General features: G+C 34.7%; 6 protein-coding genes across 7 annotated transcripts; 5 read left to right on the plus strand and 1 right to left on the minus strand.

Annotated features, from left to right (window-relative positions):
• The first annotated feature begins 14870 nt into the window (after positions 1-14870).
• LOC116119389 (3-oxoacyl-[acyl-carrier-protein] synthase 3 A, chloroplastic-like) lies at positions 14871-16326 on the plus strand. The gene is made up of 3 exons (XM_031405331.1): positions 14871-14951; positions 15036-15258; positions 15848-16326. Exons 1-3 carry the CDS (start codon positions 14875-14877, stop codon positions 16067-16069), a joined length of 522 nt encoding a protein of 173 aa, XP_031261191.1. The 5' UTR covers positions 14871-14874; the 3' UTR covers positions 16070-16326.
• Positions 16265-17838, minus strand: LOC116119388 (probable xyloglucan galactosyltransferase GT19). The gene has a single exon (XM_031405330.1). It carries the CDS (start codon positions 17723-17725, stop codon positions 16421-16423), a length of 1305 nt encoding a protein of 434 aa, XP_031261190.1. The 5' UTR covers positions 17726-17838; the 3' UTR covers positions 16265-16420.
• Positions 17839-18042: 204 nt separating this feature from the next.
• Positions 18043-19191, plus strand: LOC116119384 (protein INAPERTURATE POLLEN1). The gene has a single exon (XM_031405325.1). The coding sequence runs from the start codon at positions 18225-18227 to the stop codon at positions 19029-19031; it is 807 nt and encodes a 268-aa protein (XP_031261185.1). The 5' UTR covers positions 18043-18224; the 3' UTR covers positions 19032-19191.
• Positions 19192-28422: 9231 nt separating this feature from the next.
• LOC116119386 (probable trehalose-phosphate phosphatase F) lies at positions 28423-31130 on the plus strand. 2 transcript variants are annotated; one of them, XM_031405327.1, is made up of 12 exons: positions 28423-28502; positions 28592-29080; positions 29207-29347; positions 29450-29521; positions 29613-29738; positions 29911-29967; positions 30053-30154; positions 30239-30316; positions 30391-30460; positions 30547-30617; positions 30710-30802; positions 30884-31130. In XM_031405327.1, the coding sequence occupies exons 2-12, from the start codon at positions 28790-28792 to the stop codon at positions 30950-30952; spliced, it is 1170 nt and encodes a 389-aa protein (XP_031261187.1). In that variant the 5' UTR covers positions 28423-28502; positions 28592-28789; the 3' UTR covers positions 30953-31130. The 2 variants fall into 2 exon arrangements, with proteins under 2 accessions (XP_031261187.1, XP_031261188.1); XM_031405328.1 differs by having other exon boundaries at positions 28599-29080.
• A 6032-nt stretch (positions 31131-37162) lies between these two features.
• On the plus strand, positions 37163-43713 carry LOC116119391 (transaldolase-like). Its single transcript, XM_031405332.1, has 12 exons — positions 37163-37239; positions 37317-37395; positions 37549-37624; positions 37724-37807; positions 37903-38007; positions 38624-38704; positions 38828-38892; positions 41283-41352; positions 41445-41522; positions 42436-42533; positions 42641-42776; positions 43562-43713. The coding sequence occupies exons 4-12, from the start codon at positions 37736-37738 to the stop codon at positions 43706-43708; spliced, it is 852 nt and encodes a 283-aa protein (XP_031261192.1). The 5' UTR covers positions 37163-37239; positions 37317-37395; positions 37549-37624; positions 37724-37735; the 3' UTR covers positions 43709-43713.
• Positions 43714-45457: 1744 nt separating this feature from the next.
• On the plus strand, positions 45458-48700 carry LOC116119387 (acid beta-fructofuranosidase-like). Its single transcript, XM_031405329.1, has 7 exons — positions 45458-45892; positions 46247-46255; positions 46703-47559; positions 47653-47814; positions 47901-48136; positions 48216-48303; positions 48380-48700. The coding sequence occupies exons 1-7, from the start codon at positions 45511-45513 to the stop codon at positions 48584-48586; spliced, it is 1941 nt and encodes a 646-aa protein (XP_031261189.1). The 5' UTR covers positions 45458-45510; the 3' UTR covers positions 48587-48700.
• The last annotated feature ends 23049 nt before the right edge of the window (positions 48701-71749 follow it).

Genomic DNA, 71749 nt, shown 5'->3' on the forward strand with positions numbered 1-71749 from the left:
GTTTTTGCACACAATACTCACAATACCCAACACCAGCACAGATATATAAAATCAAGTCCATCACAAATAAACCAAGAGCTAACTTGATAACCACTTTTTACACAATAATTAATCAGTATACACATCAGAGAGTATAAGGATATAGAGTTCATTTATGGTTAAATAAAATTCAAAAACAAAATTAAAAGAATGAAATGGAAATTACCTTAAGAAATTGGAGTGCTTTAGTGTCTTCTTCTAGATTCCAAGGATCACACTTCACCAAACAAATTCAAAGAAAAAAAAAGCTGAAGTTTTTGCCTTGATCTGAAGTGAGTGGACAAAGAGCAAGAGCAGACGAAGATCGTGAGAAGGGAAGAAAGAAAATGAAATTTTTTGCCCTAATCTGAAGTTTTTATGTGGCAAGTAAATTATAAAAACCCCCCCACTCTTTAATAATATTTTATTTCAGCCCTGGTTCTCGGTTCCGGTTCTGGTTCTTAACTGTAGGAACCAGAATCGAAATCGTACAGTGTCAATTCCAGATTTTTGGAACCAGAACCTACTCGTTGACGATCAGTTCTGGGTAAGGAACCAAAACCAAACCCCGGGTACCCAACAGTTCCGGTTCCGGTTCCAAACGGTTCTTTTGAACACCCCTACCTAAAGGAGTGTGGGATAGTTTCAAAACTCACCCCTCTGTATACACCCTAACATAATGGTGTATCTGAAAGGAGGAATAGGACCTTACTTCATATGGTTAGGTCCACGATGAGTTTTAGTGATCTACTCGTAACATTTTGAGGTTTTGCCCTAGAGACCGTGACTCAAATATTTAATCGTGTGCCGTCAAAGTCTGTAGATAAGATTCCATAAGAAATATGGAGTGGGTGAAAGCCCAACTTGTCTTATCTAAAGATTTGGGGTTGCAAAGTTTATGTTAAAAAATTGACTTCAAACAAGCTGGGCTCGAAATCTAATAAATGTATTTTTGTGGGATATCTTAAGGAAACCAAAGGATACCATTTCTATCATCTAGAAGAGTGTAAAATTTTTGTTGCTCGTAGGAATTTTTTCTAAGAGGTACTAGTAAGAGAAAAGTAGAACTCGATGAAGTTTTAGAACCACAAGATACGTTAGATGAAGGACGGGAAGATGTGCCACAAAGAGTGGTTGAACATTGTGAGAAGGTTACTCAACAATTTGTGGATCAAAGTGAACCACCTCAAGTAGAACATGAGTTATGAAGGTCTGGAAGAGTATATCACGAGCCCGAGAGATATGGTTTTCTCATGACTCTGCATGGCGACGTACTGGTCTACCAAGACAATAAACTCAGAACCTATGAAGATGCTATATCAGATACAGATTCTGTTAAATGGCTTAAAGCCATGAAATCTAAGATGGACTCCATGTACCAGAACTAGGTATGGTCTTTGGTGGATCCACCTGAAGGGGTAAAACCCATAGGGTGTAAATGGGTCTTTAAGAAGAAGACTGACATGGATGGTAATGAGCATACCTATAAGGCACTACTAGTTGCCAAAGGTTTCAAACAAATTCATGGTATTGACTATAAAGAAACATTTTTGCTAGTTTCCATGATTAAGTCCATCAAGATTATGCTTGCGATTGTTGCATATCATGGCTATAAGAAATTTGGCAGATGGATGTCAAAACAGCTTTCCTGAACGGAAACCTTGAAGAGGATGTGTATATGACACAACCCGATGGTTTCGTTCTTGATGGACAAGCTGATAAGATATGCAAGTTGTAAAGGTCTATTTATGGACTCAGGCAAGCTTCAAGAAGCTGAAACATTTATTTTGATGAAGCCGTAAAAGAATTTGGTTTCATTAAGAATGAAGATGAGGCCTGTGTTTACAAAAAGCTAAGTGGGAGCACAGTTGTATTCTTGGTGCTGTATGTCGATGACATACTTCTCATTGGGGATGATATGCCAAACTTTCAATTAATAAGGACTTGGTTATCCAAGTGCTTATCCATGAAGGACTTAGGAAAAGCAACCTACATCATCGGAATAAAGATCTACCATGATAGATCACATAGGTTGCTTGGCCTAAGTCAGAGTACATACATTGACAAGGTACTAAACAGATTCAGTATGGAAGAATCCAAGAAGGGATTTCTTCCGATGTCACACAGTGTCTATCTCTCTAAGGATATGTGTCCTAAAACACATGATGAAAGAGATAGAATGAAGAGGATCTCATATGCGTCAATAATTAGATCCATCATGTATGCCATGTTGTGTACTCGGATTGATGTTTCATATGTATTAAGCACTCACAGTAGATATCAATTGGATCTAGGTGAGCATCACTGGATGGTTGTCAAGAACATCCTTAAGTACCTACAAAGGACTAAGGACATGTTCTTTGTTTATGGAGGAGAAGATGAGCTCATTGTAAGAGGATACAGTGATGCTAGTTTCCAAACATATAAGGATGATTATTGCTCACAATTCGGGTTTTTACTTTGCTGCAATAAGAAAGCAGTGAGCTAAAAGAGCTCCAAGCAAAGCACTGTAGCAGATTCTACAACGAAGTCAAGTATATCGCATTATTCGATGTGGCCAAAGAGGTGGTTTGGATCAAGACGTTTATCATTGAACTTGGTGTGGTCTCCACTATTGTTGATTCGATAGATGTCTATTATGACAACAATGGAGTAATAGCTCAATCGAAAGAGCCACGGTCTCATTAGCAACCCAAACACATACTCAGGCGTTATCATCTCATCAGAGAAATGGTTGAGAGGAAAGATGTGCAGATTAGCAAAGTACATACAGATGACAATCTCGCCGATCCACTTATGAAGCCTTTATTGTAGTAGAAGCATGAAAAATACTCAAGGTCATATGGTAGTAAATACATGAATGATTGGCTATAGTGCAAGTGGGAGATTGTTATAATAGGTGCCCTAGAGGCAATCAATTTTGTAGTATTGACTCTTTGTAATAATGTTTATTTATCAATAAAAGGCATTTTCTTCTATATCGTGTAAATCATAATTGCATGTATTGATATATGTCCTTAGGATAGTAGAACCGTGACGACGGTATCAAGTGTTTCAAATATTGATAGTGAGAACCTTATTATCACATATGGTGGCCATTCTAGAAATGTCTAAAGCCCTAATATTGACTCTTTGTAATAATGTTTATTTATCAATAAAAGGCATTTTCTTCTATATCGTGTAAATCATAATTGCATGTATTGATATATGTCCTTAGGATAGTAGAACCGTGACGACGGTATCAAGTGTTTCAAATATTGATAGTGAGAACCTTATTATCACATATGGTGGCCATTCTAGAAATGTCTAAAGCCCTAATATTGACTCTTTGTAATAATGTTTATTTATCAATAAAAGGCATTTTCTTCTATATCGTGTAAATCATAATTGCATGTATTGATATATGTCCTTAGGATGGTAGAACCGTGACGACGGTATCAAGTGGGAGATTGTTATAATAGGTGCCCTAGAGGCAATCAATTTTTTAGTATTGACTCTTTTTAATAATTTTTATTTATCAATAAAAGGCATTTTCTTCTATATCATGTAAATCATAATTGCATGTATTGATATATGTCCTTAGGATGGTAGAACCATGACGACGGTATCAAGTGTTTCAAATATTGATAGTGAGAACCCTATGATCACATATGGTGGCCATTCTAGAAATGTCTAAAGCCCTAATATTATTCTGACCAAGGAAACAGATAATATGGTAAGCTATCATAGTGTTGAACGACCTTGTCGTAAGGCAGTGACTGATCTTACCTGTCAAGTTTATTTGCCGACAACCTAGTGTAAAGCATGGGTGCTTGCTGTAGGCAAGTTCACTGGACAGACCTACCAGAGGATTCCATATGGATGGTAACCCCAGTGTTTATGGAATAAATCCTCTAACGGATGGTGGTGCATGTGATCCTTAGACTTGAGATCACCGGAGCGCCTTGTGCACCAATTGATGTAGTTTGACACTAGCCCAATGTAGTCCTATTTAGGACTATCAGAATTGTTGTGATTGCCTACATCGAGAAGTGTATCAAGACTATGGTGGATCGACAAAGGATTCATTTGACATAAGTTATCTCATTGCGAAATTTAGTAAATGGCAATGACACTAAATCTGTGGCCACAGTGGGATCGAGTTGTTGCTCAATCCAATTTGTTGTCTCGGTCATTGGTCCAGTAATTGAATACAAAGATATTAAGGATATTTGAGGTTGACAATATTTTTGTGCCTCGGCCTTGATGAGATAACAAATGATGAAGGGATTTGATTGCATAGTAACCATATCGTTGATAAGTAGCTATTTTGATGAATCTGAATCTATCAGGTGGCCATGATGCCTAGGGTCAATCTTGGTTTGTCTGGAATGAGATGATTAATTGGTGTCAATTGCGAGACTACTCACTACTTATATGATAAGGTACCTACGGGTCATACACTTAGAAGATAATTTAAGAATCAGTTTGTGAAAAAAGGTATTTTCATCTTTTAGGACGAAAGGGTATTTTGGTAATCTCATAGTGTAATTAAATTTGTTGAGGTTGTTGCCTGTATTCAATTTAATAGTGAGATTAAAATTGGTGAGATTATATTTAAATATATATGTTCATATATTTAAATGAATTATTATTATTTAATATTCATATATTTTAGTATATTAATATTTGTGGTTTTTAATAATAATAATAATTAATTAATATTAAAATACCATTATGAGTTGTTTGGTTGCAAGGTTGGATTTGGGTTGGAGCCCATGACTATTCCTAAATGGAATAGAGTTTTAATTAGTTGGACTATATAAGTGCAACTTAAATTAAAACACAATAACACATTATTAAAAATTAAAACCTTAGCCACCCACCTCATTGTAAAACCCCTCCCTAGCCGAGTATTTCCTAAGTATCCCTTGGCCATTGAGAACCTAGAAAACGTATGCCTAGGAAAGAAGTTTGTTTTAAAACCCTATTTAAAGAATAAACCTGTAATTTAAAAACATTTTTTTTTAATTTCTAAACTATAATAAATTCATTGTACAAGTCAAATAATATAGTTTCCTTTCTTGGAGTAAATTATGAAATGCATAGTAATAATTTCTAGAACATACACACTTTTACAAACTTTACTAGCAATTTAATTTCCTTTATTAACACGAACATATTTACTCCATTATAGAACATGAACATATTTACTACATTATGAAATATGAACATAATTATAGCACTAAATACTGGCAAAACCATTCGATAGTCATCGTTAAAACCAAGCTCTCAAAATCCTATAACAACATCCCTTCATGCTCGTAGTGTCTCCTGGAATCCTCTCCCAGCTTCATGCCTATCCTTACTTGCAAAACATACAAACATTGCGGGGTGAGTGCTAATCACTCAGTAAGGGGATACAACTATTCTAACTTTCTTGGATTTCTTACACAAACAAATGTTCAAAAATTCACAACATATTATTAATTGTCAATGTCATAAATCATAGTCATGATATTCACATTGACTTTCTTATACACATAAGTCATAGTATATTTAAAACATCCTAAAACACTAAACACATATGACTCATGTAACACTTACAAACATGACATGCCTATTTCTTTTATCTAGGTATTTGACATTTAGTTTATCTTTACAAACCGATCGGATTCATTTGAACCATTATCTTGTTCTTGATTACCGCCTCAAAGGACTCATGGTTTCCATAAAATTTCCATTACTCTGATGTAATAACCCTTTCTAGCTAGTATACTTTGGGAAATTATAATATGGAATCACTAAATATGTTATAGAAAACATATATGTATATAAGTATAAGATAGTGGGCCCAGAAATTAACTTTACTTTATAAACAAATTCTCTACATCAAGTAAAAAAGCCATATGCATAAACTCAAAATACAATTGGATAGTAGTGTCATTCTCCTCCCCTTCTTGACGTTCCATTCGATCGCATCTCATCTATTACCTACAAAACATTGAAATTAATGGAGTGAGCATTTATTGCTCAGTAAGTAAACCCACTATGCTACTCTTCTATCTCTGTTGCTCATATTCTGAATTTCTTTCCTTATATCAAACTTCTCTTTTCTTCTCTGCTCTTTCTAAAACTCTAGTTTCTCACTTACTCAAGATAGTGGGAATAGTATCATGCATAGGTACAATGCATATGCACAAATGCATAAGATATGCATTTGCTTTTCCGTTTCTCTATTTTCTTTTTCTGTTTTCTAGTTCTTTTTATGTGTTTCTTTCTTTTCTATTCCTCTTCTTTCTTTCTTTCTATTCTTTCTTGCCGATCGGACTTGGTTGAGGCATGGATTCGTAACCCTGGCCGTGTGAGTGTATTCCCAAATTCTTTCTGGGTACAGTCCTCATCCACATGCACTTCTAACAGACTGTTCAAATTCTTCTTTCTTATTCTGAGGCCGCTCACTAAAGGCGGCGTGCATGTGGAGCTAATTACTCACAGGTTCCCCATCGCAACAACTTTCTCTTCTCTTCTCTTCTTTAAAAGTGTTCTTTAATGCTCTTATAAGAATGTATTCATGTAGATGGGCTTATGCTTGTTATTCTTTCTAAATTCACATGTTTAGATGTAAAAATGAAATATGGCATGTGTACATGTCATTCTCTACCATCTACAAACTTATATCAAGATAACAAGTAATCATACCTGTGCATGCAGTTCTCTTTGACATTTCATCAAACAATTTGTATGCACACACACAAACTCTAAATTGGCTACACTTCTACATCTCTCTTAGGCCACCAAAATTTGGAGCAAAACTCCTTAAAAACAACATCAAACCTGGCCAGGAATTACACTTCACAAATTCTACTCTAATTCTTCCATAATTCATCCAAACTTCCACCAAAACCATATACACAAACACTACTTCTCTTGGTTGAATCCTAACCATCATTCAACATCAACTTCATCAATAATTCTCAAAATACAACACATACATACATATAAGAATTTCTCTACACAATTATTGCTCAAATCATAACTAGGGTTGGATTTACTTACCTTCAATTTGAGTAATTTCCAACACTATACTATCTCTTTTATAGATTTCCTCTTCCTCTTAAACCCTAAGCATATAAAACTATAAGAATTCAACACTTTAAAAATTTAATCCCACATCTTAGTGTAAGAAACTTACCTATAGTTGCTTAGGATTGAAATTCTACCAAACTTAGATCAACTTCTATGAATTTCCTTTGAGATTGGTTGAAGAAAATTTGAGAGACTTGGGGATGAAGGTGGCATGAGCTAAGAGAGAAATGTCTAGAGTTTCAATTCTTGAACCCTTAATATCTCATAATATTATTTATACTTTCCCATTTTACCCTTGCACTTTCTATGAAATTCTATCTTTGCCCTTTAATCAATTACAATAATTTCCTTATCTCCATTGTATTCTCCATGAAATTCTACTACTTTTCACTTCTCACACTTATAACTAATTATGGGTGGAATGACCATTTTGCCCTTAAAGCAAGTTTTCCAAAATTTTCTCAAAAATTTCAGTGAGTTCTTTACCCCGGCGAAGCTCTTTTTGCATGGCAAAGACTATATTTTCCGCCACAAATTTGGGCAGAGAGTTCATTGCTGTGGCAACAAAATTCCTTTGCCGCTGCGAACTATGAAAAATTTGCCTCAAGCTAACTTTCATGCATTTATCTTGGAATAAACATTACAAATAAGGGAAATGAAGTTACATACCTCGATGTGAGTGTTACATCTGATCTTGGTTTCACACCTCAAGAGACTCATGGGATTCATAAACCATTACTCTGGTCTCAGCCTTACGCCTCAAGAGTCTCATAGAACTCATATACCATTACTCTGATCTTGGCCTTACGCCTCAAGAGACTCATGGAAACCTTTCTTTGACATTTTGTAAATCCTCCATAAGTCAACTAAACTAGGCTGTATACGTTATCATTTAGAATGCATTCATAAGGGATAACATCTCCCTTTCACATACATAAACATTACCTATGCATTCATCATACATGTCATTTATAGCTAACTTATGGCCACGCTCATTCATAACGTTCATTCATCTAGCATATGCCCATGACCACTTTCATAAATCTTTAGTCAATTGAGCGAAATTCCTTGTCATGAATATTTTTTAATATTTCTGATTTTCGTAATTCGCTCAAAATTTCATGATACATAGGGAATTTCACTACATGTCTTTTACCATTCTTGTTCATGTTAGGCCATAGGATTTATTTAGTGCCTTAATCGAATTTCCAAAGAAATTCAGAATTTTTTATTTGGAAGGTGGATGCCGCATTCTTTTGCATGCCCATTATTCAATTATCATTCAAGCATTTCCCAAACACAAACCAAATCATAAAAGTCACATAAAACCCTCCTTTTCACATTCAAACAAGTGCCAACCATTGTCCAACTATAAATCTCTTAAGTGGCAATGTCCTCCTCCTTTTCCAACACAAACCTCAACCAACACCAATTCAAACAATACATAAACAAACCATAACTTTACACATCAAATTAACATAACAAAAATTAAAGTTTACTAACCCTAGGTGTTGATAACATAGTTTAAAGGGAGGTTTTCCCCTTATCTTGGCAATCAAAACACAAAAAAAAAAAAAAAAAAAAAAAACACTCCTCCTTGGCTCCAAATAAACACCTTCACTTATAACAAGCATTAACACTCATGAAATTGCTTTAATAGATTCAAACTCATCAAGCTAGGGTTTTAGGATTACCTTAACCCTTCAAATTGAATCTCCTTAAGGTGTATCTTGATCTCCTTCAAGAAATTGCTTGAAACCCTAAGAAAATTTGAGAGGAAAAGGCTTGGATTAGTGGCTTTAATGGTGGATTTGATTAAGGAAGAAGAAGATAATGCATTTGGGGTGCACAAGGCTGACTCCTCTCTCTCAAAACCTTATAGACACTTTATTTTATTAATACTCTATTGTGATTGGTCATTAAAAGTTAGATATAAGGGTCATTTGACATAAATTTTTCATATAAGGGCGTTTTGGTTATTTTTACCACAACATAATGATTAGCACTCATTTAATGCCATTTGACTTCTTTTAAACACTTAGTGATTAAGCAATCCCATTAAGTAAATGACTAATTTACCCTTAGTGCAGTTTTATGGATACTTAATTCATATGGATTTATGTGAAAAGACCATTATACCCTTGGTTCTTGTTTAAGCCATTTAACCCTATCAATCTATTTTATGACCATTTTACCCTCATTTCTCTTGAATGACATCACCCCTTACACTTTATAATGGCCACATCTCGAAATGCATACAAAATGACCATTTTACCCTTCTACTCAGAAAAGAAAATTACCTGTAAGGGTAGAAATTCATACTTTAGGGCATCAAAATAATGACGCGGGGTTTACACTTATCCCTTTCATGTTTTTCATTATTGGAGAGAAGAAATTTTGCTTCTTTGATTCTTAAGCCTCCTTGTTGTTCTAGCAAAACAACAACAGGTTCTACGGATTGTCTTCGTGTGGACGACGTGAGTGCAATGCTACTTTGAATCGAGAAGCGAGATCAAAAATCAAAGACATTGAAGGAGCCTCCTACGTTCATAAGTAAATCTAAATCTCTATATGATTTACTGTTTAATGGATTTTTTATCATAATATATAAACAATATAATCTTTTTTCCCGGATTTTGGTTTAGAGTAATTGATCAGTTTGTTTTAATTGTTCGTTTTCTGCTGCACGAATCTAATCATTTACTTACATAAACCACTAAGTAAATATGTATTTTTAAGCTCTTATCACAACCCCCAAACAGGTACTTGCTAGTCCCTAGCAAGCTGAGGTATAAAAATAAGTCTTCAGTTTGAATATTAAAACCTAAATCTAATCTACTTTAAATCACTTTTCGTAGATTGTCATGCTTGTATTTAGCATATACAACAAGCCTTTGAACCCCTAGGCAACCCTAGTTGGACGAGTTGTAGTCTCATGAGGGTTTCCAGTGATGATACCCACAAACATCTAAATCAAACCTAGACTTAAAAACTAATGACCCAAACAAAAAGTTTAGAACCATACATGTATTTGTCTCAAATATTTTATCAATATGAACAAACCAAATAATTAACAACACACAAATATAAAGAATAAGCAAATTTCAAGTACATTTTTGTAATTGACTCTTGCATAATCAGTGACAAACCATTCACCCAAAAACCCAGATGATTTTATGCATAGCTTTCATAGGCAAAGTGAGAAAAGCAATAACAATGTACAATCAAACTCCATAGGCTCAGTTTTCAAACCACTTTCCACTAATGCAGAATCCATTCACTACCTCGGATCATTAGGTCTTTATCATGGTTGTAATGTTAGGCTAGGGTAATGGTTTATGAAAGAACGGAAAGGAATTTTAACAAAATGTAAGAGACTTAATATTTTACAGTAAATGACCATGAACAATCTCCTCTTTGCTTCCCTTTTTATTCACTCACTACTCTTTCACATTCATTGAACTCTTCCTTCCAACAATTGCACCAACCCTCATATAATGTAAAACCCCATTCCATGTTCTTCTCACTAGCTACTTCTTCCTATTTTTTCTTTTCTTTTCTTTTTTCCAATTTTTTTTCTGTTTTTTTTTTTTTTCATAGGAAGATAGTAACTTATAAAAACAATCGTCTACCCCACCTTGCTTCTACTATTAATTTTTTTTTTTTCACAATCCCCAACCTATCTCATTGCACATACTCAGGCTGTGGTCCAAAAGATACATTTATGTTCCTCTACCACACTTCTTTTCATGAGTTTTTCTTCCAAGGTCACACCAAATTAAGTCTTTCACAATAAGACGGGTCGGGAAAGTGTTTTAGGCTTCATCATCAAGGTGAGATATAGTAGGTTTAAAAAACAAAATAAGGCTTACCAAGTGTATATAATAGGCTCAAAGGGTTAACGAAGGATAAAATAATAAAGGTTGGCTTGAAAGGCTCAATCATTCCAAAGAAAATTGCCTAAGTCCTTTCCTAAGTAATGTGGATTCTAGGATTTTGCCTCAAGTGGTTATCAAATAAGTTCTAGAGTTTATGCACAATTTTTACAAAACAATTATTCCCCATAAGGACACACATAATGTTAGTAATTGATGTACCATACACAGCGGAAAACCAAAAAAAAATCAATCGATAAATCAATTACCTTTCTTTGCCAAGATCCAAGCATAGATTATACCGTTTACATGTTTATAAACAAAATCTGTATAAAGTAAATCCATTCAAGGATTAAATACTTACGTACGTTTGGAGGCTCCTCCGAATATCTCTGACTTTGGATAGGAACACTGTTCACAGTTACTGTTCACCGTCTACTGTTCACGATTATTGTTCACTGTCTACTGTTCATATGATTTTTTGCCAATCGATCCAAAGTAGGATCGTACTCACAGAAGTACACACGAAGATAATCCGTAGAACCCTTGATTATTTTGCTAGAACAATCAAGGGCTTCAAGAATCAAGAAAAAAGAACAAGAAAAATTTTCTTCTTGAGAGAGAAAGAGATAGGGTGGCTAGGGTTTTTTAATTGAATCAATAATTCACATATGTTTTAATTTTAAGTTGCAGTTATATAGTGCAACAATTAAAACCCTATTCCACTTAGGAATAGTGATGGGCTCCAACCCTAGTTTACACTTGCAACCAAACACACCCTTTATGGTATTTTAATTAATTAATTATTATTATAATTAAAATCAATTAATATATAATAATATATAAAATTTTAATTAATAATAATAATTCACTTAAATATATATATAGATATATTTAAATATAATCTCACTAATTTAATTTTAATATTAAAATTAAATACAAGCAACAACCTCAGCAAATTTAATTGCACTGTGAGATTACCAAAATACCATTTCGTCCTAAAAGATGAAAATGCCCTTCTCACAAATTGATTCTTAAATTATCTTCTAAGTGTGTGGCATGTAAGCTCCTCATCATATCAGCAGTGTGTAGTATCGCGATTAATACCAATTAATCATCTCACTACACATAGACCAAGATTGGCCCTTAGCAAGGCATCATGGCCACCCGATATATTCAGATTCAGTGAAGCTGCAGCCTGTCAATGATATGGTTACCGTGCAATCAAATCATTTCATCAACTGTTATCTCGTCGAGACTGAGGTACAGAAATAGTGTCAACCTCAGATATCCTCGATATGTTTGTATTCAGTTACTGGACCAACGACAGGAATATTAAATTGGATTGAGCATCAACTCAATCCCACTGTGATCACAGATTTAGTGTCATTGTCATTCACTGAATTACCCAATGAGATAACTTCTCCCATACCCAAGAGTGATGAATCATTTATCGATCCACCATAGTCTTCATACACTTCTCAATATAGCCAATCACTACCGTATTGATAGCTCTGAATAGAACTACGTTGGGCTAGTGTCAAACTATACCAATTGGTGCACAAGGTGCTCTGGTGATCTCAAGTCTAAGGTTCACATGCATCACCATCCGTTAGAGGATTTATTCCATAGACACTAGGGTTACCATCCATATGGAATCCTCTAGTGGGTCTGTCCAGTGAACTTGCCTCTAGCAAGCACCCATGCGTTGCACCAGGTTGTCGGCAAACAACCTTGACAAGTGAGATCAGTCACTGCCTTTCGATTGGGTTGTTCAACACTATGATAGCCTTACCGTATTATTTATGTCCTTGGTCAGAATAATACTAGGGCTACGGACGTTTCTAGAATGGCCACCATATGTGATCATAGAGTTCTCACTATCAAGATTTGAAACACTTGATACCCTCGTCGTGGTTTTACCATCCTAAGGACATATATCATTACATACACGATATAGAAGAATATGTCTTTTGTTGATAAATAAACATTTATTACAGAGTCAATTTTACAATAATTGATTGGCTCTAGGGCACCTACTCTAACAATCTCCCACTTGCACTATAGCCAATCATTCATGTATTTAATACCGATTGACCTTAAGTGTTTTTCATGCTTTTGCTGCGACAAAGGTTTCGTCAGCGAATCGACGAAATTCTCATCAGTATGCACTTTACTGATTTGTACATCTTTCCTCTCAACTATTTCTCTGATAAGATGAAAACGTATTTGTATGTGTCTGGACTTCTGGTGAGACCGTGGTTCTTTTGCTTGTGCAATTGCTCCATTGTTGTCATAATAGACATCTATCGTATCAACAATCATGGAAACCACACCAAGTTTGGTGATGAACTTCTTAATCTAGACTGCCTCCTTGGTCGCATCGGATAATGCAATATACTCAGTCTGTTACAACCTCAATTAGAAATCGCAGGTACAAAATAACAGTCTTTGAGTTCTAATAATAAGCCCGAAGGCAAAGACAAACAATAAGTCCCTACCCGAAGGCAAAGACAAACAGTAAGTCCCTACAGCTAATGCAGCTACATATGCTCCATTTCCAACTCGTAGGTCCACTTCTCCCTTGGCAAGCAATCTACTCTGCCTTAGTCACTGCACATCAGTACAAATGTGAGTACTGCATCTTGTGTCAATGACCAAAGATGTTTAAGGAGAGAAGTTAATCTCAATCATAAACATACTTGAATTCGAACCATCTAACTTCTTCTTGTTTGCGAGGAAAGTCTTGCAATGCTTCCTTCAGTGGCTACGCTTGCCATAATAGGAGCAGACTACCTTCCCACCTTTCCCAACGCCACTCACACGCTTGAGAGCATCTTGTCCATTAGGCTTGTGCTTGGGATTGGCCTTGGCCTTTCCCTTGCCCTTACCCTTCCCTTTATTGGCAGCTATTAGTAAAACAAGCTTGGACTTCTTCAAGTCTTGCTCTGCAGTCCTTAACATGTTTAAAAGCTCCGACAGGGTTTTCACCATAGCGTTCATATTGAAGTTCATTTTGAACGGTGCATAAGAGTCAGGCACGAATTGCAGAATTAAACCCACTTGTAATTCTGCATCCAACTCAAACCCCAAAGTCTCAAGCCTCTCCATGTGCTCGATCATTTTGAGCACATGAGGGCAACTTGGGCTCCCTCGGTCAAGCGACTTCCAAACAGTGCTTTTGACACCTTGTACCTCTCATGTCGAGCATTCCCTTCATAAAGCTCCTTCAGGTGTAGAATAATGGCAGCAGCGTCCATATTCTTATGTTGCTTTTGCAGCACTGGTGTCATCAATGCTAACATCAAGCATTGAACACCGTCAGCATCATCAAGGAACTTTTGATAAGTATCCTTTACTTTCTGAGTGACATCAGGATCAGCCTCAGCCATGTATGGCTTATCAAGGATATACAATTTCTTTTCGGATTTAAGTATAATCCGAAGATTACAATACCAGTTCGAGAAATTGGATCCATCCAACCTATTTTTGTAATACTCACTCTCTAGTTAGAATACTCGAAAAATAATAGTAAAACTCACAAAATATATATAAGAAAATATACATGTAGACAAGTATAAAATAATGGGCCCATAACTAATTTTTCTTTAAATACAAATCTTTATAAAATATAATAAAGTCACAAAACATCAACTCGACAGTGTTGCCCAACCCTTCAGCTGTGTCACGTTCCAAGCGACCACATCTCACCTATTACCTGTAAAAACATTGAAAACAACAAGGTGAGCACTAATTGCTCAGTAAGTAAACCCACTATGCTCCTCTTCTGTAACATCTACTGAAAACTGTACAATGCATGCATAATAACAATNTTATATGAGTATTGGCTAAGAATTATTAATTGGAAACTGCTCATTTTTTCTTGATAAAACTTCATTCCGGTTGCAATTCAATGATTTTGCAGGCCTGTGACATTGAGGAGGATGGTTTATTTAGTTTTGACTTGCATAGTGATGGTGGAGGCCAAAGGTATGTGCTCAACATTTTTCAGTAGAGAACTTTTTGTTTCTTGCTAAGAGGAAGGGAACTGAGCTTTAATGTTTATTACTGCAGACATCTAAATGCTGGCATCAAAAGAAATGACATTGATGATGTATTGGGATCTAATGGATCTGTGTTAGGCTTCCCCCCGAAGCAGTCATCTTATTCATGCATTCATATGAATGGCAAAGAAGTCTTCCGTTTTGCCGTGCGAGTTGTGCCACAGACAATTGAGTCTTCCCTTCAAAAGGCTGGTCTAAACATGTCCAGCATTGATTGGTTACTGCTTCATCAGGTATGAGATATGGAGTCTACATAATAAGTATTTTGTTTGGTTTGATTTATATTCACCTTCCACCTGGAGGTGTATGAGTTTGGCCAGTCAGATGAGATCTTTTTGCTGTCTGTATTCTTTATCATGCATTATCTTGTCATATTAGAGAAAACCCCACTGAAAAGGTTCAGATCATGGAGAGCTTCGGCTTTAGGCGCAAATTTCATGTTATAGGAATTAGAGGTTCTTGCTTGCAACAGAGAAGGATGAAACTTTCATTGATTATTACAATTTGATATATAATGTCAGCATCAGTAAAAAATCATGTGCAAAGCATATCTTATTTGATTAATTCAGCATTATAAATATATACTTATCTTCAAAATATCTTGGCAGGTCATACCTGCTTAGTTATCAGATTAGTCATATAGGAAAGAAGTCTGCGAAATAATGCAGAGATGTAAGATGTTAAATAGACTTTCAAACTCACTCTTGAGATTTCTCAACTTGAACATTTTATACATATATTTTTCTGTGGTTCAATTAGAAACAGAGATTTTGTGGATGAAAGAATATTCAAGTACTGATAAGAGGTTTCGATAAAATGCAGGCAAACCAAAGGATCCTAGATGCAGTTGCAACACGTTTAGAAGTCCCATCAGAACGAGTTATATCAAATTTAGCGAATTATGGTAACACAAGTGCTGCATCAATACCATTGGCGTTGGATGAAGCTGTTCGAAGCGGGAAGGTGAAGTCAGGCCATACTATCGTGGCAGCAGGTTTTGGTGCTGGTCTAACTTGGGGCTCTGTTATTCTTAGATGGGGATGAAAAGTTACTTGAACATGAAAATCACAGAGGAGAAAAGTTGTTCCGCGGGCAGTTGGTGTTTCTCATTACATATGTCCTGCAAATGACTGAGGAGGTCGCCAACGCATAATCTCCATTAGCTCTTTTTTGTTTGTTTGGATTTTTTACTTCAAAGTTGTGGCGCTCCTAATAAACTTAAATTATTTATCTTCAAAGTCATAAACATGTATTGTTATAACTTACGAATTAAGATACAATACAAGTACTGTGTTTCCTCAGACGTGTTTGCGGGAAACAATACAATATAAAGTACAAAGTAGTAAACAAAAAAGACGAATAATGAATAATGTTCTACAATAGAAAGAAGTGAGGTCATTGAACTGACACTGATTTGAGCCTAGATTGGATCCTGTGTAAAGTACCCTCAATTGCAATATCAACAGCATCCTTGATGTTCTTCATAGGAAGAGTACTATCATGTCTTCTATAAATAATTCTTGGTATCAATTCAATAACTTTCTCCCTCATTCTCCTCACCTTATATTTTGGCATACTCATCAACACATCAACAATTTTCAACCCTTTAAACACAACATCCTCCTTCGGAATAAACACTGAAAATTCGTCATAAATATGTTGAGGTAAATGCCAGTCGTACTGTGATTTGGCAGATTGTTCTTCAAAGAAAACGGGTATGCAACCAGCAAGAATCCCATCAAATGTTGACCTCCTTGTCGGCGTATCCCCCGGAGGCTGCAAACAGAAATTGGCTTGCAACATTGGCTTAATATACTTAATCGGATCGTGCTCACAAATCCCATTTGAACAATCAACAATCTCACAAACTTTACTAAAATACCCTCCAGAAATCTCGGTACTATTATCTTCACATTCATTTCTGATACTTCTCCTAATATTTGGAGTCGCAGCAACGCCTCCTCCTCCGGCAAACAACATTAAACTATTTCTTCTTGAATTTCTCACGCGTTTCAACCACGACCCCAAAACGACGGAGTTTGATGGATGATAACTGGTGGGATAAGGCACCGCTTGTTCCTGCCAACCCCAAGCTCGTCCCTCAGGAATCAAAGTCGTTACATTATAAAACTCAGCGAGTTCAAGAAACGAAGTTCCCCAAACGGGAGGATCATTAGTAAAAGGTTGTGAAAAATCCCAGGCGGGTCTTGCTATTACCAAGAAATGATCGTGACCGGCGTGGCGATCCCATATATGAGGAACGTCCTTGCGTAAGAAATTGTATAATTCAAGACCGTGTTGATTGCTGGAGTTGACTTCGGGTCCGTACAAGTACTTTAAAGCGTCAAGGGCAGTATAATAAGGGAGGTAAATGGCGTTGGCAAGAGTGGGATCTTGAGTTAAACAAGGGTATTCAAGAATTCTCCGGTGAAAAAATTGTTCAAGCAAGATTGGGTCAGTGCGGTACCAGCTGAGAGAATGGTTATGGGTTTTGGGTCCGAGGCCGTGATTGGGTAAATAAGAACAGAAATCGTCAAACAGAGGGTACGCAGAGCAGTTTGAGAGGAGATCAAAATTGAAACGTGATGGTAACGGTCTGATGTAGATCCAACGGTTGGAGCAGTCTGAGGTTCGATCAGAAGATGCTAATCTGAGTAGAAATAAGATGAAGATGAAGATATTGATGGATTTGGAAGACATTGAGAGAGAGAGAGTGGGAATTTATGGTTTTAATTAAGGAAAGTGAGTGAGAGAGTGGGTTTTGGTGTTTTTGTTTTAACAAAGTACGGAGGATTTTAAGCGTGGTGTTGAGAGAGAGGGTAAAATTAACTGTATGCAGATATAAATATCCATGGAGTGGGGTGTCGGTGAGTGAGTAGTACTACCTAATGCGGCACCGTTTCGAAATATTGTCTTCCTTAATATGCGCTGCACTGTGCTAATGCTTTACCCTTTTTGGCGCCTTTTTATCTTTGTTACTTTTACTGCTGCAGTTTCACGTCACATGTGGGCGCGTTTATCTCTGTTAAGTGCCAAGGCCCACCATAAGTCCATACTTCGCTTAGAAAGCCCATATTATGCCCGATTGGCAAATGTTCCCTCCCTCCATATATACCTCTGCTCAGCTATAAAGCACAGAACAGAAAACATCCAGTCACACCAAATGCAGATCAAATAAAATCTTCTTCACCAAAAAAGGATGCCAAAGCCTAAGCCTTTTTCTTCTCTCTTTCGGAAAAAACCACAAACACTTTCCTTCCAAGATTACTACACAAAATGGTTTAAAACTCTCAAGAAAACCCACCTCCCTCTCATTCAACTCTCCCTTTCTTCATCTTCTTCACCAACTCTTCTCCACTCACGCATTGATATCCTCCTTCATCACTTCCTCGCCTACTATGACACCTTGGATCTCGCTGCCTCCCAAGAAAACCTCCCTCAACTTCTCTTCCCTTCTTGGCGCAACTCTCTTGAAATACCATTTCTCCTTCTCGGTGATCTCCACCCCTATCTCTTCACCAACCTTTTAAGATCCTTTCTTGATCAAGAAACTGAGGAAGGAGAAGAAAATGACTCTTGCGATGGTGTTGTTGCTGGTCTTGATAGACCGTGGCAAGTGATGATGGCGTGGAAGAATGTATCCAAACACTTGATGAATCACATCGATCAAATAGAATGTGGATTAAGACTAATGGTGCCTGCATTGATGAGCAGAATTAAGAAGGTACAGGGTGGTTTTGTGGGAAGGATAGCAGAGGATTGGGGGGCGGATTGTGAAGGGAAAAGAGAAAGGATTGAAGAGGCAATGAAGGAAGCGATGGAAGAGATGGTGAGTGTGTTTATGGATGCGAATAGGTTGAGAAAGAGTGTGATTACGGAGATAGTGAGTGGGTTGAGTTTGTATCAGGCAGCTTTGTTTCTTGAAGGTTTAGCCCAATTTCTTGTTGGGCTTAGGGAGGAGGAAGTGCTTGGTGAATTCAAACGCTGCAAAAATTCGCATCTGTGAAGAATGAGTGTACGTGTATTTATTCTGTGTTCTTGGATACAGGTTAAGTCTTCCCATTATTCTGGGTTGATTTGTAAATTGTTGATCATCAGCTGTTATGGTTTAGGGTATAATTTTGATGAATCTGGTGTTATTGGTATAAAAGCCTTTAATTCAGTTGTCTTGGGGAACTGGTTAATTGGGAGTGACAACACTGTTGCGAATAATGTAGATTCGCACATGTATTGAGTTGAATCGTTTAACTAGTTTCACTTTAGTAGCTTAATATTGGGCTTTTCGTCTCTTAAAACTAAGCAAATTGAAATGGCCAATAATGGTTGGTGGTTCCATTTTTGGAAAAAACTTAAAAGGCGATCGAACAATGTTTGATACATATCTTTCTGATTTTAAGGACATTCCCCATTCTTTGTTGAATGCTTCTACATTGGACATGAAGCAGCCACCTAATACAAAATCTCTTCAGTGAGGTGAAGTGCTTACACCTAAAATTGACTATAAAATTATCTAATTTATAAAAGGTTATCATCTCTTTTAAAGATTGAAATTCGCTTCAATTTAATTAAATTGAAAATGCCCGATGAATCACCGGCTAGAAGCAACTGTGCGGTTGAGAGGAAATTGGGGATTTCGGCTGATAGTGATGTTGGAAGAGGAAGAGGATAAACGGTGGTTGAGGGCGGCGGTGTCGTTGTGAGTGGTGGTGGAAGAGGATAGGCAGCAGTGGTGCGGTTGAGATTGGCGGTGGTGGTTACAGTTTGTTATTTGAAAAGGAATTGGGGATTTCTGATTTAGTGCTGTTGAGAAGTATTTTAGAATCTTTTTTTTTTTAAATATATATATTTGGGTTAATTAAAATATTTTAATTAATATAATTAATTAATTAATTATTAAATATTTTACAAAAGGCGAAGTTGGCAAGCGATGATGTGGCACATCATCTGACGGGTAACTTTGTATGGGGCTATTTGTAAAGAATAATACTACACATACATCATTCTCATACAACATTTCTCATACAATATTATGTGGCAAGATATGATTGGATGAAAGTTTAATTTTAACTTTAAATTAGTCAATCATATCTTGCCACATAATGTTGTATGAGAAATGATGTATGTGTAATATTACTCATTTGTAAACCCTTTTGTAAGTGTAGTCTTTCTGTTTATTTTATTTTGTTCACTTTAATTTAAGTTAAAGATTTTTTTTCCACTCAAATAATAGCTTAATGACATTTTTTCACCTACATATTTTAAAATACTACTTTACTATCCAAATTTATATTCTAGCAGCGAACATAGAACAAACTCGGTTCAAGTTGTTGAGGCTTTTGAAAAAGGAAAGTGGATTAGTCTTTTGGTAGTGAAAGTTTGGATTTTTGTAGTTGAGATTATTCAGAATTTGACTTGGGAGGGACGGCTACACAAACCCTAGTTGTTTAATTGTTGGTGATTGACAGGGTTGGCAGGAGTAAGGTTTGAGAGATTCTAGTAAATGATAATCAAGAAAGAGAATGATGGTGGTGTAGGGTTGCAACGATATCGGAATCAGAAATAAAATATAAATTTGGGTAGTAAAGTAGTGTTTTAAAAGTTTGTAGGTGGGAAAATGTTATTAAGCCATTATTTGGGTGGAAAAAAGTCGAGTACTCCTTTAATTTGGGTTATAGCTTATCTTATATAGCCAAGTAAATGACATCTACCCACCCAAGGCTTGGCGAATCTAAGTTCCCACCCATGGTTTCATAAATTACAAATTCTCAGCTTAAATTAACCCCCTTAGAGATTTTTGGTTCTAACACAGTATATAAAGTGCTATTATCATACTGTCCTTAACAAATAAACTAATAAGTTACTTTTTAACTCCAAAATTAATAGAATTAGAAAAAAGTCATTTTACTTTCAAATATTTTTCAATAACACCATTTTCTTCAATTTTTATTTAAAAAAAAAAAAAAAGAAACGAAATGCTAAGGAGAGGTAGACAGCGATCGACAAGTTAACAGGGTCAGGTTGGTGGGGGGTTTTGGAGATCAGATGCCGAAGAAGCAATGGGTGGTGATGGGGGTTATTTCCAATAAGGATTGACTAGAAAAAGCTTGAGAAATCGCAGACCAAAAGGTGGCGGTGGCCGGCGATTGATAAAGTAAACGATAAGGTGTCATAGGGGTTTTGGTATAAGGGCTGAGGGGAGGAAGATGGTGGTTTTAGGGAAGACCAACGATGCCGGGTATAGGTCGGAAATGGTTGTCACATGCGATGGAGCTGGGTTGCGAGAATCGGCAAAAATTGGTCAAATTGAGGGCTATTAAGGCTGAAAAACACTTGGGAAAAGATAAGGTGATGATTTCTATCAATTTTGGTGAGAAAATCGACCGAAATCAGCTCTAAACGGTTGCCGACGGTGATAGCGAAGGCCGCACTTTGTCAATTTTGAGAGTTGAGACGTGAAAGGTTATTTTGAAATTTTTATTTTTATTTCAGGTTTGTTGCGATGGAAATGGCCAATTTACCTTATGACCGTTTTATTAAATGATTTTATGTTAATTTAAGGGTGAGAATATGAAATTTATGAAGCCAAGGGTGAAAACTTGTCATTTCGTCAACCCTTGGGTGGGAACATGTCGTTTACTCTATTTAGCCAGACAATAAATAGTTTATTGGATATGAATATGTTCTGCGTTATTTTCCAGAATTCTAACATTCAATTTTAACTTAGAAAAAATTTTCTTATTCTTCGTGTAAAAATGCTTTTTAGATAATTTACTAACATAACTTTTGTTTAATTAAAATGGGGTGTTTAGAGAAAATTGTGCGTATAATCTTGTCTTTTGTATTGTTTTATGTATATTGATTCATTGAAGGATAAAATTGTCAAAAATGAAAATATATATTCAAACCGGCCAATAAAACAAGAGGTTGGCGGCTTGGGGTAAAAAAGAAATAGTATTGAACTCCTACCTCCTATCTCAGTCGACCCCGTTAGTAAATACGTCAAAAAAATCATTTCCCTTTTTAACATTTTTAGGGTTAATTTTGAATTCTTATAACTTAATCATTTTTAGTACAATTTTACAGATAATCAACTTTTGATAAAAAAAAAAAAAAGTTGTTTGTTTTGCTAAACTTTTAAATTGCTTTTACTTCTGAAAAATAATAGGTGGCAAATGTAAAATGACTAAATTAGGTTTCTTTTTCAAATAAGTTTTTTCAATTAATAAATTACTTAAAACAAAAAAAAGGTAATAAGATTATAGAAATGGCCGGAGTGTCTCTAGCTGGCAAATTGACAAAGGTGGCCAGACCCTATCATCAAAGGCGCATCTGGCCATTGTCCGTGGCTGACGTCGAGCCACAACTCCATTGGCCAATTCTAAAGCTTTTTATTTTTTATTATATTATTTATTTATTTAAAAAATAATTTATAAAAAAAGATAGAATTCATGTTAACCTTAGATTGTTTTTGAAAATTACCCTTTTAAAAGCAACTTTGGAATTCTAAAAGTTACAAATAGCTACTTTTAGAATCTTTTTATAAAATAAATTATTTCATAATCAGATTGTTCATTAATCATTTTTCAAATTAATTTGTTAAATACTTGTTGGGTTTTAGATTACGACATGAATGATTATGGGAGAAGCTATCCTGAATCAAACGTCGAATAGGCCTAAAAATCAAACAATCTTAAGCACGGACCATGACAAATGAAAAATAGGAATTGAGCCCAACTGGCCACTCAAAATGATGCTAAAATTATTTATGTATTGAGCATTAAAGTAGTGAATTGAAGGTGGTGGTGCCAATGCCAATGCCATTGGCATAATTGATACGTTATCTGCAAAAACCATACAGTATTTGTCTGTTAAGATATTTTTGCTCATGGAATTACAATCGCACTCACCACATAATCACTAGCTAAACCAGACTGTTGTGTTGCTAACATAACAATTTGTAATAGTTTAGAATTGTTAGAGTTGGATGTGGATAAGGTTAATTATATTAGATTAATTCCACCAGTCAGTCAAGTTTTCCTTATCCATTTAAGCAAAGTTTAACATATCTACAAGTGTATGTATTTTTAGTACAAGTTGGGAGGCTACACATGGCCTGGGCGATCGACCTAGCTGCATTATATGAGTAATGTTCACCAACTTGCAATTGCAATTGCAGATTTACTCATTGTTGCCATTAATAATATATCTTATCCCTTGAACCTTCTTGCCAATTCATCTCTCTGTTCCTTCACACTATTGAAGTTCAAAGCCTATCTTCATCGATCTTTTGTATTTTATACCGTGCCTGAATTAAAGAAAATTACGCATAATTAATATACAAAACAAACACATGTACTATTATTAATTGATAAGTAACACTAGCTTTACAAAGAGTCATACAAAGAGATAATCTCTGCTCTTAAAAGAAGGGAAAAAGAGAGAAAGAAAGAGACAATCATAAATTTTAAGGATAAAGATTGTTTTTTTGTATGACTTTTTGTAAGGCGTTGCTGGTTTTCTTTCATTTTATAAATATGACAACATTGGTATAACAAAAATATTTCTATCATAATTTTATTAAAATCATAAAAACTAATAGCAAGGTGGATGCCCCATGCATATATATATATATATGTTTCAACTCCCACGTGAAACCCTATTGGAATTGACCTCTTCTATACAAATCGATTAACACATGAACAGATGACAAATCACAAAGTGGCCGACAACTATATGTTCAAATAATTCATATTTTTTGTCATTAGCACCCTACCCCAACCTGTCAATTCTAATTTATAATATGAAAAGCCCACATTCTAAATCTAATTAGCGTTTAGTAATGGCAAATACTTAATGCTTTAGTCTGATAATCAGGCCACCTTTTCAGCAACCATTTCTTATCATCTTTCATATTCAACATTTATAAAATTATTGCTCAATAATTAAATGACTAAAACGAGAAGCTCTTGTCCTTTATATTTCTTTGAAAGTAATCTAATCAATTGGTGCATGTCCTAAAACAAAGCCCCAATCATTCAAATTGAATAGAAATGACTGCAAGTCCGAGTCTTTAAAAAAGATTCGTAATGGAAACATCTATTGCTTCTTTCTTCTCCATTAATTTTACTTTCTTCTTCAAAACGACTTTTAATGCACATAAAGGGCCACCCATTTTCTGTCTACTCAGCACTGACTCAGTCTCTAGTTTAACGTTTCATCATGACATCACCGCCACCTCATCCACCAACTTTATGGGACCTACACTTAAAATGGAACGTAGTTAGTCGCCATCTAGAAAGGTATGTGTCCACGTCAGCTGTTTTAACATTAATGATTGGAGGTGGCAGGCCAACCGTGTGCTCCCGTATGTGGACAAAGTTATACCTCGTGTATCCGAGGTGGCTATATCTACCGTACTGGTCTTTGTTTGCAGTTGTTTCCTTTTCTTCTTTTTTTACTATATATGTTTTTGGTTTTATTATTCATCGATCATCAAAATATCTTATAACTATCTCAAAAGTTGTTTAATTGTTTTATATATATAATTAAAATTATGATCCAAATGTGACATAAAAATAATTTATAAATTATTATAACTTGAAAGTGATAATCGAATATATTAACAGATATTATAGAATTGTTAATGCGGGTCGTGTTTCATGAAAGAATAAATTAAGAAAGCAAATGTTAATAATACATAGCCTGGTTTAGTAGAATTAAAGCAGGAAAACTAAATTTTAATGTTAAAACAGAAGACAAAAGATTTGTTACTTGATTTAGAATCTATAGAGTATGTTTACTGCTTGTTGCCCAAACAAAATCTATGTACATAATTTTATAGTTTTTTATTTGTTATTTATTACTACTAGCAATTAAGATTATAAAAATAATTTTAATATAAGATTTGTAATGTCTGTAGGTTTATTAACTGAATTTCGTATTAAAAAAAAATTATTATTTTGTATTAACTATATTTTTAGTTAATATATCCTTTCTGATCTTTGTGCTTCAACCTCATTTTGGTATAAATGGTTTAAAGTAGAGTATTAAGAGTGCGTGAATGTTTAAAGAATAAAACAAAAATTCATAAACCTGTAACTAAAGAGTTAAATTATTTTCTATTTCATCATTGATAATTAAAGAAAATACTTAAGTTCTTACGTTTAATTAATATGTCTCAAAAGTCAGTCACACTAAACACATGCTAAATTAAATGAGATTTGATTAAGCAAAGCTACCGTCGTATGCTAAAGCAGACTTATGTAAACAAATTAACACTATTGTTTTTAAATTGTCTAATCTATGGAATAGTCACATCATGAAGTCACAGTTTGAAGTTTCTCAACCTTACCCTTACCCTCACCTCCTATTTCTATTTTCAATTTCACTTTTACCTAATATTTTAATTTCATTCCATATATATATTGATTTTTATGAGTTAAGGTGTGACGTTCCGCATTGCTTGAAAGAAGAAAAAACGAAAATTAGTAAAATATCACGTGAGTTTCTAAGTTGTTAAAACGTGTTTTAGGTCAAGGACACTTGCGTGAACTTTAAAAACAAACTTATGCATATTTGGGTCTAAAATAGACAATATCTTGATAATAATTCAATCCAATTTGAAGTATATGGTTAAGAATAACCCTAGATACAAGTGAATACCTTTATTCTTAGGGAGTAAAAGTAAACCCGTGTAAACCTATAATCCATAGTAGCATAAGATGTCATTAAAGACTCTCGGATCCGACCTATGACCAAATGAATCCTTTAAAAAACATAGTCAAAATTTATGAAAATTAACCAGTAATAATAAGATGTTGGGAAATTGAAGAAATGAAACTAATGGGAAAGCGTGAGTGAATAATATGTAAGTTTGTCAAAGTCAAATGTCGTTAGAATTCAAGCATTACCTCGAAGTTTTAATGGCCAATCATCTATGATTAGTAACTTATAATTAATATCACCATGTGACGTCTAATTTGGTTAATTTAAATAAAACAATAAACACTATTTTTAGTTAGTCCATTCCAGAATTCACCCATGATAAAAGTCATATGCACCTTAACCTCAACCACCCTTCTTTTCAATTGAACAAGCTCAAGCTCTTTATGTACTTGTAAAATTAAAATGTTAAAAAAATAAAATTACCATTTACGATACCATAAAGTCAAACCCCAACCGCTGGTAAAAATAACAAAGCCAAGTAGACAATTTTACTGCCTGAATAGAACCTTCCATTGTGATCCAACTTTTTTTGGGCTCCACCACTTGTTTGTTATCAACCCCAAACCCCATTTGCCAGCTCAGATCGCGGGCCACGTGACATCCCTCACGAGATTAGTGCAACTTCGGCCGTAAAAATGCAAAACCATTTTCCTTTCATATACTTTGTAAAATTTTGCACGTGACACCTCCAGAGTCTTTTATCTCTCAACACCTGAATTGTTTTTTTTTTATCTATTAATAAAAAAAAGGTAAATATTTCCGTCACCGACGGCCGCTAAGTGGTACTAAATGAGATACAGATAGAAAACCCGTCTGTGAAGCATGGACATCTGAAGTGACACGTGGCCACGTCACTTAGATACGCTCACAGGTGTCATGGTATAAAACATTTACATGTTTCACCTACACGTGTCGGTTTACATACAACAGTTGAAAGTGAAACCCGTATATAGTAAAGTATTTAATTAAATAATAATAATAATAAAAGAGAAAATAGAGATTTGGTGAAAATTTGCGAAGGTGTTGGATTGTTAAGCACGTCTAGCATCAAACTCTATAAATCACATTCATTGTCTTCCTTCTTTTTCTCTTCTTTCCGTCGTTAGGGTTTCTCAACTTTCATTTGAGGTCATCCTTTTTCTTTCATATACCTCACTACCCTTTTCTTTTTATTTATTCATTGGTCTCTTTGGTTTCAACACTTTTGTTTTTGGTTGGTGAGAGAAAGGAGCTTTTGCATTCCTCTCATTTCTGAATCTGCCGGTACGTATTCATATTGAATCTGAAATTCTCCTCTCTTTAACCCTTACAATGCTTTTACGATCCTTATTTGCTTTTTATTTATTTATTGCTTCCCTGAGATCTTTGATTCTTCGGTTTTGGAAAAATCATTTGTTCACCTTTTACGTTTTTACGGCGAGGCATGCAACAAAGTCGCCATGTTTTGGAAAGGATTAAAGACAAAGAATTGTTGATTTTCACGATATGAAATGGCAAAAAATTATTATTATTATTATTACTGTTTTTAAATAATGGATTTCATATGAAGTTTTCTTATTTTATTTGTTTTTATTATTGATTTTGGTTGTGGGTCCATTTTAGTAATAGTTAAAGATATCTCCTATAGTTTTTGGGAAATTGATTTTTTGATTTGTTTTTTTAACCGTGGAGGATCCAATATGAATATTTAAAAAGATATGATTTTGACGGCGCATTTGTTGTTCATTTTTCTTTATTTGTTAAAAGTTTCTGTTTCGTCAGTTGCTGTGAACAAGTAAAAGATGTTGAAATATCGAAAACAAGGTTTCCTAATCACTTTCTTTTGAAAAAGAAATGCTCATGCACTTTCCCATGTAATTTTCCTCAATAATTATGGCTTCTCATCAAGCCCAGAACCTTCATCAGTATTGACTTTTGCTGATGATTGATTATGCAATTTATATGTATATATAGTTTTCAGAAAGTATTTTTATTATTTGTTTTCATGGTGGGGGACCTGGGGGTAAGAGTCTATGGCCGTTTTGGTAGTTGGATTGTCTTTTCATTGCGACATAAATTAAGCTTTGGCTTTCTTTTTTTTTTTTTTTTTAATTTGAAAGCGATGCATTAGATCTACAGAATGAAATTACCGTCTTTGTTAAATCTATGGTCTACACACACACACACACACACACACACATATATATATAATATTTAAATATGAGCCAAACGGGTGATCTGACGTTTTATTTGTCTACTCTGATGCATCCAAGACCATAATTATAATTACGAGTGACAGATGGCGTGGTAGGTAAGGTTGAAGGATAAATGGAGATGATGGACTTTTGTTATTTATAATTTTCTTCCTGGATCTCAAATTTCGTGGTCTACATTTCTTTTCATATGTTGTAAATTATATTAAACTTAGTATATTCATAATCAAGTTTATGTGTACATTGTTGATTCCATTTTTCTTTTTCAGTGTGCCATGGTTGCCAAGTTAGCTTCTTAGTCTTAAAAGGATTGGTGAACATTTTCACATGAGTATTAAAGACTTGCATTGTGAACTTGTTGCTTAGTTTCATTGAGTTGTACTGCTGAACAGATCTTAATTGAATTGTATGTATTAAAAATAATTGGAATCTTACAATAATATTTTATAGTTCAGGCTGAAGTTAGGTGAATTTTGGTCGGACTTCACTTTCTCAAGGATTCTTGCATAAATATGTTCAGTCAGTTGCTATAAATGCGGTGTAGCTTTGGAGATGAAAAGGTATGGAGATTTAAATGAAAATGGGTTCTGTTTTGATTGAAATCCTTATGAGGATGAGGATTAAAATTTATGCAATGTTTCATCTTTAGTTTTCAGGAAGCCTGCGCTTGATGGACTGCTCACCGACCAGCAGTGACAAGAAAACGTTGAAGAGGTGGTTTTTCATAGACAAAAGAGTTGGGTGAAAAAAATAAAAATAAAATAAAATTCAGGGGCATATCTCTGTTTGACCAAGTTGCTGTTAATATCAAACATTTAGTTTATACATTTTGAGTAATCTGGATAAAATGGAGTTGAAGTCAAATCATGCTTCTCCTGTTCTCACCGATCCTTCACCGTTAAACAAGTCGAAACTGGGGATACATTCTAGTTTGTTGCCTTACTCCTCGGCAGGACCATCATTTTCTGGCAAGTATGTCACAGTTCCAAGAAAAAAGCCTGGAAAACTTGATGATGTTAGGTCCAATGGGTGGCTCGACGCCATGAAATCATCATCACCTCCTCGCAAGAAGCTAATTAAGGATTTCAATTCTGAGGTTGCTCCGGATGATTCTGAGACTGCTTACCGTTCCTGGATGGTAAACAAACATCATTGTTGTTGATAATAATAATCCATACACACCATATTTTAACTTAACACTTTTGGACATTGAGTTGTTAGTACTTATCTTTTCCCCAATTCTCTCTGCTTTCTATTTTTGCAGCTTAAGTATCCATCGGCCCTTGACTATTTTAAGCAGATTACAAATTTTGCAAAGAACAAAAAAATTGCAATGTTTTTAGATTACGATGGGACTCTTTCGCCAATAGTCGATGACCCAGATCGTGCAATTATGTCCGATGGTGTAAGAATATATGCACTTAATTTGCTGTATGTAAAACATTTTTCTTAAAAAGAAATCGTTTTCTGGCTTGAGCTTCTATTGAAGTTAGACATTGTTTTGTAGATGCGCTTTGCTGTAAGAAATATTGCAAAGTATTTCCCAACAGCAATTATCAGTGGAAGAAGCCGGGATAAGGTAGAAATTTGTTTTATTAGGCTTATCTATTTTTGTATATAATTGTCATATGGTTCCTTTTAGGATCTGATTGAATGCCATTTTTTATCAGGTTTATGAATTGGTAGGACTAACAGAACTCTTTTATGCTGGTAGTCACGGGATGGACATTATGGGCCCTGTCAACAACATTGTGTCTGATGACCATCCTAACTGTATTAAATCAACTGACCAACTGGTAAGACATACTATTACACCATTCCGACTACCCTTTTATCAACTCCAGAATGCTCTTAAATAAATTCGATTTCTCTAGATTTCATTCTTACAATTATTTTGCTTCACTGTTGAAAATTTTATCCAACAATAAGTTTTTATGTTGATCCCAATTTCCTTTGGATGTGTAATAGGGTAAGGAAGTAAATCTGTTCCAACCAGCTATAGAATTTATACCTATGATCAATGAGGTACATAATTGTTTTGTTCTGTCTAATATTAGGTATTTTTGTTATCTAGGGAAAAAAAAAATGATTCTAAATACTGCTTGTGCAGGTTTTTAGAACCCTTGTTGAGAACACTAAAAAAATCCAAGGCGCAAAAGTTGAGAATCACAAGTTTTGTGCAGCTATACATTACCGTAATGTAGATGAGAAGGTAAAAATTACTATGTTTCTGAAGCATAATTAGCATTTCATCAAATAACTGGGTATAAGATATTTTCTGCTTCTTTGACTTCAGAATTGGCCTACAATTGCACAATGTGTCCACGATATTCTTAAAGACTATCCTCGTTTGCGATTAACTCATGGGCGGAAGGTATTTGATTTGGAAGCCTAATGTTTTTATTCTTCAAATTTATATTTCCCTGACATATTTTCATTTTATTTTAGGTTTTAGAGGTGCGTCCTGTGATTGACTGGAATAAAGGAAAAGCAGTTGAATTTCTGCTTGAATCTCTTGGTATATGCATCTCCTCTTTAGACTTTGCAGAATTATGGTCATCAAAACTTGTTGGGTCAACTTTTGTATATTTTTTATTGGTGCAGGACTAAGTAATAGTGATGATGTGCTCCCAATCTATGTTGGGGATGACAGGACTGATGAAGATGCATTTAAGGTTTAACACTGTAATTTCAACAATTGGGTACTGGATCTGTTTTTAAAAGATTGATCAACATTAACATTAAAATTTTGATTTTATATTGTTAGGTGTTGAGAGAGAGAAATCAAGGTTATGGAATCCTGGTATCTTCTGTCCCCAAAGAAAGCAAAGCATTTTACTCTCTTAGGGACCCTTCAGAGGTGGAAATTCTGCTCCTCCAGCTTTATTTTATTTAATTTGTTGTTATAAATAAATCCTTAGAATGCATTATTAATATACAGGTCCAGGAATTTCTGTCATGTTTGGTGAGATGGAAGAAGTTGGATGAAGATGATGAGGAGCAGAAGTAATCTTGACAACTAGTTATAATTTTTTTTTTTTTTTATTTCTTAATAATCCAACCACGTTGGAGCGGTTAATTTATTGCAATCTAAGCCAAAGCTCTTTCAATTATTTCATGTTTTTAATTGATTATTGCTGAGTAATTTTTCCCCTATTACTAGTAAAGCTTTTTTTTCCCAGCTTTAATAAGTTTTTGTATAATTGCCAATTAGATGCAATCTCACCTGTGATGTTTATATATGATTCATTATATACCTTTAATTTTATATATATATTGTTGTGAGAGAGTGATCGCCACCACGGTGGAGGTTCAAAGTTGAGAGACTTTTTTTAAGGAGAGACAAAAGAAACAGAGGATCTAGGGTTGAAAGACAAAGAAGCCTGCTGGTGTTGTTTATATATTAGAAATCTTGTGTGGGAAGTTCTAAAGTAATAACATGACATCTCCCAATAAAAGCCTGCCACATGCACAAATTGATATATGGGGAATACTATTATATATATTTAAAGTGGCGCGGCAGGGAGACCTCCATCTCGTCCCCAATCCCATCCTCGATATTTTTGGGGAATCTCGCCCCGATTTGAGGCACGGCGGGTAAAAGGTCTATCCATAATGCGAGATATATGAGATAAGGCCACATGCACGGTCTACGATCTAAATTTTGATGTCGATCAAGATTACTCTATTGATGTGTTTGGTTTGAGGTTATATAAGATTACTTCAGTAATCTTCATTTGATTTTCAAAATTCTTTTTTTTTTTTTTTTTTTTGTAATTAATAAAATATTACGGTAATCTTTTGTTATAAATAGTATTTATTTTGATAATATAAGGAGTAATCAGATTACCTTGTCAGAGGATGTTATTAAAAAAATTATCGAGGTAATCTGATTTTTATACCTATTTTAACCTTAATTTAATATCATTTCAGACACAATTGCCTTCAAATGTCTATCAAATAACCATTAGCCTAGATCTCTTACATTTGAGAATTTAGTTAAAACACTCCAATCACAAAAAAGTTTAAAAGTTAATAAAATAACCTCAACCATCCATGACCACTGTGTATCTGGTCGAAAATGGCCAAAATAGATCTGGCCGTTTTCGGCCAAATTCACGGCGATCCGGCTATTTCCAACTTTCGATCTGGCCAAAAATAGCTATATCACGACCAGATGTGTGGCCGTAAAACGACCTTATCGGCACACGACTTGTCAGATTCAACCAGTCATACACCATTTCGGCGACTATCGGCGGTGGTGACTAGCTATTGGCAATGGTTTGGAATGGGTGGAGATGATTTTGCTACAAATTGAAGTATTTTATGGGTGGGGTGTTTTAGCAAAATTTTAAATATAGGGGTTTAAAAAAATGATTAAAAAAATAATAGTAATATTTTAAAAAGAGAACAATTTAATAATTTATATAACATACGCACCCATTTACCTCTTAACCAAACATATCAATATAACATACTCACTAATTTATTTCAACTTAACCAAACATATTTCACTAAACATTCACAGTAATCTTCAAGGTAATCTATCTTTCCATTAACATAATATTCTCTAAACCAAACGCACCCGGTGCGTTTGGTTGGGGGTTATGGAGATTACTCTAGTAATGTCATTTTATATTACTGACATTACCATGTTTAATTTTCAAGTAATAAAATATTCCGGTAATCTTCTAAAACCAATTGTAATTAGTGTTGGTTATATAGATGGTAATCTGAATACTACCATTTTTTTATGTATTCTAAGATTACTTGGTAATCTTAATTTTGTTACGATTTTACCCCCTAACAAATAAAATTTTTGGACATTATTACCCTTGTTTTGAAAACAATTTACCCAGAACACCTTAGCCACCTTCTGACGTCGGCCACCGTTGCCACTTGAGAACGACCAAGTAGATCTGGCCTTCGTTAATGGCTAGATCGACGCATAGTGGCCAGATCCGATTAATTGTGCGTCGTTTAGGTCACCGCTGGCCGCGACCGATAGTGGTGGTCAACGGTCGGCATTGACTTGGGTGGGTGGGATGATTTTGTTTAAATTTAAACTTTTATTGTGACGAGAGTGTTTTAGCAAAATTTTAAGTGTAAAGGGTTAAAAGAAATAATTTGAATAATAATATTAAAAAAGAAGGATAATTCAATAATCTATATAACATATCCACCAATTTATTCAAATATAATTAAATACATTTCTAGTAATCTTTAAGAAAATTTATTTTCCCATTAATATAACATTCCCAATAATATTTCTTGAACCAAATGCATTGTAAAGAGAATGGTTTGTACAATCCATCAAAAAGAAAGTTTGCTTACCCCTTAAAACAGTTGTGAAAGGACACGTGGCCTAAACTCAATTGGACAAATGGCACTAACCAGAGGAAACCCCAATAATATATAAAGGAAAAGACACCCCCGGAGATAAGTTCTTAAATTCTATGGCACTCACTTAGAGAAAATACTTTGAACGAGGGCATTGGTTCAAGGAAGAAGGTCTCTTCTTGGTCTCACTGTTCTCAAAGCTCACCAACGAGCTACCATTGATAATACTTGAGTAACTTGAGTGTCAATGAGCTAACGCCACCGACCTCCAACGTCGGTTGAGCTATTGATGTTGTGTTTTTCATCTTATCAGGAGAAGTTGGAATTGGTCCAGAAGAAGAGAGAAAAAGAAAATCTAAATCAGAATAGTGTTTTTAGTTGACCTTGGGATCCAATTTCCGATGTTAACAATATTTTTGTTAAAGTATGATATCGGAATGGACATAATACCCATCCCGAACGGGACGGAGTTTCCTTGAATTATTTGGGATTCCGATGTTAACAATTTTTTGTTAAAGTATGATATCGGGATGGACATAATACCCATCCCCGCGGGGACCCATCCCGAACGGGACAGAGTTTTTCTGAATTATTCGGGATTTGGGTTGGGCGAGAGAGAGAGAGAGAGAGAGAGGGGTTTAATTTTAACCATTTTAATCTTATATTAATTTTAATAGTTGAAAATCAATCAATGAAGTCATAAATTATATAAAAACAAATTATAATTGAGTGAATATTTTATGAAACCATATACAAATAGGTAATAAATAAAACTAAATTAAATATAATAAATCATTATAAATATTTGTAATACATAATAAATATGTTATATATGTATAATGTATCATTTTATATATATAATACATATGTTATTTATGTATAATGTATCATTTGATATTTTGATTGATTATAATAAATCAATAAACCATTATAAATTTTTTTTGTTCCTCGTTGAATCATTATTTCAATTCCATTACCTAATTGCTCTTGTTATATTATGATAATTATTAATTATTTAGAATTTATTATAATATATATGTATAATGTATCATATGTATAATATATATGTATAATGTATCATATGTAATAATACATTATGTATTATTTAGAATATTAATAAGACATTGTAATATATATGTATAATTTATTTAAAATTTATTATAATATATTATAAATTATACATAATATGCTATTATCCGTAATCATAATATCATATATTTATATATTAATACTTGTTACTCAATACAATAATACATAATATTATACCATTAATATATAATATATTTACATATTTGTATAATTTATCATAATTATAATTTTGATATTTTGATTCATTATAATTTTTTTTAATCATTAAAAATTTTAAAAAAATTATAATGCAAAACCTCAAATGGGGATTTCGAGGATTCTCCGAATTCTCTTGTTTGGTGATTGGGCCTAATTCGGGGATTCCCCGAATTCTCCATTCGGACTACGTATTGGGATTGGGGAATCCCCTTGAGCTTTCGGGTCGGGGTCAGAGAGAGGGGTCCTCGGCTCGTGCTCATCCCTAGTATGATAAGAGTTGATGGTGTAGTTGGATAATTTCTCTTATCATAATTAATTAATTCATTATTCTAGTGCTTTTCTACTTTCTAAATAAATTAAAAATTGTTTAGTTTTTCATGTTTGGTTGACATATAATAAAATGGGAGACGGAGTATCCGAGGGGTGGGGGTGCTGTTCGTATCAGACAAATTGCACCAATATTTCTTTAGATATTATCTCCATTTGTCCAGAGGCCAATGGCGATATTTAAGTGGAAGATTGTTTTAATCGTGCCATGTTAAATAATAACAAAAATAATATAACAAAGGTCTATTTTAATATTCAATTTATGTTAAATATTATAGGATATAAATCTCTATATGACTGTAATTAAGGAGAAAATTACGAGAAGATAATATTTCATAAAATAATAAGTGATCAAGCAATCATTCATTAATTGATCTATTGTGTAACAAACTTTTCACAATATTCATTGTAGAAAAAGTCATTTCAACGGTTACAGTTACAGCTAGTAAAATCAATGCAAGTTTTATAAGTTTAGAACATCTCTAAAGAACTCTTATATGACTCAAACTTTTTATTATAAAGAGTCTATCTATAAAAATAAGAAGAGTCCAACTGACTTTTTATCCTTTAAATATAAATTAAAGAGTGAGTTTGATTCTCCATATCTAGAAAGTCAAATTTCACTCTCTATTCTAGTTTTAATTAAAAAAACTACATGTTTTTATACATTTTATTTATTAATTCTCTCTCCTAATGAAAATAAAGAACATCTTCATTAAATTTAAAGAGTCCATTGGATTTGAATAAAAAATTTGTTCTTTATATTTAGAAATTAAACAAGATGCTCTTTATTTATATGAAAGATGCTTTTTAAAATAAAGAGCATCATTGAAGATGTTCTTATACACCAACGAATACAAAATGTCTTTTTTAAACTGAATTAAATTCTTAGCCAAATCACTAATTCCTTGTAACTCAGCAAATTCATCACAAGAACACATGTCAATAATATAAGTCTCAACCTGGTTTTCAATTATCATCAACTCAAGTGCAGAAAAATCAGATGGATAAAACTGGGCAAATTGGAAACTTATGCTTGTCAAAAGTGAGAATGAATTATTTGGATTTAAACATGTTATACAAAGAAGCAACTCAGTACTAACCTCAGTGAAATGAGTATTAAGTAGCGAAATGAGTATTAAGTTCTTAAAGTTGCATATCTATCACTGTATAAAACAATTCAATTCGATAGTAATGCAAATTTGTCATGTGCTCAACTCTCCATCGTGGCCGCCTGCGAATTGCAAACATATCATCCATATTCAAAATGGTAATATTAAGCTTTTGGCAAAATGAAAAAAGCTTTACTCAACAAAGATTCCCATCCCTTGTCTCTCCACAATTGTAACTGTTGTTCGCAAACTTTGATTAAAGTTATAGCATTTACAATGTCTTAATATTTTCTCTACAATGCTTGTGTGACAACTCATTACTAATTGCTAATATACTTTTCATTATATGCAACTAAATGCAAAATTAAAAGAATAAATTACATACTTCTCGCCTGTGTTGAGGATTTAAACTATCTTTTTCAATAGCCTCAAGCATATCACCCATAGAGGAGAATAAAATGATTAAATTGATCAACTTTCTATTGTAAAAGTGTCTAGATTTCTCCTCTCAGTTACATGCAAACCCAACAATTTTTATTTTTTTCATTTTCACTCCCAAAAAACTTTTAAAAACTAACAGACTCCTTGCATAAAAATAAAAATCATAAAAAATATGTAATATATATATATATTAAGATTAAAAATGGGTTTTACACAAACAAAATCCTAACTTACCATGAGGCCGAGCCGTTTGGTTCTCAAAATTTCAAAGTTTTATGAGGGTATAATTTAAATAAATATAAAATCCTAAATTTTTAAAAAATTGAGTGGATCCCACGCGTGATTCATTAAATCCGCCCCCGAATCTCTATATGGCTGCAATTAAGGAGAAAGTTACGAGAAGATAATATTTCATAAAATAATATGGAATGTTGTATTTCGCTGGAAGAAATCAGCAAGGCACATGTGCTGGAGTCGAGCCATAAATAGAAGTTAGGAGTTAGGACAAGTCACGCATTCTGACTTCACTCACTCACTAAAAAAGAATGGCAGTTTCTTTGCGATCTCCGCCCTCTTCAGCTCTCTCTTCTTCTTCCTCTTCTCTCCAGGTACTACTCTACCTTTTATTTATTATTGTGTAATTATTATTTCTATTTAACTTTTTTAATCCAATTCAATTGATTGTAGGGAAGAAATGTGAGGCTATTCTCAACCGATTCTTCTAATGTATTCTTCAACTTGAGAACATCTTTTCCTCTTATTCGCGCTTCTTCTTCTTCGCTTGATGCTGGTCAATTTCTCTCTCTCTCTCTCTCTCGTTTACTTCAATTTGTTTCTTTTTTCAATTCTTGTTCTTTTGTTTTAAAGGATTGAGTACCGAGTTGGATGCTGTGTCTAGCTTCAGCGAAATCGTTCCTGACACAGTCATTTTCGACGATTTCGAGAGGTGTTCAATTTCTCTCTGTTTCTCATTAAAATTCCTTACATTATCTCCATCTGTTCTCTTAGTTATCTTTATTTATTTATTTTAAATCAACAGAAATCTTTTTATCTTTTAATTGTGTTGCTGATAATTGTTTTCTAATAATTTATTGTCTAGGTTTCCTCCGACTGCTGCTACTGTTAGCTCATCTCTCCTATTGGGAATTTGTAGCCTTCCTGATACCATATTTAGAGTAAGCATCTCTGTATATAATGTTTAGCTTATGCAATTTGGTTTAAAGAGGGAATCGCATTCAATTTCCCTGTTAAATTGAATTTTATTTTGGGTATAGAATGCTGTGGACATGGCTTTGGCGGACTCTAGTTGTTGTAAGCTTGAAAACTCTGAGTTGAGACTGAACTGTTTCTTTAACAAGGTTGGTTTTTCTATATCTTGTTAGGAAATGCATGTGCCTTTTTTTTTTTTTTTTTGGACTATTGATAAGGTTCACGCTTGGAGATGGATGTGTAGGCTTTGGTAAATGTTGGTGGTGATTTGGCAAAACTGGTTCCTGGTCGGGTTTCAACAGAGGTCGATGCACGACTTGCTTATGACACACATGGAATTATTAGGAAGGTATTTGATTGCCTTTCAGGTTCATTTTTTTACTCCTCTTGCACTAAAGCAATGATGAACTATTTGATTGAGTTTTATTTTAGATTAAATTTGTAATAGTTTTTTTTATGTCTGAGCACCTACAAATAATATATTTGTTGCTGCTGTCTCAACCAGGGATTGGTTGTATTTTAGGATTAAATTTGTAATAGTTGTAATAGTTCCATTTCTTGAAGATAATTGTGATATTTTATCTTGCTTATGTAATGGTTTATATATGTTTTATTGAGCTTTTTTGTATTAAGGTTTATTAAATATTAATCTTATACTAGCTTATCGACGTTGTTTTCTCTTGTGAAATTATTCTAAAAATTGAGGGTGCTTTTTCTTATTTACATATATGGATTATATGTTTTGGAGAACGGGTGGAGGGTGGGGTGAGAGAGAGAGAGAGAGAGAGAGAGAGAGAGGTTTCTTGCTTCGTTAAATCTTTATTTTGGTCTTCTTCGTTCCATGTACTTTCTATCTCAAGTTATGTATTTGGTTCATTCAGCTAAAGCTATTGCAATTTGACTTGCGAGAATTTTAGGATTGTCTTGTCATGTAATTTGATACCAGTAGCTTATCAAATATGCAGGTTCATGACCTATTGAAGTTGTACAATGAAATTGATATCCCTCTTGAGCGTTTGTTGTTTAAAATTCCTACAACTTGGCAAGTAAGTATCTTAGTGGAATAGATCTGTGTTGGGGATTAATTCTTTCTTTAGTGATTCCATTTTGCAAACCAATTTTTGTTTTCATCCCTTTTTGGCTTGTCACTAATTGAGTTTCTTGGCCAGGGAATAGAGGCCTCGAGACTGCTGGAATCTGAGGGCATACAGACCCATTTGACCTTTGTTTACAGGTACGTTTAAAGCTTTATCTTGAAAATCAATTCAGTGTATCATTTTTGATTCCATCTATTTTAATTGTCTACAATGCTAACTTGCAACATTTTTACATGATTTAAATGTTGAATGATGTGTTCAAGTTTACAAAATTAGTCTAGATTGTCTTGCCCAACCCTTGAAGAGTTAAGATATGATTTATAACATAACAATTAATTTTAAATATATCAAAACCAGAAAAAAAAAAAAAAAAAAACCTCATGGTCTTATTCAACTAGATCCACAGTACAACTTATTTTTCCAAAGAAAAGTCTGCTACACAATTAAAAGAAATTGAACTTCCGAGTTTTAAGTCTTAGTTGAGGCTTTTGCAGGACGCCATATAGGTCTTCAATTCTGGCGCTGACACTAGCTTTTTTAATTCAGTCTTAAGGGCTTCCTAAATGTCTAGCTTGGCGTTCTGCAATATATGCCAAATATGAGACAAAGCTTAGTAGTTCCTTGAGCCCCTTCTCATACTCCATCAAGGACATGGATCCTTGAGTCTTACGAATGTATTCAATTTCCTTATCATCCCTCAGAGACCGTGGGAAATACTTGACTGAATAATTTTTTACATCTGGTTCATGTGACCCTATTCTCATTAACATTTTGAACCTTTTTGTCATCTCACAAATTGGTAGCACATCCTTTAAGCATATAAGTAGCTCCGTGCTAAAAGTTTTCTCCAACGTATAGATCCATTCTTCAACAAGTGGATTTTGGAGCCCTCAAAGCATGAAAGTTGGAGTTTCCTGAATTGCTTGACAAGCTGGCATTGCCCTTACATGGGTTGGTTTTGAACAATTATAGTTATTGCTTGTAGGAATGCCTCAAATGCAACATTAGCATGCATTTGGATTCAGCATTTCCCCTTCTACGACCATCAATTGTTTGATTTCTCCTTCAATTTCACCTATCTCATTTATAGTAGGATGAGTTTGTGACATACTTTTATCAACTCTCAAATGATCCAAATATGAATCACCAATAGCAAGATAAAACACCATATGTAAATTTTGATAATCCAAGTGTAAGAGATCCTAATAGTTTGGCGTTGATTTGGTCCCTTGATTGCTCTAACTAAATGTTTACAAAACCCTACACTGTGCTCTAATACCAAACAATCACTCTCCTATGTGTGAAAGGTCAAGATATGAATTCTAACATACCAGTTAATCATGAATTCTAACATAATAGTTTATCTTAAATACATATAAACCAAAATGACTTGAGAGTCTTATTCTATAAGGTCCTCAAACCAACTTATTTCTCTAAAGAAAAAGTCTGCCACAATTAAAAGAAATTGAACCTTCAAGTTTTACCTATAAGAGCAGGGAGTCCCAACTGCCAAATCCACTGTTTAATCTTGTTTATCATCAATCCAACAAATCACAATAAACTAAGAGTTTATTTTATTTACCTCTTCTGAGATAGATTAATATGAAGCTCACCCACGTTTATCAAAAAGTAAACCAAACCTCCTTATTGTTAGCATTTGTTAACAATCAACTTTATTAAACTAGTGAAATATCTATTTTAATCTTATTACTTCAAATATGGTAATTTAAAAATACTTAAACACAAATCACAAATATATCCTGTAGCAGTATCCTTCATTATAAATTGTCAATTCACTTCAGCACAAAAACAAATGAAGTTCATTTATTATAGGCTTCTCAATTCAATTCAATGCAAAAACTTTTCACTATCTCAACAAAAATGAAATTGATCACATCTAAACTAAATTACACACTAAATTTAAAACTAAGCAACTATAGAATTCAATAATAAAGATTCGTATGAAATAATTTCAACATAAAAAAAAAGCAGGCAGGCTTATACTTAATTAGTAATTTCAATTATAATTCAACGATTTTTTGAATGTTAAGGTGACAATTCAAACAAAATTATACAAAATCATGGTGAAAATCAAATGGACCCTAATCTTAAGCTTTGAGTAGATAATATTCTTCTGTGTAATGTTAATGTAGCATTTATTTATGTTGCAAATGTCTCACATAAATAACGTCTAGCTAGTTACTTGAATAGTCCATGCAAAATGTAAGTTCATTCTTGGTATGTTTTAGTTCAAATAACATTTGATTGTGATGCATAAGTCGCGTCTTTGGATAAAACAGCTATGTGATAGAAACTAACATATGAATCTTTTCTGAAAAAGGAATTAAAACCCCCAGCTTGTGTAAGTAGCTTTGCCATTATGCTTGTCCTTAATCTAGCTCATCATATCAGAGCGGCATTTTACTTCCACTCTCAATTTTTTCTTCTAGATTTTCATAATACTTTGTGCTTATTTCTTAACTAATTCAACTTTACTTTTTAATTATTGGCTTGGCCGTGTCTTCAGCTTTGCTCAAGCTGCAGCTGCTGCACAAGCTGGTGCTTCTGTTATTCAGATTTTTGTTGGGCGCCTTAGGGTAACTATATTCCTTCAGAGTGTTAACATGGTTTAGCAAATATTTGGTTTGTTCAATGGTGACACCATTGAATTTCATTTGTTTTCTTTCAGGATTGGGCACGCAATCATTCTGGTGACCCCGAGATAGAAGCTGCTCTTAATAGGGGGGAGGATCCTGGGTTAGCATTGGTTAGTTGAATAATATCTTTTGTTGTATTTGTATTTGTTAACAATGTTCAAGAAGATTTTTATTTAAGTGATATGATATGTTTACTGAAATTATATACTTAAGCCATTTTATACTTTTTTTAAGACAATATTAAAATCTGAATTCCATGGTTTTTAGGGATTAAATGCTTCTTCTTTTTTTCCTTCTTTTATTTTTTTATTTTTTTCATATTAAAGAAATTCTTGTCTAGTTTATGGTTGGTTTGATTTGTACAAGAATTTCTATAGAATTGAGAGAGCTTATCCTTTTCTTTATTGTTTACACATCTTGCAAACATTTAGACAAATCTTATTTTATTATTTATGCTGTATCTAGATCTGTACTTTTTCCCAAGTAATGTGGAACTATGTTTGCCAAAGCCCATTATCAATTGCCTTCTCCATAAGTTGAGCAGTGTGCTTTCCTTTTTGCTATCAAGGTGCAATAATTCGTTGGTAGCATGTCAACATTACATTTCAGCCTGATTTTCGTCATTTTCCAAATTGCTGATACCTGAGCTCTTCAGTGGTAGATTACCATAGATGTATCTTTCTAGCTCAGTCTTACAAGTTTTAGCAATGCAAGGCTTTTAGAAAAATAGGGATGCTTTCCCCTCCTCTCACAGTTGTGTGGAGTAAATATCATGTGTGCATATCTTTGTATTTCATCAGCTACAGTTTCATGACATTAAAAATAAAAGATGTATTTCACCAGTTACAGTTTTGAAACATAAAATATAAAATAACTATTAATAGGCATCTCAACATAGGACTGAAGTTTGCAAAGTTTGCTTGACTTTTTGTATTGAATTGTCCAAGTTGCTACTTGGTTATATTGACAATACTAGAAACCGACAATTTTTTGAAGCCATTGTAATGTTATCCTTCATTGCAGGTGACAAAAGCATATAATTATATACACAAATATGGACACAAATCAAAGTTGATGGCAGCAGCAGTTCGAAACAAGCAGGATTTATTCAGTCTTCTGGGGTAATTACATGAATCACCTTTGATTCTATTTAACTGGATTATTTTGGTAATTTTGACTTCAGGAATGATCTTTACTGCTCATCTTGTGTCTCACTCCTTTTGTTCAGGGTTGACTATATCATTGCACCATTGAAAGTACTGCAGTCTCTCAAAGAATCCGTCACTTCTCCTGATGAGAAATATTCTTTTGTTAGGAGGCTAACCCCAGAGTCTGCTGCCAAGTACAATTTTAGTGAAGAAGAGGTCTGCATTCTTCTCAAAGTTGCAATTTATATTTTCCCTAGGCTTTAGTAGTTTTGCAATTGAACTTACAAATAGAGTAGTGATTATCACTTTCTTATAGTGCTATATAAAGAATCTGAAACCTGTTTTAACACTGGCTATCATTAGTTTTCTACATGCACACTAGTTTGAAGGCAATATGTACCAAGATATCCAAGTCTTTCATTGGTTAACCTCTTTTCGTTTCTATTGCTTAAATAGCAGACCAATAGATAATAGTCTTCTACTTCCAATTTCCAATAGACTATTTTTCCACCAAGGTTTTCAAAATTCCTTTAGTTAGTCTTCTATTTCCAAGTTCCAACAGACTATTTTTCAATTAAGGTTTTCGAAATTCCTTTATTGGTCTATAGCTAAATCTTCAAAATTCACTAGTTAGGCATTTCCTTGGTAGCAGTTCAAAAGTATGGGAGTGTTCTGAAGTTGGTGATGTTCCTTATAAGGGGATCATCTATTCCTTGTTATAGCTTGTAAAATGTGTTTTTTCTTGTCATTTTTAACCTAAAAGAGAGAGAACTTGAAGAAAAATGGTATTGTAAATGCAATTTATAAACTTATGAAAAGTGAATTAAAAATTTTCATCAAGTGCAATGCTCTATTAAATGTAAGAAAGGGGTTAAGTTGTTAGATGAGAAAATGATAGCAATTGTTTTGCAATGGTATGTATGATTGATTAGGCGTTGATGTTAAACATTGTGAATTAGAAGGGGAGAATGTGGGCTAATTGATGTGTCATTGATGATCAGCTGACAAAGTGGGATCAATTGAGCCTCGCATCAGCTATGGGACCTGCTGCTGTGGAGCTTCTGGGAGGCGGACTAGATGGATATGTAAACCAAGCAAAACGAGTGGAGGAGTTATTTGGAAAGATTTGGCCACCACCAAATGTGTGAATTGTTCCTTGGAATAAGGGGAAAATGCCATGTTACTGTTGACCAACTTGTAGGGTACATGGTTGGACTCAATCAAAAAGAGTTTGAAGTGATAAGCATCTGGTCCTAATCATGCCATAGTATTTGTGTATTCGTGTCATTACCCATATCTCCTGTATTCTCTGTGGCAATGAGTGGCAGAACTTTTGAAATTGGTGAGACCTTTCCACATCATCACTTCAATAATTCACTACTGTTGCATTCCAAACATTTTGTGGATATATTCATTTCTCTTTTCATTCCTTTTCTTGGAAATGATGTCATTTGGATTTCCAAAATTTAAAACGGTTTGATCTATATGCATTATGCAAGACAATTATCATTTTATTTGCTTATTTTCTAAAGGTTGTGTTGGACACGGAGGCGGTGAATAGATGTAAATCCCAAATTGACTTCCAAGTTCACCCAACCTTGGCTTAATCAATCAATCAATCAATTGTGGCAGGTGTATTAGATTCTAGAAATTTCTAATCTCATTGTTTACCCATTTAATTAAGAATCATAAAGCTATAATAATACACTGGATTCCAATTTCCACATACACACAATGGCCTCATCTATTTGGACAAAACATAGGGTTATAGAATTATCGATGAAATATTCAATTTAATTTTGTAACCATATTCTCTTATCTGTTTCAAAATATAATTGGACCAAAATGCATGTGAAACCATATGCCATTGCATGTGGGAAACGTGCACAATCACATTATTATTTAAAAATGTTTTGTCTTGTTTGGCATATAATTACTTGTTGTTTCTGTAATTATGAAAGTCAGGAGTGGGGCGACAAATCTCATCAATATAGCCAAACAAGTGTTCCTATAAGCATGTGCCTCTCACATTTTTTGTTGTATAAATTAACACCCATCAGCATCACCTTTCAATCTGACTCAGCAATTACTTACTGATCCCTGTTTGGTTGAAGTTAATTGGAGCCAGCCACGTGCTTTGACCCCACATAACCTAATCAATCTCCTTCAATAATCAAATTTTTCAATCATCTAATTTTTGTATGTTACCTTTCGCCACTCAATCATTCTCGTCGTATAGGTCATATCGTCAATTTTTATACACTTTCCAACTCAATTATTTCATTCAAATAATCGAATGAAATATAGCAAGTTTGATAAGATCAAATTCCACTCTAAACCCAATAAGAAATCCTACCACAACACTAAACAAAAAGGATAACCCTAACCCACGAGACGACCATTGGATTTACTGAAAACCAATCTAACGGTTATTATAGAGAACAGCTATCCTAAACAAAGAATAGATTGAGATGACAACAAATATCGGAATCCTGATTGAAGTAGGACATATTTAGTAAAGTATAACCCTTATAAATTACAATAATAAAAAAAAAAATACAAAGTAATTATTACAGAGAGCAGAAACATTAGCTTTACAATTCCGGGATTAGGGCCACCAAGCACGAGAATAAACACACATAAACCTTGTTGTTTTTTGCAAGGTTAATATTATTATTTACAGTCAAACTCAAACACAGCACAGGTCATATTTTCTTTTTCTTTTTTTAATAGGGATAAATCATCAATCATACGTTCAACTTCCAGTTGTCCGTTCCAGTTTACTTGTTTAATTATTTGACAATTTCTAAATTACCTCTCCCTCAGTTTCGCCATTCAATTAATGTCATATATATATATATAGCAAGGCTGCAACCTTTAAGGATATACCATCTTCTTCTCTCTGTCTCTTCCTTCCCTTTCCCATTGTTGTTTTTACATTGTTTTCTTCATGGCGGATCCGAATCCATTGTTGCCAGCTTCAACTCTTGCCGACCCCACTTCTGAACAACGTTCGTTGAGCCGCCGCAACCCCACCAAGGTGCTCCTCGTCGCCTTTTGTGGGTTGTTGATGGTCGGTTTTTTTGTTGCATTAGTTAACGACCAGGGATCATTACGTAATGCCCATTTAAAATATAAAAGTAATGATGATCATAAGTCATCATTCCAACGCGGAATAGTACGGCCATTGGCTCGTGGGGTGTCGGCCGGCGTCTCCGATAAGTCGAATCGGCGGCTCGGTTCCAATGCCCGGTCTTTCCCATGGAATAACACCATGTTGTCATGGCAAAGAACGGCCTTCCATTTTCAGCCTGAAAAGAATTGGATGAACGGTACATTCTTTCTTTCTACTTTTCTAATTCAATATGCCAATGCTACACTTTTTTCTTTTTTTCTATGAAAAAGCATTACATTACTTTTGGGAATTTTTAAGACCTGCCACTTTATTTATTTTTCATAAGTTAACTTTTTGAAGGAAATTTTGGAATTTATATCTACAGTGATGACATCATGGTCAGGATGAGTCAAAGTCAAAATTTTCAAAAGAAAAAACATAGGTGTTACCGTGTTATTGTCCAAATAAATATGGCTTGCATTAATTTTGTTAATTGAATGCTGACTTTTGTTTGCTTGTTGTGAATGAATATGATTGCTCTGATGTGGAATTGTTGTTGGCGGTGGTTCAGATCCTAATGGTGAGCCCTCTTTCTTTTTTCCTTTTGTCTGCCACATGTCTTTCTCCTTTCCCTGTTACTATTACTGCTGCTTATTTTTATTTCTTAACACATGCTTACCTCTATTCACAATCTTAATATACAGTATTTTCAACTTTTACAAAATTGTGGTTTGAATTTGGCCATTTAGTTTCTAATAAACTAATCTATAATTTATTTATCTTTTTTTGAGATCTACCAAGCCAAGAGCTTCCATGATTGCCAACTAAGAATTTCCTTTCTAAAATAGACTGGTAAATTGAAGATATTGTCTGGATCCTCCAAACCACTGGCCTACATGTTACTGTGTAGCTGACACTTCATAATATTAAACTACTTAGAGAATATGTTTATATAATTGCAATTCTGAATGAATTTTGAAAATGAGTTGTTAAATAATATATATCATTTACCTGCAACATATCACAGGTCCAGTGTTGTACAAGGGATGGTATCACTTGTTTTACCAGTACAACCCAAAAGCTGCAGTGTGGGGTGACATTATTTGGGGTCATGCTGTATCAAGGGACATGGTCCATTGGCTTCATCTCCCTGAGGCCATGGTTGCTGATCAATGGTATGATATCAACGGTGTCTGGACTGGCTCAGCCACAATCCTTCCTGACGGTAAACTTATTATGCTCTACACTGGATCCACCAATGAGTCAGTCCAGGTTCAAAATCTTGCATATCCTGCTGACCCATCTGATCCTTTCCTCACCAATTGGGTAAAATACCCCGGAAACCCGGTTCTAGTCCCCCCACCAGGGATTGGTCCCAAGGATTTCCGAGATCCAACGACAGCTTGGTACACTTCTGAAGGGAAGTGGCGTCTTACTATTGGCTCCAAAATAAATAAAACTGGCATATCTTTGGTATATGAAACTGAAGATTTCATTAATTATAAGATGTTGGATAAAGAATTACATGGTGTCTCAGGAACAGGGATGTGGGAATGTGTAGATTTTTATCCTGTGTCAACAACAATAGAAAATGGGTTGGACACATCAGTTAATGGCCCTGGAGTGAAACATGTTATGAAGACAAGCCTGGATGATGATAGACATGACTACTATGCACTTGGTACTTATTATGAGAAGAATGGTACATGGATTCCAGACAATCCCAAGATTGATGTTGGCATCGGAATTAGATACGATTATGGTATTTTCTATGCGTCCAAGACCTTTTATGATCAGCACAATGGGAGGAGAGTTTTGTGGGGTTGGATTGGGGAATCTGATAGTGAAATTGCTGATGTCAAGAAAGGATGGGCATCACTTCAGGTACTATATTTTCCTTGTTGGGAAGTCATATATATATATATATATATATATGGTGTACTTGGTGTTCATATGATGACTTTGTTTAATGTTCAGGGCATTCCAAGGACAGTGGTATTTGACCAGAAAACTGGTAGCAATCTACTCCAATGGCCAGTGAAGGAGGTGAATAGTTTGAGATTGACCAGCAGGGAATTTGACAATGTGGAGCTCAAGCCAGGTTCAGTGGTACCACTTGAAGTTGGGCCAGCGACTCAGGTATATAATATGCTTTATATATATATATTTTATAAAGTAAAGTAAGAAAATTTGATCTTACAAGGAAATGCTTGGCAATGTAACAGTTGGATATCGTAGCTGAATTTGAGTTAGAGATGGAGGCTTTGAACAGAACATCTGCATCGAAAGTAGAGTTCAGCTGCAGCAGCAGTGGGGGTGCTGCTGAACGCGGCGCATTAGGACCCTTTGGCCTTGTAGTTCTGGCCGATGAGCACCTCACTGAGCAGACTCCTGTATATTTCTATGTTGCGAAAGAGAAAGATGGAAATCTCAAAAGTTTCTTCTGCAGCGATCAATCAAGGTATAAAACCTGTGTTGCCTTAATTGGGAAGGTTAATTCATAAAAAAAACACCAACTGTTAATGTTAAACTGTTTGTAGGTCTTCTGAGGCAAGTGATGTTAACAAACACATCTATGGGAGCTTCGTTCCAGTACTAAAAGGAGAAAAATTGTCAGTGAGAGTATTGGTGAGTTTGATTTATAGTTGAGTTTTTAGCATTGAGAATGTGAGGAATTAATTAATGAATTCTGGGAATGTTACAGGTGGATCATTCAATAGTAGAAGGGTTTGCTCAAGGTGGAAGAACATGTATAACATCAAGAGTATATCCAACAAAGGCAATATATGGAGATGCAAGGGTGTTTTTGTTCAACAATGCAACTGAGACAAGTGTTACTAGCTCACTCAAGATTTGGCAAATGAATTCTGCATTCATCCGCCCTTTCTCCAAGGCCGATTACCACATTTAAACATTCCTATTTTCAATTTCATTTTTGTATCCAACCAGTCAGTTGTCCTTTTTAAGTTGTAGAAATTCAATTCAAAACCGCATTTCTTCTTTTATTGATTTATATATTTGTTTACTTGGCTGTGTTTACATGTGTATATTTCAACGAAATTTTTATACAACAATTTGTTTACTCGTTCTATTTTGAAATTAATACTTTTAAGACATCACATCCCATTTAAATATTTCACGATAAATTCTTTTTTTCTAATTGTCCTCACTAATGCTGTATGCCCCCATTATCACTATTTCTAAAACACAAATTTTAGTATTTGTAAAGAATAAGGAAATAACGATATATTTATCAATTTAATATAGAGATAAATTTGTAATTATATATATATATTTTTTGAAAATTTGAGTTAGTTTAGTCCGATAATAAAGAGTGGTAATTAATAAGCGATATATGTGTTAGTTGGGTTGAAGAGAATAACTCCCAACTTCAAAATATTCATAGAGGCAAGAAGTTTATAAAACTTAAAGGCACACAAAAAGCAAATTAATGAAACCTGAACGATTAGTAATCCAAAGATTAACAAGTGAATTGATTACAAGGAAGTGATTTTAGTTCCCATCTAATTAACCTTTACCCCTAATCATGAGTTGAAAATTAATAATCTCTTTTAATACCGAAAATTAATCTTTTAAGTTTAATTATTTTTATTTTTCCCAATTTCAAATATAATTAGTTTTTGTTTTACACCCTTTTTCACATTCAAACTTAATTAGGTTTTTTTTTTTTTTAAACACATTTTCCCCCCAATTTTCTAATTTTAACTTATTTTCTCTTCTTTAGATTTAGATTTATCCCATAATTTTAGTATTATATTTTCATTAAACAAACAAATATTTAAAATAAAACAAAAGGTTTCAATGATCATGATAATTTAGGATTAGGGAATGTTAAAAATCAAAACAAAGATATTAGATGGAACATGAGTGCATTATGAAATTAAGGTAAAATTTGTTAAAACAAAAAAATAAATTTGAAAGTGGTGGGTGAAGATCAATTAAGTGAGGGCTAAAAATATTTATTAAAAAAAAAAAATGGGTAATGAATGATGTTTGTGTTGCAAGTGGAAAGAAGGAGAAGAGATACGCCAAAGCTATTGAAACAAAAACTGAAATAATGCAATAAATGACAAGCCTTATATGGGCTTTAGCGTCCACAAAGCCTACATCCAGTAATTGAACAACTACCACAATTAAAGCCATTTAAATAAAGAATTTCAACAATCCGTCCCTTAGACTGATAAGTCTATAACTTTCAGTTTAACTATTTTCACCCAGTAACTTTCTCAACTTCATGAATGTTGCCAATTTGAGTGGCTTGGTCAAAAATCAAAATATCAACTGCTTGATCTTCACTCCTACAGTAAATGACATCTGTAATCCACTCCTTTGTAAGATCTCTCAAGAAATGGGGTTGGGTTCTGCGTGTTGTGGGTTATCTACGTATTTTTAACTTTTGTATATTCTGACTTTTAACTATTATAAATACTCTTATTTTGATTTCAAACCTAATTTATTACAAATAATTAAAATATGTTTATCAACAACTCAATAAATACCATTGCAAAAAGTTACAGTATTTCCCTATAACATAAATTTCATAATGGACTTCTATAGGCAGCGGGTCACCAAACCCAACAATTTTGGCTGCGTTTGGTTCAAAATTTGAGGGTTTTGGGAAAAGTTTTTTGAAAAAAGTTAAAAAAAAGTTGAATTGGGCGGGTATTACTAGGTAAAATTTATAAATTAATAAAATCTCCTTTATGTTTGTTTTTTTACAAAATACCCCCTATAATAAAACATTAAAAGTTAACAAAAATACCCCTAACCCACCCTCAAACACCCCCAGCCGGCGACCACCACCGGAGGTGGCCGGAGTCGCCGTATGGGCGCATGACCGGTTGGATCTTGCCGGTCATGCGTCGCTATGGCCTTTTCCGGCCAGATCCACGGTGGATCTGGCCGGAAAAGGCCAGATCTACGGTCAGATCTGGCCGTCAACGGCCAGATCTGGCCGTATTTACTCTCAACGACGGCCAACAAACGGTCGTCGTTGATGGTCAACGACGACCGTTTGTTGGCCGTCGTGACCGAGTGTTACGGCCAAAGATCTGGCCGTCAACGGCCAGATCTTTGGCCTTAGATCTGGCCTTTTCCGGCCAGATCCACCGTGGATCTGGCCGGAAAAGGCTAGATCGGCGCACTGCCGGCCAGATTCAGCCGGTAGTGCGCCATTCTACCAGATTCCGGCCATTTTCCGGTGGTGGTGGCCGGAATCTGGTAAATTTGGATTATTGGGGTGTTTTTGTAATTTAAAAAAAAATATTTAGGGGTATTTAATTAAATTATCAAATTTAAGGGGTTTAAAAAAAGTTGAATAATTTTGGGAGTAGTATTCCCAAAAATCTGAAATTTTGGGTAATTTACTGTTTAACTTTTTTGGGAATACTAAAAGTAGTATTCCCAAATGTGAAACAAACGCAGCCTTTAATATGTGTTTTTAGTTCCAGTTTTTTAATTTTAATTCTTTATTATTATTACTATTTTATTATTTTAAGCCCAACTTAATTACTATATAGTATATCCTGCTAATTTATATTTAAAACATTAATTGATTTTCCAATTAATTAAATTTAATATAAATAAGCGGCGCTGGTTGTTGATGACAAGTGGCGGTAGGTGGGTGGGGGTAATGGCTTGAGTGGGTTGTAATTTGTTTTGAATTCAAGAGTAATTTTATCCAAAAAGTTAATTAATTGGGGTAAAATAATAAAAGTTATATTCATGTAAATAAATTGTCGTCACCTCCAAACAATTATACCATCCCCGTCATAACCCCAAGTCTCCCAAAAGGCCGACATCTTAGCACACCAATAACCAACAAAAAATCCACAACTAGAGGATACAAGAATCATCCCTGTATTTCTCACCAATGCAACATCTAGAGATACCCCATTCCTCCAATAAATTACGGACATGCATAGTGTTCTTGAACTTAAAACTAACCAACCTGAGCCTAACAACTGACATGATTTGAAGCTCAACCCATTGGGGGCTGTGTTTGTCACTGTTAAAAAGCCGCAAATTTCTCTCTTTCCAGATCCAGTAAACCATAGCAGCTATAAGGAGGTGATAAACAATCGATGTAGCTCCTTTGCCCATAAGATTACACGTACACCAGTCAATGGAACTTTGCCAATCTCCCACAGGAACTCTAAACTTACCCTTATCTTGGACCTTACGCCAAATAGAAACAATGAAAGGACATGCAAAGAAATGGTGGTCATGGGAGTCCATAAAACCGTTACAAAGAGCATACTCCATGCAAGTCGTAGTCACCCACCTCCTCATCCGGTCTTGTGTAAGTAATTTACCTTTAATAGCTAACCTCAAAATGAAGGAGTGGTGAGGAATGTTTTGACCAAACCACACAAGATGATGCCAAGAGACTTTGGAGCCACCTGGGGACAAGTCCCTCCAAGCTTGTCTCATAGAAAAGCACACCAGTTTACCTTCCTTTGTCCTCCAAAAAATCTCATCTCCATTAATAGGAACAGGTATAAAAGGAGACTGATTAACAACCTGGGGGAATCTATCACGAATTACCTCTGGCCAATTCCATTGCCTGTTAAGAATAATCTCACTAACCTGGCTATAAGGCTCATTCTAGCCTTATAGATCAATCACTTAGGGATAATCCCATCCAAAGGGCCAAGAGGGTGCTAATTATCATGCCACAGAGAAATAGAAGCCCCGCAACCCAACTTGGACCCAATGTGCTTCTGAACCTCATCCCTTAAATTGAGAATCTTCCACCAACTCCAACTAGCATCCCACGACACCTTCACATTAACAAAAACTCCTACCTTTTAATTGAAAAGTGTTAATCCATTTCACCCATAATGAATCTTTATTAACCACAACACTCCAAAGATGGGAGATCATCAGAGAATAATTCCATACTTTCAGAGGACGAATGCCTAAACCCCCATTTGCCTTTGGCATACATAAATCCTTCCAAGCAACTTTAACCTTACCATTAACAAGCTCATTCCTTGACCAAAGGAAGCTTCTCATCAGTTTTTCCAAAGCTTTGGTCATAGAACTCGGTAGAAGGAAAAGGGATGCCCAATAACCTTGCATAGAGGAGAGGACAGTGATAACAAGTTGAAGCCTCCCAACATAAGAAAGGAACCTATTCTTCCGTGACTTCAACCTTTTTTCCATCTTCCATCTTCTTAATGAGAGGAATGCTGTTCGTTTTTTAGAAGCTGGTCATTCAAAGAAGAAGAGAGATGAAACGTAAAAGCTGGACATAATTTTCATTAGACAAAACCTGCATATAACAGACTTCAACAACTGTTTCAACAACCAGTCGAAACTTTTCCTTAATCTAAGCTAAGCCACACAAAAGGCTAACAACTTCATTACAAAAGTTGAGTCATTAAACAAAGGATTAACATTAAACTACAATATATTTTAAGTTACTAAGGAGAGAAGCACTCCCATGCAGTCCATGCAGAGTAGAAACTCTTCCAGGTTTCACATGCATTCGTCAATCTACTTCCAGCACAGCATCAACCTTCAACAAATGCAATCATTGTGTTTAAGCCTTGCGGTAATCAGCGGAACCCCAAGATATCTAACAGGGAGATGACCTTTAGAAAAACCTATAATGTCTCTAAGTTGAGCATGAATCTCCTCCTTAACATTAAAAAAAAAAAAAAAAAAAAAAAAAAAAAAAAGACATAGCACTTTTCAAGGGATTAGGCTTTAACCCGGGGACCTGAGCAAAGTCTGAAAGAGCTTCCTTAATGATCGAAACCAAATAAGTATCTCCATGGAAGAAAAGAAATAGATGATCTGCAAAACAAAGGTGACTAAGATTTGGCTTCTTGCACCTAAAATGGTACTTGAAGCCATCATTCCCCTCAATTTTACTACAGACCAGCGCAGTGAGAACTTGCATAACTAGTGTAAATAAATAAGGAGAGAAAGGATCCCCTTGCCTTAGTCATCTCCTCCCAGGGAAAAATCCATGGAGCTCACAATTAATAGAGACAGAGAAGGACGCTGTAGTCTCACATTCATGGATCCACTGAATCATTCGAGGAGGGAAACCAAACTTACCAAGAATATGAATTAGGAAACTCCAGTTAACACTATCATAAGCATTCTGTATGTCAACCTTAAATGCGCATAGGGCAACCCCTTTATCTTTAAGATAATTGCGGAATATCTCTTGGGGAAGCATATTATTGTCACTTATTCTTCTACTTGGAATAAAAGCTGACTAATTCTGGTCAACCACATCCTCAAGGCTATCCTTTATCCTATTAGCAAGGATTTTAGAGATACATTTGTATACTACATTACAACAAGATATCAGACGGAAGTCACTGACAGATAAGGGCACATCGAGCTTGGGCACAAGCGCAATGATAGGGGCATTAACCTCTATAAGTAATCTTCCACACTTGAAGAAATCAATCACAACCTTAGTAACATCAAGGCCAACAATGTCCCAGGCCTTCTTAAAGAACTTAGCAGTAAAATCATCAGGCCGAGGAGCCTTATCATCCCCAAACGAAACCATAACCATTTTAACCTCCTTAGTAGTAACATGCCTAATCATATGCTCACAATGAGCAGTGGAAATCGGACAAAAAGCCAGATCATCTAACCCTTTAAGACCCGAGATAGGGATAGCACAACCCAAGAGATTCTTGTAAAAAGACACAATCTCTCCAAGCAGATCATTATTCTCAACCATAACACTTAATCAACTCATAAAATACTTTAAGTAAGGAAAGAATTAACTTACTATAGTCGGTAATAGAACGTCGATGCGGTGAGAGTGGCACATTGTCAAATCCCAAAATCTTTGCTCTGATACAAAAAATGTAATAGCTTCTTTCTACTACTATACTTAGAAAATATAGTATGAAAAACATACATGCTTCTTAAATAAAAAAGTAATTGGGCTCAAAATTTTTCTTTACTAAACATATAATTCTTTACATATACAAAATAGCATATACAAAAACAACTTTAACAATGGAGGACAGTGATGCCATTACTCTCCACTTTTCGATGTCCATCTGATCACTTCTCACCTATTACCTGTAAAACATGGAAAAACAACGGGGTGAGCACACAAATGCTCAGTAAGTAAATCTTTTACTCCTTTATTCCCGCAACTTATTCTTTGGTTCTTTCCTTACTCTATTCCTTCTCTTCTCTGTTCTTTCTTTGTTCTTTCTCTTTTCTTTCACTGTTTCTAGTTCTTACTGTTCTTCTCTTTCTTTCTATTCTCACTAACCATGATGGAAATCATGGTAATATGCATGAATACAATGCACATGCAGAATGCATAGAAATGCATTTTCTTTTCTTCTTTTCTACTTCTTCTTCTGTTTCTTTTCTTTCTATTTCTTATTCTGTTTCTTTTCTTTTCTTTCTATTTCTTATTCTTGCTTCTTCTTTTCTTGCTTGCTTAAGCTTTTCTTTTATTTTCTTTCTTTTCTTGTTGGCTCAAGCTTTCTCATTATTTCTTATTCTTTGCCGATAGGACTCGGTTGATGCATGGATTTGGAACCCTGGCCGTGTGAGTGAGTACAGTCCTCATCTACATGCACTCTTGCAAACTGTACAAATTCTTTCTTTCTTCTAAGGACACTCAATTAAGGTGGCGTGCATATAAGAATTCTTCTTGGTACAACCCTCATCCACATACACTCTTACGGGTCATAGAAATTCTTCTTCTTCTTATGCCGCTCACTTAAGGCGGTGTATATGTGGGAAATTCTTCTTATCACCCACGGGTTCCCCATCACAACAACTTATTCTTTTCTCTTCTTTAGCACTTTACTTTCTTTAATTCTTTAGTGTTTTTTTTTCTTTCTCTTTGTTCTTATAAATTCTTTAGTCTTTCTTTAAGTTCTCATGCATATGTAAGTATATGCATATGGATAGCTCATGCTTATGTTTCTTTCTTAAGTGCAATTATGCAATGCAATAATGCTATGTTGCACAAAATAAGTTTCTCTACTTATGCACAAGCTTCTCTTAGGCATTTCATCAAACATCATGCATGCACACTTTAATTCTATCTTTGGTAAATCTCTACTTCTTTCTTAAACCATCCATTCATGGAGCAAAACTCCTCCATAATAAATCTAAACATGGCCAAGAAGAACACTTCAAATATTCTACTCAATTTCTTTCTACATGCAACCAAACTTCGCTTGGTCACCGGAATCTCAACTCTACTTCTCATGGCTCAAATCTACTCATCAAGAGCCATCTACTCATCAATAATCACATTCTCACCAATCAAAGTCAACTCATAAGCACATACATACATATCAAATTAGTTGATTGATGAAATCATAACTTAAGTTGGATTTACTTACCTTTGGCTTGAGTAATTCCACAAGAAACTCTTTGTCTTTGTGGGACTAGTTCTTGCTCTTAAACCCTAAGCATAAACTTCACAAGAATTCCATACTTCATAAATTAATCTCATATCTAGAGTAAGAATCCTTACCTCTTGATGCTTAGGATCAAATACTTGTAAAAATCCAATCAAAAGCCCTCAAATCAACCTTGGAAAATTGATGGAAATGAGAGAATTGGGGGTAGACGTGGCGTGTGGGATAAAGCAAATGAGAAGGTTTGTGTGCTTGAACCCTTAATAACTCATGTAATTAAACATTCTTTCCCATTTTTCCCTTACACTTTCTTGAAAATTCCATCATTGTCCTTTAATTCTTTATAAATTCACCCTCACTCCAAAGCATTCTCCATGAAATATTCTTACATTTCACTCTCCACTTTTCTTGCTAATTAGGGGTATAATAGTCACTTCACCCCTATGGAAAATTCTCTAGAAACTTCACAAGAAAAAATCAGCCGACTCTTCGTCGCGGCGAAGATTTTTCTTTGCCTTAGCGAAAAATTATAGAAGCTACATAGCCGTGGTGAAGAGTTTTCTTCGCCCCGGCGAAGTCTGCATTTCCAAAATTCGCCAAGTCTTCACCAAAATCAAGGCATCCACACAACCATATTAAGTATTAACATACAAACTTAACCAAGCACCAAATAACCACATGAAGGGCAAAATAAACATAAATCAAAGACGTACCTCAGAGTGGGCATTACAATAAATTAATTAAGAAATAAAATATTTAAGGGTATTTTCATATTTTCAATCAAATATTAACCGAAAATACTAACAGAACCTGACGAAGAGTGGGAAAGTGTCATTTTGAAACTTGATAGGTGGGAAAGTGTCGTTTTGCCAAACCTTGGGTGGGAAAAGGTCATTCTCCCATCTTGATTTTACCTTGTTATGTTCTGGGCCTGTCTTTCCTTTTATACTTGAGGGATTTTATAATTGTTAATCCTCCGTGCAAACTATGAAATCTTTAGAATTAACTTCTGTTAATTTTAGTAACAATTTTTTTTTTTAGATCACTTGTTTAATTGACTATTTATTAGTTCAAAATAGTGAATAATTATTCAATTTGGAAACTTTATTCTTTTTTCAATTCACCAGTTTGAAATAAAAATTTTCAATGGATATAAAAATTTAGGAAATTATATTAAATATAACTTTTTTTGAGTCAAGAAATAACCCACTTGTAAAAATGTCTTAGAAAATAATCATATTTCAAACTTTTAGAATCAATTAGACCAAATTACTTTTTTTTTAAACTAAAAACCCAAAATGATTGATACCAATAGATACAAACCTGATATAGGTCTTATTGTTTATATCAGTTGACCGATATATGCTTATCGGTTGATTACCTGTTATTTTGGCTTTTTAGTTAAGAATTGATATTTTGGTCCATGTTAAAATTTTAGAATTGGTTAATTTCCTAATACTTTCAGAAACATACTATTATTTTTTAATCGATTCTCCAAAAATAGGTTACTTAATATGATTTATATAAAAATTTAAAGTCAAGGTTTATACAAAAGTAAACATGTAAGGAAAAAAAAAAAAAAAGATATGCGACACTAGTTAGTAAATTCGCGTATTGTTCACGAACAATAGTATTTTATTAGCCTAACCGTATTATTCGCGAATTATATGCCTCAGTCGTATTGTTCGCGAATTATTTCCGTATCCGAATTTTTATCGAATTTTTACAAACGTATTTTTTCTCATTTGCCGTATCATACCCGTAAAATTTTCGTACCATTTTTTTGCCGTACCTGTATTTACTAACTAGGATATGCGTGTACTCAAAACTTGTATTATCCTTTATAATAAATATATTAAATTTTAACTTGATAAAATCGAAAAAAATAAAAATGTAGGGAATACTAATACATTATATGAAATTATGAATGCTTAAAGATACCAAACAGATTAATTAAATTTTTGTCTAATAAAAGGTTGTCCTTGTATTGGGGATATAACATAATGTTAAAAAAAAAAAAAAAAAAAAGCATATTAATTCTTACAATCAATTACTTGAATGATGATGCATTGTTTTAAGAAATTGATAGGGCCATTGGAGCCATTTGCTGCAAAATTTGCGGCAAGTAACTTAACCTTCTCCATTTGGCTTGGCTTGGCGTGGATGCTTGAAATAAGTAATTTAATGTCGTGCACTGTCTACATAGGTGGGTAGTTTTGAAATTAATATAAGAAAAGTCCAAGAAAATCGTATACATAATTGAAAACATTCTTTATGCAAAATTGGACAATCCTCAAAAAGAAGGTTTTCTGGTCTGTTTCAAATATCATTTTTTAATTACTTATATTTCAATTAAAGGGTGTAAAGGGTAGACTCCCATGTGCCATTTGTCTGGAGCATTTGTTTTTCAATCTCAAGATTGCAACACTGGATTGATGCTATTTATGCCAGCTCCATCGAACCTACCATTACTCACATTAAATTGGAGACTATATATTATATATCTACATAAAGAGTAATATGGTTATCATAATAAAATCTCAAAATTAAAATAACCCCCAAACTTGTTGTTAATGTCAGTATTGTGTGGGAAATCTGAAGAGGATAATTCCTTATTAGGAGAAAAGATATTTAGATTGGCTCAATTTGGAAGGAAGATATTCAAATTGACCTAGATTCCAACTAAGGTAGCCGAAGATTATGCAACTTCCTAATTCTATGTATTTGAATCTTACCTCACGTAAATGAGTGCTATATAAACCCATTACAACTTGTTTTCTAGGGGGCTGGACAATTGTTCTAGAAAAAGATTCATTATTTGTAATTTTCATTCAATAAGAAAAACAGTGGACGTAGGCTCAAGATTCAAACTTGTCGAACCACTTTAAAAATTGCCTCTTGTCATTACTGTTATTTTCTCTTTAATTGTTCAATTGCTGTTTTTCATTAAATCACGCACACATCTGTTTTGATTCCGTTAGGGTCAATCAGAATTCTCTGGTTGGTGCAGATTTATGTATCAATATTTTGGCGCTAGAAGGAGGGTTTGAACACTTTGAGCTCTCTCCGTTTTCCAGTAGTGTTTTTTTTTCCATCTTCCAACTGCAAAAAAATCAGCCATGGCTACAGTCCATGTCACCAAATCAAACTTTCGAATCGAAGCAACTGACAGATGGGGAGTATTGAGCATTATAAAGTATGAGTATGGCAAAGTGGAAAACATAAGAGTTGTAGATCTTCGAGTAAGCTTTCCAACGGTTTGAGAATCATCCAAATCTGAGGTCTGTAGCTCAAGTTATTGTCAAGATATTGAAGCCTATCTCAGATCGTACGACCAGATCTCCTAGATCGCGCACCCAGATCTCCATGCTTTTTGATTGAGCTATGCTCTCAGATGAAACTCTCCATGCTTTCTGATCGAGCTATGCTCTCAGATGAAGCTCTCCATGCTTTCTAATCGAGCTATGCTCTCAGATCAAACTCTTCATGCTTTCTGATCGAGCTATGTTCTTAGATGAAGCTCTCTATGCTTTCTGATCGAGCTGTGCTCTCAGATCAAGCTCTCCATGCTTTCTGATTGAGCTGTGCTCTTAGATCAAGCTCTCCATGCTTTCTGACCAAGCTGTGCTATCAGATCAAGCTCTCAATGCTTTTTGATCGAGCTGTGCTCTCAGATCAAGCTCTCTACGCTTTCTAATTGAATTCTTCGCGCCCTCAGATCAAGCTCTTTATGCTCTCTGATCGAGCTCTTTATGTTCTCAGATTAATCATTTTATGCTCTTTGATTGAGCTCATAAGCTCGTTCATTCGCTTGAGATCACGTGTTCAAGATCTCTTAAATCACGCCAGACATAGTTCAAGCTCTTTAGTTCGAGACTGCAGCCCATAGTGCGATAACCATCCATATCAAAGACATGAGTTTTTGAAGTGCGATTACGCACTCCAAAAACTGGGGGGCTATTATTGTGCAGGAAATCTGGAGAGGATAATTCCCTATTAGGAGAGAAGATATTTAGATTGACTCAATTTGGAAGGAAGATAGTCACATTAACTTAGATTCCAACTAAGGTAGCTAAAGATCATGCAACTTCCTAATTCTATGTTTTTGAATCTTACCTCAACTCTATCATATAAATGAGTGCTATATAAACCCATCACAACTTGTTTTCTAGGGGACTGGGCAATTGTTCTAGAAAAAGATTCATCATTTGTAATTCTCATTCAATAAGAGAAACAGTGGATGTAGGCTCAAAATTTAAATCTGTCAAACCACTTTAAAAATTGTCTCTTGTCATTACTTTTATTGTCTCTTTAATTGTTTAATTGCTTGTTTTTATTAAATCACGCACACATCTGTTCCGATTCCGTCAGGGTCAATCAAAATTCTCTAGTTGGTGCAGATTTCTATATTAACCGTCAGCATTATATGATGCTTCTTTTATGTTTTTACTGTCAAAAGATTATCCTGCCTGGATAAATGATACCGGTTGTGTGGAGTAATATTGAAGCATTACTTGAAAAATATTAATTAATTAAATAAAGATTAATTAGGTGGGTTTGGTTACGTCTGAGTTGGCATGTTTGATGATCGTCACTATTTTTTTGTTTTTATTTTTCATCACAACATGTGAAGTGAAATGATTTACACCTATTTGCTTTTAAGAAGTAACAATCATTTACCCATGCCCATATCAATAAATGAACCCACCTTTTCCTTCCATTTTATCAACTTTATATTCATTATTTTTGGTTAATTGTGGGCATCATTTCCGCCAATTTTGAATAGTAACGACCTTTTTTTTTTATTTTTTTTTTTTTTAATAATGGGGAAATCTTAAATAATTTTTATCATAAAACCAGTTAATTACAAGTAGAATGGACAAAGTGTCCCTCTCATCGCTAGATTTGGTGATGTTGTCCAAGTCAAAAAATGGATTTTGTGGACCATCTTGTATTGATGATGTAAGTTCGCTAGGCTGTCTAATTGCTTATGTTTGTGCACAAGTATGAAAAAAATATATTAATTAACTTACCTATTGAGTAACAATGTTGATAAAGTTTTTAATTAATGAGATGCAATTAGTATGAGTCAGCTTAAAATTAATTAGGTGGCGGTTGGAGTTTTGAGTGTTTTATTTGCTTTGTTAAAGGGCGAAGGAAAATATGCTTCAAAATTGATAAAACAAAGTGAATGACATATATTTTGTCCAAATCCTTTCCTGGGAATAGAGATGAGCGTTTGCCCTAGCCCCGCGGGGATTCGGACTTACCAGGCCCAAACGTGGCAGGGAATCCCCAAAAAATTCGGGGATAGGGCTGGGGAAGGTCCTCAGAAAAATCCCCGTAGCCCGACCCGACCCCTCCCTGTGAAGCCCCGCTCACCTGGCCCGCCTTTTTTTGAGAATTTTATTATTATTTTTTGTTCCCTTTGCGAGATTGTATATAAAATTAGAGTTTAAAATCATGGTTTTAAGTAATGTATCTAAATTTATGATATTTACTTTTATAATACTTTCTAATGTTTGTATTAAATTTATAGAAAAATAATTTAAACGAAGGAGTCTAATAATTAAATATATGTATAATTACTTTGTGAATTTCACAAAATAATAATTCATGGCCCAATTTTTTTTTTTTTGATTAGATTATTATAATTTACCAAACCAATATATTATGAGGTTTATGTTGCAATGGATGATTTGAGTATGTTATGAGGTTTATATTGCAGCCTGAAGGATGTTTATATTTTATTGCTTTGAAATCTATGACCATATTTCAATTTTTGCCAAGAAATTGTTGTTATTCATCATATTTATATCAATTTTTAGCGAAATTTTCTTTCAGGTATTTATTTTATGAATTTTAGTAGATGAGACTATTTCAATGGAACATTACAATGCCTCAACAATATAAAACATCAGAATGTGGAATCTAAATTTCTCTATTTAATACTATATAGAAAATGTGTTACTAACTTAGTAACAATTGAATTAGTTTATAGTGGTAGTTATGTATTGTTTTTTAAATCTTAATTTAAATTTTATAAGAAATTGTTGATTTTATATTTTCTTATCTTATATTTAGCATTTTTAATGAATTAACTACTAAAATTAAGCAGTCAAATATAGTACCTACTAATGGCTAGTTTTTCACAATTAGAATAATTTAATATCATTGTTGTGAGAATATGCAAAAAGTTTTTATCTACACGGGCAAAAATCTCTGTTCGGGGGATAAATCCTCGCGCGAGGGGGTGGGGGGGAGGATTCTCCGCAAAGTCCCGTTCATTAGGTCGGGCCAGGACGAGGATGAGAGTAATTCCATCCTCATAGGCCGAGGACGGTCATGAGAGTGGGTAGCGAGGATGGGGAATGGGGTCCCTGGCCCGCGCCCATCCCTACCTGGGAAGTTGATCTTGTCAGCTACCTAGCCTTCAACATGTATTGCGTTAGGTTTGTTTTTTTGGAAGTTATTATATACTTATGAAACAATTACAATGTAAGTACAAGTCCATTTTCTTCTTTGACATAAGACAGCAACAGTAAAACACTTTTCAGTCTTGTCATGTCTCTAGCTATGATCTAACGTGCAAAAAGTAATTTCATAAGATAAAATTAATTTGATTTTATTTAAAAAGAAAATACAACCCAGCAAATTTCCGTTTATATATATCCATGCGGGTCTTGTTTTGTCACGCTTATAAAGTGCACGACTTGTGCATCAATGTCTACCTAATTCATAAAACAAGGAAAACAAAACAAAAAAATGCTTATCCCCACTTGGCATCTCGAGGCTAAGTTTTGAAAATGTTTGACTATTTCTTACTGTTTTCCCACCACTAGGAAAAGGTCAAAGCTTGCTTTTTAGCCAAAATTACAGAAGTGCTAGGTCTGAGGTTTTCGTACTTTTAAACCCAACAACCAAAATTAACACTTACCACCCTTACTTAGCAGGATTATTATCATTGGAGGACACTTGTTTAAAAAAATTAATGAAAAAATGACACTAGTTTTATTTGTATCAATAACCAAACATCTTTATCTATCAAATGAAATTTTTTAGTTTAAAAAAATGTTCGTTTACTAATAAAAAATGTAAAAAAAAGTATGTTTATTGACAAAAAAAGTGTTAGATGATTAATAAAAGTGTTTGTTTATATTTTATACTTTTTAAACAATTTTCTTTGTCACCTTGTTCTCAAGTCTTTTCTTTCATTTTGTATTTTTTAATCCAATATTATGCAATCTAGTAAAACCTTAAAAAACTCATTGTTAGAGTTTGAGTTGAAAGGTGGCAAAAGAAGCAGAAGATTGCCGAAGAATGCGAAGAGAAAAAGCTTTTTAAAGTGGCAGACATGAAGCCCGAAGTATATCAAGCAAAAGAGAGAAGAAAATTTTGTAATTGTATTTTCATGTATTGTAATGAGTACATTAGCTAATTTATACAATGGCTGTGAATACAATAATGGAAATGAAATAATACAGTAAAGGAAATACAATAAAAGATTAATTACAAAATATTACAACAATTAATGGAATAAATGTAAATTATAAATGGCTTGATCTCGGCTTGATCTCAGCACGAATATCTGCAAGTTTCCATATTTCATCACTCCCCCTCAAGCTGGTGGTTTGTATCTGTAAAAAACCCCAAGCTTGCGTAATAGATAAGAATGCTGGCGACTACACTAAGGTTTAGTGAAGATGTCTGCTGGTTGTTCCAAAGTTCATATGTGCATGGTCTTGATGATCCCCTCCTGAATCTTTTCCTTGACAAAATGACAATCAATCTCTATGTGTTTGGTCCTTTCATGAAAAACTGGGTTTGTTGCGATATCATTTGTTGATTTATTATCGCAGTATAGAGTGACTAGTTTTCCCTTATGTACCCCTAAGTCCTTTAGCAATCTGAGGATCCAAACAATCTCACAAGTTGTTTTCGCCATGGCTCTGTATTCCACTTTGGCCGATGAAAGTGATATTGTTGACTACCTTTTTGTTTTCCAAGATATAAGAGATCCTCCAAACTTGATGCTGAATCTTGTAATAGATTTTTTGGTCATAGGGTATGTATCCCAATCTGAATCACAATATGTCGTGATGTCCATATTCCCATCCCGAGGTAAAAGGAGTCATAGGCCAAGACATCCCTTTAAATACTTAAGAACCTTGATCGCTGCATCCATATGAGATTGTTTTGGACTATGCATGAACTGACTCAATATGTGAACGACATAACTTATGTCAGGCCTTGTCATGGTGAGATAAATGAGTCTTTTTACGAGTCTCTGATAATGCAATGGGTTTTGTAACAGAGGATCATTGTTTGAAGATTCTGTCTCATGGTCATACTGTTGGGATGCGAGTTTGATGTTTTGTTCCACAGGAATGATGCTGGGTTTGCAGGCAGATAGACCAGAATCGGATGCAAGTTCTAAAACATACTTCCTTTGACTTAGAGAAATACCCGTTGGGGAACGTGCAATCTCATTGCCCAAGAAATACTTTGGCTCCCCCAGGTCTTTTATGCGAAAATGTTTATTGAGATGCTTTTTTAGGGTATGAATGCCATTCTGTAATGCCCCACTTGAGGTATGTAGCTAATTTACGTTGCATTGCTTGAATCTTTATTGTTTTGCTCTTAATTGAGTTGTTATATTGTTAATATTGTTTGGTTGGTCCTTGGTTGAATGGATATTGTGAGTTGGTTGAGTGGTTGCCTTGAAATTTGGGAAGACTTGGCGAATTTTTGTGTTATAGACTTCGCCGGGGCGAAGAAGAAGCTTCGCCGCGGCGATGAAGTCCTGCAACCTACGGTGTAGGTTCTGTAAGTTTTTGCCGGGGCGAAGAAAGATTCTTCGCCGCGGCGAAAGGCTTGACAAAATGTGTATTGAGTTTCTAGAGAATTCTTCCTTTGTGGCACAATGACCATTCTACCCCTAATTAGCAGGAAAAGTGGGGAGTGAAATGCAAGGAAATTACATGGAAAATAGTTTAAATGGGGGTGCATTTGCAAAGAATTCAAAGGGCAAAAGTGAAATTCCTAAGAAAGAGTAAGGGTAAAATGGGAATGAATAAAGATAATTTGAGCTCAAAAGGGGTTAAATTTAGTAAACCCTTCATTCACTCGTCTTCCACCGCCTCTTCCATTCTCCATTTCCTCTCAATTCTTCCTTCAAGCTTTCAAGGATTTTTGAGGGTTTTTAGTTGGATCTTGGTAGACAATTAATCTAAGGCATCCTAAGGTAAGAATCCTTGCTCTAGATGTGAAATTTACCTATAAAGGTATTGAGGTCTTAATGTGTTATTGTTTAAAGGTGTAGAGAAAAGACATCTACCAAAGGAAAAGAGAAGTGTTAGTGGAATCACACCATCACAAGGTAAGTAAATCCCAATCCAAGTTGATATTTGAGAAATCCTTTGAGTAAAGATTTATTTATGCATGATATATGTTATGTTATTGAGAACTTGTGTTGAGATGAGTAGTTATTTTGTGATTGTTAAATACACTTCAATTGAGAAGTGTGATGTGTGATGAGAATGTAGTTTGTGATGAAATTGGAGGAGATTGAGAAATTTTTTTGGAAGTGTTAAGTTATGGCAGGGATTATAGCTTGGTGAGGGAGTTTTCTCCCATTTTGGATGGTTCAAGAGAGGGACAAACTTATAAATAAAGTGGAGTGTAGGTATGCACACTAGTTGTTTGATGAAATACCTAAGAGAAGTATGAGCATGAGTTGTGAACCTTAATTTTTGCAACTTTGCATATTGGCATTTCCTAAGTGCATTAATGAACATGAACCATCCATATGAATTAATTGTGCATTTGAGAAGTAGTTTGAGAAAGAGTAGAGAACTTTGTGACTAACCTACTCTAAGCATTAAGCTACACTATGAATACTAGTTTGAGAAAGAGTAGAGAACTTTGTGACTAACCTACTCTAAGCATTAAGCTACACTATGAATACTAGTTTGAGAAAGAGTAAAGAACTGTGTGAATGAACTACTCTAAGAGTAGAGAGAATGAGAAGAGCACTAAGAACGGGTTGGTGCTTTATGATCTCCACCCGATAGTTATGAAAAAATGGTTGGTGCTTTGTGATCTCCACCCGATAGTTATGAAAAAAGGGTTGGTGCTTTGTGATCTCCACCCGATAGTTATGAAAAAAGGGTTGGTGCTTTGTGATCTCCACTCGAAAATCATGAAGAGTGGGTTGGTGCTGTGTGAACTCCACTTGGCCGTGCCTCCGGTAAGATGAGGCCGTGACATATGACAGAAGTTAAGAGAGCTGTGTGAAAGAGAAAATAAATGAGATAAGAAATAGTGTAAGGAAAGAATTAAGAGAAAGAAGTTATGGGGACAGTAGAGTAGAAGAAAGAAGTTATGGGGACAGTAGAGTAGATGATTTACTTACTGAGCATTATTTATTGCTCACCCTGTTGTTTTCTTTGTGATTGCAAGATCTAGGTGAGAACGCGGTTGGACGGGTGTCGACAAGCGAGAAGCAATAGCTACACTGTCCGCTGTTTTAATATCATTTTGTAAATGATCGTTTATTTTGTATAAAGAATGCTTATATGTAATAAAAGAAAATTTTTGGGCCCATTTACTTTTGCTAATATTTATGTCTTCTACTTACTATTTTTCGATGAGTACCCTAGTATAAAGCAGTCATTACACATTCTCATTGTTCCCAGTGATTAGAATGTCATCTACATAAGTAATAAGAGCAATGAAGGTGGTACCTTTGTGCCAAGTGAAGAGGGAGTAGTCATGCTTGGATTGAGTGAATCCTATGTTTGTTAAGGACTCTGTGAACTTTGCGTTTCATTGGCGAGATGCTTGTTTCAAACCATACAAGGACTTGCTTAGACGACATACCATATTCTCCCCCTGTCTACGAAGTCTGGGAGGAAGATCCTTGTAGATTTCTTCATGAAGATCTCCATGTAGAAAGACATTATGGACGTCCATTTGGTGAAGAGGCTAGTCACGTATGGCAGCAATGGATAAGAAGGCTTGAATAGTAACATGCTTGGCCACGGGGAAAAAAGTGCCTTGATAATCAAAGCTTTCTCTCTAGGTAAAACCTTTGGCAGCAAGACGAGTTTTGTATCTCTCGATAGATCTATTGGCACGGTGCTTGATCTTGTAAACCCATTTGCAACTAATGGGCTTCTTGTGAGGAGGACAAGGAACAATATCCCAGATGTGATTATGAGATAGAGCATTGAGTTCATTGGCCATGGCGTGGTGCCAGTGAGCATGGGAAACTGCATCAGAATAGCATGTAGGCTCTTGTTGGGCTGATATCTAAATGATACAAATCTTGTAGGTAGGAGATAATTTGTCATAAGTAACATAATTGGAAGCAGGATAAAGAGTACCTGTTTTTCCCTGAATGGAAGACAGACATAATGTTATTCGCTGATGGGTTTTACGTAGTGAAAACAAAAATAAAATCCCCAACAACAACATTGAACCCAAGAACCTTATACTTGATTTACGTTATTTACATATGAAATGATATTTAATATAAAATTTCCAGATTTCATACCAGCGTTTAGAGGCTCCTTCAATCGATATGAATCACTCCCACTCTAAGATAAGAGTGAACTCTCGGTATCCACACGAAGAAAGGATGACGATCGACTTGCGGTCTCAAGTGCTAGCATGACACACAAGCAAAAAGGATGCATAATTTTTCTTCAAGAAAAATTCCCTTCTCCACTAAGTGAAAAACGTGAGAGAGAGTGAGGTGAGTGGCTTGGATTTTATTAATGTGTTCTCTCATTTTATTTTAATTTTAAGTTTCCTTCTATATGCAACAAAAATTAAAACCCTAATCTAGTTAGGAATAAATTTATTCTATGACTAGAATAGTTAATCCTCATTACCAAAAAATGTAATAATCCACATGGCATCTTATTCAAATTCAAATATGATTTTCATATTCATATATTATCTTTATTAATATCATCAAATATTAATATTGAATATATATTTAAATTCAAATATGAATTTCATATTTCATATATATTATCTTCACTAATATTAATATCATCAAATATTAATATTAAATAATATACATATAATATTTAAATATATGAATATATTTAAATACATAGTCTCACTAATTTTAATTTCAATATGAAATTAAATATAGGCAACAAGCTCAGCAAATTTAATTGCACTGTGCGATTACCATAATGCCTTTTCATCTCAAAAGACAAAAATACCCTTTCTCACAAATTCATCCTTAATCTGTCTTCTATATGTGTGACCTGAAGGCTCCTCATCATATCGGCAGTGAGTAGTCTCGCGATTGACACTAATCAATCGTCTCACTAAACACAAACCAAGATTAGCCTCTAGCAAGGCATCATGGCCACCCGATAGATTTAGATTCAGTGAAACAACTTGCCTATTAACGATATGGTTACTATGCAATCCGAACCTTCCATCATCTGTTATCTCATCGAGGCTGAGGTACATAAATAGTTTCAACCTTAGTTATCTTCGATATCTTTGTATTCAGTTACTGGAACAATGACCGAAATAATAAATTGGATTGAGCAACAACTCAATCCCACTGTGGCCACAGCTTTAATGTCATTGCCATTCACTGAATTGCGTCGTGAGATAACTTCTCCTGTACCCGGGAGTGATGAATCCTTTGTTGATCCATTGTAGTCTTGATACACTTTTCAATGCAATCAATCACTACTTATTGATAGCTCTAAATAGAATTACGTTAGGCTGGTGTCAAAGTACACTAATCGATGCACAAGATGTTCCGGTGATCTCAAGTCTAAGGATCACATGCACCACCATTCGTTTGATGATTTATTCCATAGACACTGGGGTTAGCATCTATATGGAATCCTCTAGTGGGTCTGTCCAGTGAACTTGCCTACAGCAAGCACCTATGGGTCGCACCAGGTTGTCGGCAAACAACCTTGACAAGTGAGATCAGTCACTGTCTTTCGATAGGGTCATTCAACACTATGATAGCCTTACTGTATTATCTGTGTCCTTGGTTAGAATAATACTGGAGCTACAGATATTTCTAGAATGGCCACCATATGTGATCATAGGGTTCTCAGTATCAAGATTTGAAACACTTGACACCCTCATCACGGTTCTACCATTCTAAGGACATATATCAATACACGCAATTATGATTTATATGATATAGAAGAACATTGCCTTTTATTGATTAATAAACATTATTACAAACAATCAATTTTACAATAATTGATTGGCTCTAGGGCACCAACTCTAACACATAATATTCTATTCAAATAGGTGGACGAGTAGTCTTGGTGGATCGTCTCGGAAGAGGAACAAGGATTGTGGAAGCAGGGTCCAAAGATGGAGGTGGATTGGTGTGCTGTTCTTTTGGAGAAGAATCAGGAGGCCTTTGATCATATTCTAATGTGGTCATTAAGGATCCCAAATCTTGAAGAGGATGCATGGTGTAATAAGGTCCTAAAGGAGCTTCATCGGATGGATCCATAAAAAAGGGTAGAGATTGCAAAGGTTGATTAGAAGTGGTCCTGTCTATAAATGGAAAAAAGTCTTCATGAAAAACCACATCTCTTGAAACCAGAAATTTCCTTAAAGTGAGATCGTATAATCAATACCCTTTCTGATACATTGGATAACCCATAAATACACATGCTTGCGGAGAAAACTTATCATGCCCCCCCAAATTTGTAGAATAATATAAACACCCAAAAACTCTTAGATTATCAACAGTGGGTGGTTTACCAAAGAGAAGCTCATAAGGTGTCTTACCATGGATAACCCAACTTGGCATCTGATTGATCAAGTAAGTGGTCGTGACCACACATTTTCCCCAAAAAGTGATTGGAATGTTGGCTTGGTATTGTAAGGCACGAGCAACTTTTAAGAGATGTTTATGTTTTCATTCAACTATCCCATTCTATTGAGGGGTATAGACACATGAACTCTCATGGATAATACCAAGAGAAGAAAACAAGGTGGAACAGTGTGTGTTAAAAAATTCCCAAGCATTATTGGTTCTAATTCATTAAACCGAAAAATCAAACTGGGTTTTGACCATGGACAAAAAGTGTCTAATGTGAGTGATTGTCTGTGTTTCAGACTGTATGAGGTAGATCAGGTTCCCTGAGAGTAATCATCAACAATGGTTAGGAAAAATCTAGATCCATCATGATTGGCTGTGTAATATGAACCCCATATGTCCATATGGACTAAGGCAAAGACGTGTGTGGTGGAAGGTGTCTGTTTGGGAAATGTTGTGTGGGATTGTTTTGCAAGAGGACAGACAGGACAATTAGGTTGTGGAATAGAGCCACTATGCCCTGAACATTGATGCAAAATAAAGGAAGTTTTATTAAAATTTGTATTACATAAGGAAATTGTATTATTGGTAATACAGGACTTAGAAGTTTTTGCGTCATAGTCACCTAGCTAGTAATAAAGACCATGATGAACTTTACCCGGGCCCATCAGACTCCCAGTCAAACGGTCTTGAAACTCACATTTGTTAGGAAAGAATTTTAAAACGCAAACATTATCTTGACATAATTTAGAGATAGATATAAGGTTGAAACGGAAATTAGGAACAAACAAGACATTATGAAGAACTAAGTGTTTGTTAAGATGAACTGTCCCTAATTATGTGGTCGGGGCATGTGTACCATTGGGCATACGAACTGATGTATATTTTATAGTGGATGTGTAGGAAAAGTGTTTGGGATTGCAAACTATGTAGTCACTGACCCCTGAATCAATTATCCAAATATTTTCTTTAGTAATATTTGAACAAAAAGATGTACCTGTGTATGTCATTGTATTAGTCTGTGGGGTTTGGTTGAGCATTTGTAGGATCTGTTGGTACTGTTCTGGATTGAACATAGGGGTTGTAGTGCTATTTCCAGAAGTGATAGGTTGATGTATTTGATTGGCAGTAGTAGATCCAAACCTCTGGTTTTGAGGGCAGCCATGTAATTTCCAGCAAGTGTCCTTTTTGTGGTTTCTGCGCTTGCAATAATCGCAGTAGCGATTTTTATTGGACTTGGATGACCTATGAAAGGGATTAAAGGAGGTGGTTGGGCTGTTTGCAGAAACTGGGCTTGCAATTAAATTTAGGCTACTGCTATTAGTGAGCCCAAAAGAGCTCATTGATTTGGGACCATTGGATTAGGAAGCTGGATCTGGACTGTTTATTCCGCCATATAAATTAAAAGTTTCTCCTCCATTTTGCCTTAGCCCCCTTTACTGTCACATTCTTATTTTCCTACCAGTGCTGTTGAGAAACGATAAAGGCTGTAGCTTTAGTACTTGTTTGAGAGTTAGACGAGGTCAATCTTTGGCTTTCGTCTTGCACTGCTAATTGGTAGGTGTGCCTAAGTGATGGCATTGACGATGTGGCAAGCATTTGCGTCTGAAACGACAAGAAATTGTCACTCAAACCAATCAAAAATTGAATCAGCCTCTCTTGATTTTTAATACGCTTGATCTGTTGAAGAATCGAAGATGGCCCTTCAATTGGTTCTTCAACAGCATCAAGTTCATTCCAAATCACCGAAAGGCGATTGAAATAGGTGGTAACCGACAAGTTGTGCTAATTTCAAGAAGAGATTTGCGCAAAGTAAAAATTTTTGTGAGATCTAATTGGCCATACATCT

The sequence above is a fragment of the Pistacia vera genome, unplaced genomic scaffold (genome assembly GCF_008641045.1).
Source record: "Pistacia vera cultivar Batoury unplaced genomic scaffold, PisVer_v2 Contig888, whole genome shotgun sequence".
Lineage (NCBI taxonomy): Eukaryota > Viridiplantae > Streptophyta > Magnoliopsida > Sapindales > Anacardiaceae > Pistacia > Pistacia vera.

What these genes read in the sequence shown, in the direction of transcription:
- LOC116119389 (XM_031405331.1), top strand. Translation starts at nt 14,875, where the DNA reads ATGATTTTGCAGGCCTGTGACATTGAGGAGGATGGTTTATTTAGTTTT. An exon ending in AGTGATGGTGGAGGCCAAAG is followed by an intron (nt 14,952 to 15,035) that starts GTATGTGCTCAA and finishes TTATTACTGCAG; the next exon opens with ACATCTAAATGCTGGCATCA. An exon ending in ATTGGTTACTGCTTCATCAG is followed by an intron (nt 15,259 to 15,847) that starts GTATGAGATATG and finishes GATAAAATGCAG; the next exon opens with GCAAACCAAAGGATCCTAGA.
- LOC116119388 (XM_031405330.1), bottom strand. Translation starts at nt 17,725, where the DNA reads ATGTCTTCCAAATCCATCAATATCTTCATCTTCATCTTATTTCTACTC.
- LOC116119384 (XM_031405325.1), top strand. Translation starts at nt 18,225, where the DNA reads ATGCCAAAGCCTAAGCCTTTTTCTTCTCTCTTTCGGAAAAAACCACAA.
- LOC116119386 (XM_031405327.1), top strand. Translation starts at nt 28,790, where the DNA reads ATGGAGTTGAAGTCAAATCATGCTTCTCCTGTTCTCACCGATCCTTCA. An exon ending in ACCGTAATGTAGATGAGAAG is followed by an intron (nt 30,155 to 30,238) that starts GTAAAAATTACT and finishes CTTTGACTTCAG; the next exon opens with AATTGGCCTACAATTGCACA. An exon ending in GATTAACTCATGGGCGGAAG is followed by an intron (nt 30,317 to 30,390) that starts GTATTTGATTTG and finishes ATTTTATTTTAG; the next exon opens with GTTTTAGAGGTGCGTCCTGT.
- LOC116119391 (XM_031405332.1), top strand. Translation starts at nt 37,736, where the DNA reads ATGGCTTTGGCGGACTCTAGTTGTTGTAAGCTTGAAAACTCTGAGTTG. An exon ending in TGAACTGTTTCTTTAACAAG is followed by an intron (nt 37,808 to 37,902) that starts GTTGGTTTTTCT and finishes ATGGATGTGTAG; the next exon opens with GCTTTGGTAAATGTTGGTGG. An exon ending in AGGATCCTGGGTTAGCATTG is followed by an intron (nt 41,523 to 42,435) that starts GTTAGTTGAATA and finishes CCTTCATTGCAG; the next exon opens with GTGACAAAAGCATATAATTA.
- LOC116119387 (XM_031405329.1), top strand. Translation starts at nt 45,511, where the DNA reads ATGGCGGATCCGAATCCATTGTTGCCAGCTTCAACTCTTGCCGACCCC. An exon ending in AAGGATGGGCATCACTTCAG is followed by an intron (nt 47,560 to 47,652) that starts GTACTATATTTT and finishes TTTAATGTTCAG; the next exon opens with GGCATTCCAAGGACAGTGGT. An exon ending in AATTGTCAGTGAGAGTATTG is followed by an intron (nt 48,304 to 48,379) that starts GTGAGTTTGATT and finishes GGAATGTTACAG; the next exon opens with GTGGATCATTCAATAGTAGA.